The sequence below is a fragment of the Sceloporus occidentalis genome, unplaced genomic scaffold (genome assembly GCF_023333645.1).
Source record: "Sceloporus occidentalis isolate IW3139 unplaced genomic scaffold, rSceOcc1.0.p SCAF_3, whole genome shotgun sequence".
Classification (NCBI taxonomy): Eukaryota; Metazoa; Chordata; class Lepidosauria; order Squamata; family Phrynosomatidae; genus Sceloporus; species Sceloporus occidentalis.
The window spans coordinates 199,835,828-199,907,916 of NW_028316983.1; the positions used below are offsets into that span (position 1 = coordinate 199,835,828).

Below are 72,089 nucleotides of genomic sequence, written 5' to 3' on the forward strand. Positions count from 1 at the left end.
TGTCAAATGTGCATGTTCCCAATGTGAGATGGACAGCTGATTGATCTATTATTACTCTGTGAACACACCTGACATTAATAAGCAATCAACACTGATGCAATTCTAAGAAGATTCTGATATGCAGTCATCATTGCAACAGTTAGCTTCTAAAACCAGGGAGGTATAGTACATAAAGTGTCTTAATTCTTTTGTGAATATTAAGATAATTAGTTTTTTGTAAGTTTTTCAGGCTATGAGGCTGTGACTTAGAAGAGTTTATTCTTGATGTTTTGGCAGCACCTGTGGCTGGCATCTTCAGAGAATGCTGGCATGGAAGAGAGTGGGGTATCTATACTGTTGGTTGAGAGGAAGTGATTTACATGTAAATCTGTATTGTTCTTTTGTTAAATAGCAAGGCCTTAGGATGTCTATTTAATTAATGATCCATTAATGATCCTCACCTTGGGTGGTTTTCATTTGCATTTTCTGAGTCTTGATTTCACCAACTGTGATTTCACCAGCCATGAAATCCTTCAACTTCACATTAAGATCATTGTTTCCATGCTGAAGCCTATTCATTCCAGATCAATAATATAAAACAACAATATGAAAATATTTAGTATTTCTTATGCCTCATGTCATATGTTCTTATTGTTTAAGGGAAAAAAATTAAGGAAAATTTTAAGTTGTTTATCCGCATAATTAGTTCTTATTTTTGAATACCCTTTAAATATTAACGCTTAGCATTCAGGTACCTCAAGTCTTTCAAGCAATTATCTCTGAATAATATTTTTTAAAACACCTATAAGGAAGACAGGTTGGGATGTGGTAGAGCTCTGTGGATAAGATACCAATTTTGATGATTAGAAGATCAGAAGGTTGGCAGTTCAAGGCCCAAATGCTGCATGATGGGGTGAGCTCCTGTCATTAGTCTCAGCTTCTGCCAACTTAGGGGGGATACAGACATGTGGCTGCATCCTGCCCGTTTTTTGCCCTCGTCAGTGCCGCGTTAACTGCACAGCGCAGCACTGACACACTCCGTAAAAAGGAGCCACTCTAGGCAGCTTCTTTTTATGGACGTCATCATGGTGCCCTATGTAGATGGGGGCATGGCAAGATGGTGCACGGGTGCCGAAAGTAGGGCTGGGAGTGTATGGACACCCAGCCCTACGTATTTCTAAAATTGGCCCAAGGCCGGCCCAAAGCACCAGTCTGTACTAGGCCTTAGTTCAAAAGCATTTAAATGCAAGCAGATAAATAGGTACCACTTTGGTGGGAAAGTAACAGCGTTTGGTGCAGTCAGGCTGGCCACACTACCACCAGAGTAGTCCTTGGACAACACTGCCTCTTCAGCTTAGTAATGGAGATGAGCACCACATCCTACAGTTGGTTACAACTAGACATTCATGTTAAGAGACTACCTCTACCTTTATAAGGAAGACAGCCAGTGTTATTATTTGATGTTATAAGAGCCAACATGGTGTATTGGTTTGAGTGTTGGACTATGACTCTGGAGACCAAGTTTCAGTTCCCAGCTTGGGCATTGAAACCCACTGGATGACCTTGGGCAAGTCTCACTCTCTCAGATTCAGGGACATGGCAAACCCTCTCTGAACAAATCTTACCAAGAAAACCCCATGACAGGCTCATCTTTGGGTCACTATAAGGCAGAAATGAACTGAAGGTACAAACAACAACTGTAGTGGGAGAATAGTCTTGGAGAATAATTTCTTGGTTATACACCTGTTGCTTATTCAGTCTAGTCAGCTTGTGGTCCAGCTATGGGTATTAGGCATGTATGGATCAATACTGCATATATTAATTCAAAAGTCATTGGTACTGCACGTATAACAAACAGAAACTTTTCAGAGATAATTTTCAACCTAGGGAAACTGACTTGGTAAGCATGTATATTACATTCACAAATCAATACTAACTGACCATAGTGAAGATCTGAAAGACTTGCATCACCTCACGTAGCATTTGAAAATTTAGAGTAAGGAGCATAATTTGCATCTTTCTGGATCCTGTTCTATACTACTCCTACATTTGTATAAATATGCTTTATATCTGAGGCTTTCTGTGTAATGCATCTGAAGAAATGGGCTTATCCATGAAAGTTCATGCCAAAATATTTAGTCTTAAAATGTAGTTTTAAAGGTGCTGCCACATTCCATTTTTTACTTTCCCTCCCCTCCCTTCCTCCTTTTTACGTAACAGTCCAAGTTGTCAGTCTTCTGCAAAATATTTACTATTGTGTGATAATTCCTTCCATCTGTCTGGTGTGGTTGCCTCATTCTTTATGCTAGCAATGTCAATCCTGTCTCTCCATGTTGAAGATTTGTAACAACCCTCCACCCGTACTTCCATCTCCTGATGTATACAGGGAAAGACACAACCAAAGCAACTTCTCTATGCAAGTCAGAAAGATCATATAAAGACCAAGGGGACACATACTGTGCTGACAAACACAGTCACAGTATTTATCAAAGTACCTGGAGAAGGACCCTCTACGCAATTTAACATTATAAAACTTGAGAAGGGGGGGGGGGACTTCTTATTGCATCTAAAAAAATGGCTTTATATCCATAAAAATTCATGCTGAAATAAAAACTAGTTAGGGCTGAAACAGACGACCCTGGATTGGGGCCGTGGCAACCATGCGCTATGGCCCTGATCCAGCTTTTTGCTGGCCCAGAAAGAAGAAGCAGAAAGCTGCTCTTTTTGATCCAGCAAAAAGCTGGCTTTTCTGCTGCCACTGCAGCTTTGTGGTGCTCCTATGGCGTGCTGAATATAAACACCGCACTGCTGGAGTGCCGCAAAGCTGCCTACAATGTGGTCAAGTGGGTGGCTTTATGGCGGCTTCCTGCCAGCTTGGGGGCATGCGTCATCTAAACAACATGCCCCCAAGCTGCCAGGAAGATGCTGCAAAGGGGCTATCTGTTTCTCCCCTTAGTCCTCCCTTTTCCTCTTTCCTCCTTTTTCTGCTGCAAGAGACTAACGTGTCTATTCCTTTCAAAATTAGGAAAACGTTATCATTGTCTTTTAATCCATTTATCCCTCATTTCCTCTCCTCCTCTTTTGATTCTACACCACAAATTTATTCCTCCCCCCCTCGCAAGTTTCCATCAATACCAAGAGAATTGAATAGTGAACAATGAAGTTATGGGGAGTTAACAACGCCTATGCAACTCCTATGCACTGTGTGAGCTGTCTGAAAGAGATTTGGGAACTTGGACGACATAGGTCTAGTAGTAAGCCTTAACTGTTTCAGCCGAGAATGGTTTGCATTGTCTGCAAATCTGTGAAACCAGTTAGGTCACATGAAACTCCAACTTCATAGTTTTTTGTGGGTTTTTTGGGCTATGTGGCCATGTTCCAGAAAAGTTTCTTCCTGATGTTTCGCCAGCATCTGTGGCTGGCATCTTCAGAGAATGCTTGCCTGGAAAGGACTTGGGTATATATAATGTGTGACCTGGAAAGGCAGGAGTGATTTGCTTGTGTATTCTTTTTGTTGCTAATGTCTGCTTGATAGTGCTCATTGTCTGGAACATGGACACATAGCCCAAAAACCCACAAAAACCCACAAAAAACTATGGATGCTGGCCATGAAAGCCTTAGATTTTACAACTCCAACTTCATTCGAATTTTCAAATTCAACAACACAAGGAAAAATAAAAAGGAGAGTGCACTCTTAATATTGGCCTATACTCTTTAGGTAGCCATACCAGTATTATGTTACTGGTACAGAATTTTGGAGCACTAATCATCAGCATCTATTTTCTGTTGCAGTCATATCATATTTTGATGTATCCTTATTTCAAAGGCAAGATAAGAATGAGCTCTATGCAATTTCTGTTTATTCCTCTCCTCATTATATGAAATGCTAAAGTGGAAAAATTATAAAGAAAGAGAGAGATTTTTCAGGCATAATGCTAAATGGCTCTAGCTAGATTGATATTATGTTTATTTGAATAAAATGAACTATAGTGTGCAGAAGCTGAAAAGAGGGTTAAGACATAATAGATACTTGTGGGTCCGTGCTGATCTATGTAAAGTGCTTGTTGATGAACTAAGACAAAAATTAGGAATTCTGCATTTATACATGCTACTTTATTAATTATATAATCAGCAAACTATGAAGCTGTTATTACCAGCAACACATATATTTATATAATACTTTTTTAACCTGGCATTATTATTTTCCTGAATGCGAAAAGCTTTGTTTTCATAATGCTTTTAGCTAGCAAACTTCTTCCATACCAATCCACCTTCCCAAGATATCAGTTGTAGAAAACAGACCAGTATCAATATGTTAAAATAAAAATAAATTAAAATTCTATGAAAACAGCAAGATTATAAGAAAATACGGACAGAGGGGCATCTGGCTTATGGAGTCTGATAGCCACCAGTCAGAGTCAGGTGTAAAAGACATGTTTTGAATGAAAAAAAATGTGGGAGACCCCTTTACATGCAAAACCCTGTTTCTGCTTGCTTTTATTTTCAGCTTCTGACATTCTTTGTTTTACTGACATAATAGCTGGCAGCTGTGGGATTTTGTTGCTGGGATTATTAAACAACTGGGAGTTAGAAATCCTTGTTGATCAAATTCAGATCTCCCAGATTTACTAGTAGATTCTGATCTAGCTTCTTCCCACTCCTGATGTAAGGCAGCAGAAATCAAGTATAGCTATTAAAAATGCAGCAGACCATGCCATATAGAATATTCAAGGTGATCAGTCATTCTTTGCATAGCTATGATTATCAAATCTTTCCAACAGAGCTCTTCTTATGCTTCCTGGGCACCTTTGGTGTTTGTCTATTAAACTCTGCAGAGCAATCTTTGCCTGTTGAGAGAAGAAAAAGTATAATTCAAGTTTTATTTAAGTAGAAGGTCTCTTTCAACACAGCTGGAGTGCTATGATCCCATTTTAACTGACATCCTATTCTATGGAATCCTGAAATGTTTAGTTTAGAGAGGAGTATTTAGAATTCTGGAAGCAAGCATGGTGTAGTGGTTTGAGCTCTAAACTATGCCTCTGGAGACTAACCCCACTCAGCCATGGAGACCCACTAGATAAATGTGGGCAAGTCACATTCTGTCAGCCTCAAGAGGAAGGCAAGGAAGAGGAATCCATCTAGATAATCCTACCAAAATTACTAACCATAGCCACAGATTATTACATCACTAGATTTCATATTGCTTAAACAAAATCCATAAACAGTTCCCAGTCTTTCAAAATATCTTCAATTGGATTATCATTTATATCCCATGTTAATTTGGTCATTTGGGCTAACTCATCATTTTGTCCATCATTTTCATGTTAATGATTTTTTAAAAATTGACAAAAATGCTCTGAAATAATTGTTTAATTAATCTTTGTAATTGCATTTTAGAACATTTCATTATCATTTTAGTGGTAAAAATAATGTCTGAAAATTCTAATTTGCAAAGGGATGTGAAGAAGCAGTGGGATTTAAATTTTCAGGTATGAATTTGCTTACCTTTTTGGCCAGCTCTTCTACAGTTATATCTGGGTCATATGGAATAGGCTCTCCTAGGTATGTACGCCATTTGACTGGCCATCCACCATATATAAAAAGAACTGGCCATCGGATAGATTCATATAGCTTTTTCAGTATTCCTGTGTGAGATTAAAGTCAAGTGATATATCAACATGTACATGACAATTTTCAAGTTAATGTTTAAAGAAAGAAAATTATAAAGTGAAAGAATAGATCCTAAGTTTGTATATGTTATAAAACAGGGCTGGGAAACATTCACCACCAAATATTATTGGACTGCAGCTTCTGGCAGTCCTCACTATTGGGTACATTGGCTAGGTCTGCTGGGATGCATTGCCCATCAACCAACTGGATGTGTTAATGTTTTCCACTTCTGTGAGCACCCAGCTTTGTCGACAGTGGCTATCCAGCTGGTTACAACAATCCCAGAAATAAGTGTTATCATACCTTCTCTCCTACATTTTACAACAACTCATATACAGACACATACTCCCTCTTACGAACAGATAGAACCATCTGACTAGTAGCCATTGATGGTTCTAGCCTGCATGAAGCCATCTAAGAGGGGATACAGACGGGGAGAAAGGAGTGCAGAGATACCGCACCTTTCTGCTCCCAATAGAGGCCACAGCAACCAAATGGCGTGGCCTGTGGAAGCTCTAAAAAGAACCCACTCTCGGTGGATTCTTCTTAGGGTGCTGTGCATGTTGATGACGTCCGTGTGGCGCTGCACCATTTGGACATGTACCCCACATACATCATCATGGCGGGCTCTGTATGGATGGGGGCAAGCCATGATGGCACCCGTGGTATGTAATAGAGCTCAGGAGCGTGTGGATGTTCCACTCTCCTAAGCCCTAAAATTGGCCCCAGGCCAGCGCATAGCACCAGTCTGTACCAGGTCTATGTTTGCAGTCTTCACTGCACATCTTTACCATCTATGTTTTTATAATCTGAAGAGCCTCAGATGTTGGAATATTTCATTATAGGACCTTGCTGTAATGGTGCTGACTTTTCCACACCATTTCCAGTCCTACAATATTGTGAATAAAGTTAGAAAGCATTAGTCCCTGCTCCCAATACATATCCCAGAGAGACCCCACTGTTCATATCCCTCGATTGCAAATATTAATCATTTATTAATCATTCATTTCAAATATGTTTTCTTCTTTTTAAAAGCAAGTCCCATTGTCCCCCTGCCTCAGCCACTGTTCTTCCTCTTCACAGAACCTATTATTAGATTCTACAATAGCCTGCTGTGATGTGTTAAACAATCATTTTGCAGATAAAATCTCTCAAATAAGAGCCAACTTATTTGGATGCTGATATTATAGCAGAGGCGACAGGTGAGGTGTCCAGCAACTCTGTGAATAAGACTATACTGGATCAGTTTGAGTCTGTTAGTACCAAGGACATCGACAAGCTCCTTGGTAGTGTGGAAAAAAAAATAACTTGCCCTCTTGATCCTTGCCCTTCATGGCTGGTTGTCCAAGGTGGTGATGCTACAAGGATGCATTTGAGACACATTATTAACACATCTCTTAGGGAGGCCAGTTTCCATCTTGTGCTACTGCTACTGAAAAAGCCTTCTCTAGATCCCTTGGACATGAATCTTCCATTTTAAGTAAAGTGATTCAACTCCAAGTGGTCTTGGATGAAACAGATTATCTGGATCCATTTCAAACTGGCTTTAGGGCAGGATATGGAGTTGAGACTGCTATGGTCACCTTAGTGGATGATCTTCATCTGGGTATTGACAGGGGAAGTGTGACCCTGTTGGTACTTCTGGATCTCTCAGCAGCTTTCAATACCATCGACCATGGTACCTTCTGGAACACCTGGGAGAATTGGGAGTCACGGGCAGTGGTTCCAATCCTTTCACTTGGGCAGATTGCAGATGGTGATGCTTGGGGACAGTTGCTTCTCAAAAGGGGAGCCCAAATCCAGCATCCATCAAGGTGCCATTCTGTCCCCAATGCCACTGGGAGAGATCATCCGGAGACATGGGGCTAGGTGTTATCAGTATGCTGATAATACCCAGATATATCTCTCCATGCCTCTCTCCTCTAAGGATGACTAAGGATCACCTCTCTCCTCTGAATAAATGTCTTAATGTGGTAATGGACTGCATGAGGAAAAACAGACTGAAACTGAATCCAGACAAGATGGAGGTACTCATTGTTGGGGCCACTAATCTGGGTATGGAGATGTGTCTGCCCCCCCCCCCCCACATAAGAGAAATACCACGGGACCTCAAGTCCTATTGTATTCAATGGTGGCGCACTCCTGCACGCCATTGATAAAACCAGGGCTTGCTTTCCGCATGTGCGCTGTACATAACACATTCATTCTAAGATACAAATGTAAAAAAAATTATTTCTGAAGGAACATATGGACAAAACCTTTTTCCCCTTGATAAAATTACCTTGTTGAAAGTGAAAGTAAAGGCCACACACTCTTCCCTTTATCTAACAGAATACAGTGGATGTGTGATATCCACAAATTCTTTATTCACAAATTTAATCATCCACAGCTTGAAAATATTTTTAAGAGATATAAATTCCAGAAAGCAAACCTTGATGTTTCTATTTCATAGAAGGCATGCGATTTCACTATGCCATTTTATTTCATAGGACTTGAGCATCCACAAATTTTTATAGTCACAGAGGTCCTGGAACCAAATCCCAGTGGATATCAGGGGCTCACTGTGTCATAAAACCTTAGTGACAAAGACCAATTTCTCTTAAAATTAGATCAAAGGACTCTTAGACATTAGACAAAACATTTTACCTGTTTTTCCAGCAGTCCTGTACCCCTCACGAACATTCTGTGTAAACATGGGAATTATAGGCTGGGGTGAGGGAGAAAAAGGAAAGAAATCAAATCAAGGGGGAAATTGCAGCCTCATCTTTAATTTTTTTAAAAAATGATTGCAGCAGTTAAGGGACTGAAGAAAATTGTAAACTAGTTACAAATCTGTGGTCCAGTCTTAATTATCAGAGAAGCTTCTCTATTGCTCATCAGGTAGTTTGGTGAAATAATAAAACATGGTTTCCCCACATGCTCAGGATTAGGCAGTGATGGAATGAGGAATAAATACATCCTGTGTATAAGCAGAGCAGCACAGGATGAATCCATATGGACCTCTAAAATCTTCAAGGGAGGGTTTACTCTCAATCCTATTGCCTTTTCAGGCACATTTTGTAGGTTCAAGGGAGAAGGACTTCACAGTGGCTTATCCCAGAATTTGGAAGTCCTCACTAGGGAGGTTAGAATGGCGCCATTCTTGGTCTCCTTCTGCCAGTGAGTGAAAACTTTTCTAAGTTCTCAGGCTTTTAAGAATTGACTGCAATAGGTTTTTAATAGATTTCTGGTTTGTTAAAATTATAATATTTAAATTAATTTCAACAATCTAAAGATAGTTTATTTGTTTTTAAAATAACACACACACAAATACACACATACACTGATTAATGTTTCTGCGTGTTTTTAATCTGTACTGGTTTTAATAATTTGTAAACCACCTAGAGTCCCATTATTGGAAAAATATGGGATATAAATGAAAATAATGGCTGGCATTCTTTAGTGTAGTTATGAATTTGTAACTATTCTATATTCAACTAACCCTTGTTGATGTTGTATGCCTTCAACTTGTTTCTGACTTATGGTAAACCTAAGCAATCCTTTCAAAGGGTTTCATTGGCAAGATTTATTCAGAAGGAGTTTGGCATTACCTTCCTCTGAGGCTGAGTGAGAGTAACTTGCCCAAGATCACACAGTGGGTTTCCATGGCTGAGCAGGGATTCAAAACCTGGTCTCCAAAGTCACAGTCCAACAGTTAAACAACTACATCACTACTAATGTAGTATAGATGTGATAAATAACAACAACACACAGGGGCAAAGAGGAGAAAAATATTAGTGCATGAAGCTCAAGGGAAGAAAACCAACACAATGAGAGAAAAAGAAAGAAGTTGAAACTGATAAAAAGTGAATTAAAAAAGCAAAGGACCTGTATCACCCCTTTGATGACTTACTTGAAAGAATAAAAATCTTCCAAGGGAGAAGGCAGCTGAAATAATGCTATGATTTGGAAGGAAATGAATTTTCAGTGAGGAAAAAGAAGTGAAGAGATCTATAAGTAAGTCACAAAAAACAAGTTTTATGACCACTGGAACAACGGTTCCATATGGAACAGAGGAAAGGTCATGAGAGGGAAAACAGTGAATAGACATCAAATTAGGAGGAAGAAAATAAGAGAGAGCTACAGTGGTGTCATTAGGGGAGGTGCACTGGAGTGGCCCACATCTGGGTGACACCCCAGAAGAGGGGTGACAGCCAATTTAGCCCTCCTCTGACTACTGGGTGAGAAAAGGCAAGTAAGCCCAGTCTTAGTTTGCCACCACAGCAAAGGTCTCCTCACAAGGAGTCTACCACCACGGCAGAGGAGAAGGGATGAGCGTGCCCTTTTGACTGCCCCCCCCCCGGGTGACATTAGGGGTGGGGATCCATGGGGAGCTATAAGATGACAGTGGGATGTGACTGAGAAAAAATAAATAATCTAAAGAGAAATAACACAGCTAAAAAGAGCTACAGTAGTCCAGTGGTCTGAGTAATGGACTAAGGCCCGGTACAGACGGGCACAAAGTGCCAGCCTGTGGGTGGAGTCATGGCAGAGCAATTGCACACTATATGCCGTGACTCCGCTCCCTCGTGCCATGATGGCAAACTCCATTCTAGATGGCGCATGGCATCATGGCGTGATCCTGGTGCTGCATCTAGATGATGCGGCAGCAAAAGGGAGTCACAAAGCAGCACTGCCGTGGTTGTGATGCCCTTTAGAGGGCGCAAAAAGGAGCTGCATTTTGTGGCTCCTTTTTCCACCCTCTGGAGGCCGGATCAGGGCTGCAGTATGCAGTGGCCATGACCCCGATCCTGCCAGTAAAGGGGCGGCTGCATGCCGCTCCTAGGTACTGTTTGTACAGCCCCTATGACTCTGGAGACCAAGGTCTGAATCCCAACTGAGCCATTTAAATCCACTTGGTGACCCTGGGCAAGTCACATAGTTTCAGGCTCAGAAAACCCCGTATGGTAGCCTTAGGGTCACCATAAGTCAGAAATAAATTGCAGGTGCACAACAACAACAACAAAAACAAGAACAACAGCTATATTAGAAATCAACTAGAGGAGCCTGTCCCAGTCATCAATACTTACAAAGCCAGAACAATTGCACTTTGGAAAAAAAACAGGTCTAGTAAAAGGTTAGAATTACAAAGTCAATATTTTATCATCAATATGATTATAAAATTTTCAACTTTTGCCACATGGTTCATGATCCAGCAGCAAATTTTTATTTGTTTATATTTTATTTTATTTACTTATATCCATCTTTTCTCCCAATACAGGGACTGAAGGCAGCAGTCCAGAGCAATTTTTTAAAAATCATCCTTTTATGTTTCCCAGTACTAACCACTTTAGCATCTATGGCAATCCGAGCAAAACCTTTCCGTTTGCCCCACAGAATTTTATAAGTTTCATCACTAAATTGGGCTTCTCGTGTTCCTCCTGGTGAAATAGTCAGCAAATGACCTTCCTTCAGAATGCAAAGACATTCATCCTTTGTACCAGTCATCATTAACAATACCTCCAATAGAGTTGTAAGGCCTATAAGAAAGCAGTAGAAGAAAATAGTTAATAAGCAGTACATTACAATATTACATGCCAGAGGAATATTTTTCTATAAAATGCAATACAAATGCCTCATAAATTCCCTTAAGAAAATTCCTGGATGAAGTAATACAAAAACACATCCTCCTGAGTACACGATGAGAAGCAAAAATACTTGTAATACCAAAATAGAGAAAACATATCATAGAATCAAATAAACCTAGAACCATTTTAAAAGTTTTTGAGTTTGGGACTATTATCTTGACAAAAAAATTGAACAAAATAATACACAAGCATTTTGTTAAATGTTAAACAAGATTTGTTAAAGACTAGACATTGTTAATAGCTATTGCACTGATGTTGCAAAAAGAGTTACAGTACATGCTCAACTATAAGTCAACCTCATCTTTAAGTTAAAGTCAGGTTTTAGGGCCATAATTATGGATTTTGATATGACCTGTAGATAAGTTAATGGTAAAACTTAGGGGCATGTATCAAAGGATCTGAAAGATGAAGCAAAGGAAAACAATGCCAAAGAACTTCCAGCAGGCATAACTGTTTGTTCCCATACTAAAGGCTGGATGGATGAGGGAATAGAGGTGGGTCAGGCCAAATTACCCTCTTGCTTTTCACTAGAGGGTAATTCCTTTATTTATAAAAGTTACAGTACAGTACTTACATTGACCCATGGATAAGTCCACTCAGGGTGGGTTTTTTGTCAGTTGTTTTTATTAACATTTTTAGATTTATACATGAGTAAATACAGTATACTTCAGGGCTGGAAAGACCATTCAGCATCCATTGTTGAATGGCCAAAATGTATTACTGCTTCAGCTATGTAGGAATGTCTATTTTACAGACATCAACATCAAGAAAATGTACTTTGTGGAATCTAATCAGCATATATCAGTATATATGCCTAATCCTTCTATCATACATCCCTTTCCCTTTTGTCTTTTTCTTCTTTTTCCCCCTCTCCTCCCCCTGCCCCCCTCATATTTGTACTTTAAAAAACCAATAAAAATGTTTACTGGCTATGCTAGCTAGGGGATTTTGGGAACTGTGATGTGGAAAAGTCAGAGGGTGAGCATAGGCCCAAATTAAGGTAGAGCTATGCTCAAAGGAAACTACCATTGACCACAAAAATGTTTTAAACTTCAGTTATTTAGCTCTTATGAATCTCAAGGAAAAGCAAATTAAACAGTTATAGAGCATTTCAACCCTAGTATTGACTAACTGGCACTTTGTATTAATAACAGTACAAATCTGGAATATAAGGGAAAGGGGCAACATAAATAGTTTTTACTTGCTGTTTACTCGCTAATTTGTCATTATGGCTGAATAACTGCTGTTTCATAATTGGTTAAATATGTCCAATATACTTTTATGATATGCTATTATGTTGTAGTATACCTAGTAGATTTTCTAAACCTGCTGTCAATGGTCAGGTATGTTTCCTTTGGTGCAAGATTGTCAGTTTGAATAATAACATTTGCCTGGCATGTGGCTATCAATAAAATCCTACTTTCAATCTATTTTAGACTCTATACTGGAGCACACAAGGGGTAGATTTCTGTAACAGTTGTAGTTCAGAAAGGACCTTTTAGAAGCTCTGTTCTTGAGATATAATTCATTTAAGATGGGGAAATTCTTGTATGGCACCAAAAATTCCCTGGAGAAAAATAAGGAATACATAAATAAATAATTTATATCACCTGGCAACTTAAAGGCAAAGCGATCAACCACTGAATAACATTGTTTCCCCTTCAAAAGAAATAACCTTGATATAAAGAAGATATAGTCTAAAGGAATTGCAGCATGGTAATAAATAAGAAGTCCTGGTCCCTCTGGTATATTTTCTATGCCGTGCAATTCATAACCTGTTTCAAATGGAAAGCAAAATAATGTCACTGACAAAAATTAGGGCATCATAAGAACTTTTGCTATTACAAGGGATACTGGGGTGGGGGTGGAATCCACTAATTTTGACTAGGCCTGGCCCTTAAACATTCATAGGTATAAGTGAGCTATGAAATCTAGGCCCACCATGTCAGTACAATAATATTTACAGTACAGCCTCTATATCCGTAGGGGATACATTCCCAGACTCGCCATGGAAACTTGAACTTGTGGGCTTAATAGTAAACCCTATTGAAATGAATGATGTCTGGAGGATGTTGACCATAGAGTAGTGCTGGAGGTGCTAGATATTTCTAGAGAGAACACTTGTATGCATTTCTAGGTCCTCCAGCACTACTCATAGTGGGAGTGGACCCAAGGTCATAACAGAGGGAGGATGCTGCATCTAATATAATAGGTAGTTGGATGTGGGGTTTGGGGTGTGTCTGTCTTTAATTTTTATATTTATCCCATGCTACAGCACAAAATAATATTCTACTGACTCAAAGCTAATTAGCAGGAGAAAGATGCAAGGAACGAAGTGGCAATGAGCTACACTTCCTGAAAAATGCCTACAGTAAAGAGCTAAACCTTACTCAGATGTTCAGCCAAATGTGTGAATTTTCAAAGTCTTACACTATTTGTGTACACTGTATCTCTTCCATGTTCCTCTATAAGTCTGCAGTCTCTAACATGGCAAGGTCTGAAGGATACCATGATTACACAACTATAATCCAAATATAATAATCCAAATATTAGCTCTCCAAATATTTTGGACTTGACCACTGGTATTCCATTATTTTCCATGCTAGTTAGGGCTGCTGTAGGGGCCTGGCTATCCATTTCTCCACTTCTTTTCTAGATACATTCATTAGAATGGAAGCAGAACACCACATGTGATCAAGGACCTTGACAATGCTATTGTTTCCACACACATTCCCAGTAAATGGTCTGGTGTTAGTTATATAACCATGTATGGAAAAAAAATACCAATTTTGAGTAACAGCACAAATGCATTAATAACTGGTAATGGTTCATTGAAGCATACTCTTTCCACATGCCACAATATATAACTCTTCAGTGCACATCTTGAGAAGACTGCCGCTGGGCAGTGTGTGTTAAGCCTGTACCCAGAGGGCTAATGTGTCTATTAATATACAGCCCTATATATAAAATTTAATGTATCCTCAAATCAAACTAAAATATTTGATATACATACAGTCCGCCTGCCCCAACCATGGGCTTACCATTTGTGGGTTTGAGCATCCACAGGTGGCCTCAACCATTGTCCCTAATGACAGTGCATGCATGCAGCTACATACATGGTGTGCCACCATTAAAAACCATGGGATCCCCTGATTTTTGGCATCCGCAGGGAGGTCTGGAACAGACACATACACACCCCAAATATGAGGGGCAGACTGTATGTTACATAAGCAGAAGGGAAGTGATCACTAGAAAAGTCTAAAATATCTTAAACAATTCCAGAGTTTCCCATTTTTGTTGTTGGCCCAATTCATTTTATTGATCATTTCAGAAATCTGGAGATGACTAGCCAGGAGGTTCCAGAAAGACTAACCAAGAAATGGCTGGATAATAGAATCATAGATTTGGAAGCTTTCATAAGGGTCATCTTGTTCAACCTCCTCCCATGGATGAATACACATCTAAAGCAATCCTGAAAGATGTCTATCTTGCCTCTGTTTAAAGACATCAAAAGAAGGACAGTCTATCACCATAGGATAAAAGGACAGGCTCTATCTGCCATAAGAACTTTCAGAATAAGTGTTTGAGGTCAGAATTCAAAAGTGGAGCCCTAACCTGTGGCAAGACCCAGAGAACATTGTAAAATGTAGCAGTACCTGAATCATTTCGGGACAGAAAAAAGAATTCATTTTAACAACATTGAAAATTGTCACTGAAATTCAATGATAATAATTTCTGTGTAGATATCCACAGGATTGGACAATAACATCCTAGCTGACTTCAGGAAATAATGGTTGCTAGCTCAATGCCATAAAATACAAACACAACACAAAACAACCTTTAACAAATAAAGCCTTTCTTACCATGCCATACTCTTCCAAAGATGTCCCATATATATCCCAGAATTAAATATAATGTAACATCATATTTTCCCTTTAATTTGTGGATCTTCTCATAGATCAGGATGACAAAAGCAGAGAGGTAGACATAGAAAAAGAACCAGAGAGGACCTGCTATCGATGCCAGAAACAAACATATCACCCCCAAGAGAAAACATTCTGCCAAATAGGTTATTCCAATCCATTCTCCAAAAATGTATGATAGGTTTGTTGAGGCCATAGATACCTATCCTATGGTAGTGGATGCGTCTGTATTTTTTCCCTGCATGAAAGAACAAAGTAACATTAGCTACATTATTAAACTAGGAGATGGGGAGTGTTTTCACAGTATCTATATTTGCACAAATGCCAGTGGTGTGAAAGAGCCATTGTGGTACTACAGTCATATCCCAAAATGTCAAATTCATACCCTTTATCACTCTGCCTTTTTAAACCTTTCCTCATCATCTGAGCAAGTTGGTCCTGGGGAAAGTACCAGTCAAGTAGGAAGAATGAGGCATCTGGAATCTCAGGGTATGGGGAGGAGAGGTTTAAACCTTTCTATCCCCAAATATTCACATTGAGCTTGTTGTTGTTGTTGTTGTTGTTGTTGTTGTTTTCCTTCATTCTTGATTTATGCTGATAAGAGGCTTATCGCATGCATGTTAATCCAGTTTACCGCCATCCAGTTTAAAATTTAATTTGGGAGGCATCCTGATATTATCAGACACTTTTTACCATCAAATTTGCCACCTGAATACAGCCTGGGTCCATCCCTGCTTCCAGAGCTGCTCTGGCGACTATTTTCTTAACTCAGAAAACTGCTGGGTCCAAAAAGAGCTGGGAGGAGCAGCTCTGGAAGCAAGGAGGGACACGGGCTGTATTTGGGTGGCAAATTTGGTGGTGAGAACCATCTAATAACATCAGGATGCCACCCAGATTAAATTTTACACAGGATAGAGGTAAGCTGAATTAACATGCATATGATAAGCCTCTTAGGTGACCCTATTATGGAGTTTTCTTGGCAATTTTTTAAAAACAGTAATAGCCATATCAATGGCAACTATGTTTCTATATCACGTATCAATGCACTTAAGCACTCCCTAAGCTGTTTACAATGTGTAAGACAATTGCCCCAAACAAGCTGTGTACTCATTTTAGCGACCTCAGAAGGATGCAAGGCTGAGTTGACCTTGAGCCCCCAGCTGCTATTGAACTCACAACCTTGTGTTTGGTGAGTGAGTGGCTGCAGTACAGGCATTTAACCACTGTGCCACCAGGGCTCTTCTTCAAAGCAGATTTGCAGTAGCCTTCTTTTGAGGCTGAGAGAGTGACTTACCCAAGGTCACCCAATAGGTTTCCATGGCTAAGCAGGAATTTGAATCCTGGTCTCCCTGAGTCCTAGTCCAACACTCAAACCAGTACACCATGCTGGCTCTCGCCACTGAGGACAGGAAGAGATAATCTCATACATCTTGAGATATGGGAGGTGTGTGTGTTTGAGTGTTTGAGGTGAGGGGGTAGCTGTGAGAGGGAGAGGGGAACAGAGATCCATAGGAGTTGGCATCTCTGATCCTGGCTTTTACTTCCTTTGGCTTTGCCCACCAGTTGACTGTTCTTATCTGTGTGCAGAAGCAAAACTATTGCCCTCCTGTCCTGTGGGAGCAAAATTCATAATTTCCTTTCATGTTGAGACATCACATTCTTCTGTAACTTAAAATAAGTTTTCTATTCCACTGCAAGCAATGTTAATTTTTTACAAAATTTATGAAGCAGAGGTAGGCAACTGCCAGAGATTAATACAAATAAATAAATGCATTTGCCAGGGGTTGAGAGACTGCACTGACTCTCCATGGGGCCACTCATCTCAGTGCACCCATTAAAAAAAACCTAATGGGGGGAGAGAATGTCACTTTCCTCACCCTATTATAGATTAAATGCATATTCTTTTTCATTATCCTGGGAGGAGGGATAGGCTCAGTTCTCTCTTACTATGTTGTGTGGAACAAACATATATAATGCTACATTTTTAATTTGATTTGAAATCACATCCAATCAAACTGGATAAGATGGTGATGCCTAAATTTATAACACATCCCCATGTACACTGTGTGTTTTAATCAAATAAAATTAAGTTTATGTTCACTTGTATGCTTGTTACAATATCACCTGAAAATGGCTGGAGAGATTTTCACTGTATGTGGAGGGTATGTTTGGGATGATCTCACTCATGTGATGTATATAAAATTGACTTGGGCCCATTACAAACGGGCACCCTAGGACGGACTCAGTCCGTGCTAGGGTTAGAAAGGGGCGTCTCTTCCAGACGCCCCTAACCCTAGCACGGACTGAGTCCGTAACAAATGGCGGCGGCCGTTCCACACGGCCGCCACCATCTTGACGTAACGGACGCTCTGTGTCCACACGTCGCGCCCCGGAAGTGACGCCGCGAGTGCACGACTAGTGCCTTGCGGCGTCTTTTCCGGGGCCCAGGAAGGAGCATGATTTCCGCGCTCCTTCCTCGGAGCATCCAGGAGCCGCGCGGTTTAAAGGCTGCGGTTCCCGGACACTGCAAGCGGAGGCGGAGCCAGACCGCCCCTTCTCAGCAGTATGTAACCCGCCTTGGTGAGCAACCCTCGAACAGCAACCCCATCCACCCACCACCATTAATATAGAGTAGTGCGTTTGACAACTATTTCGGAGAGGTTTGCTCTCTGAAGGACAATGGAGACTTAGTATGCAAAGGGATCTTGTAGCACCTTTGAGACCAACTGAAAGAAAGAAGTTGGTAGCATGAACTTTTGTAGATTTGCACCTACTTTCTCTGCTTCTTAGGAAGTAGGCTGAAGTCTACAAAAGCTCATACTACCTACTTCTTTCAGTTAGTCTCAAAGGTACTACAAGATCCCTTAGCATACTGATTATCCAGACTAACATGGCTATAGGTCTTTGAATGAGGACTGTTGTGGAAAATGTGGAACATTTGAGCAGCAAATGAGGCTGTTATCTGCCAGAGCAATTGAATCTGAACAATTAGCAATGGCTACAGGTCATGGGAAATAAGGGGCTGATTTGAACAAATTGCAACCTTAACTTCTGACATTAAGTAAAAAGAGAATAACCTTTGGCAGTAATTAAATCAATATTTTTGAAAGTAATTTCAGAACAATTAACCTTAAAAATCATGTCCATTGGGCTACATTTGCATGTTGAATGGGCTGTTTGGCAAGTATGGAAGCAACCATGTGTTTCCTTCACATCTAGAAAACACCTTGTTTGCAAAATGTGGGGAAGTTGTAACCTTTACTGAAACAATAGAACAGTTTATTAAAATGACTGTTTCATAATGCACCTGGAATTTATTACTAAAATAATTAGAACAGCATGTTCTAAGTAATTAAGATGACATTCCTGTCCAATAACTGCGTGCAGTTTACAAACACTGAGTACTGTTCTTACCTAATTTATATCACTGCTATTAAGGGCAGTACCATTCATTGTACTTCCACTGTACAATCCAGAGTGATTGTTTTGTTCAAACTTAATCCAGTAGCAGTTTTGTGGGACCAAACTGAGATGAAATCATACAGGATTCCAAGTTTTTGGAGCAGTATCCATAGACTGTCCTAGAACCATTCAGGAAAATACTAATTTATTCCTGAGATTCCTACAACTGATACACAAGCAGGGAGACAAAAACACATGGAGTGAATTGTTCCTGAGATCTGTGAAGGCTATGCTTGAGGAGCACTGAAATGGAGAACATGCTACTTGTTCAATAAATTAAAAATAGGCCGAAATATTGTCCAGACATTAATAGGGATATTTCTGCAGCTATAGTGAACAAAACATTTTAGATATTAAAAACAGTTATTTTGAATTGATGGGTCCTAACCTGTGCCTTCCTAATAGCTGTTGTATGTTCATATGTGCAGCAGAATAGTATTAAGGAGAATTTGGCCTGGTGTTATACACAACAGGAAAAATAATTTCAGGATGCAAGTAGGTAAGTGGGTAAACATGTTAGACTAAATCCAATGATATTCTGAAACAGAATTAATTAGATGAAATACATAAGATTTCCATAAGTTTTGTGTAAGAAGTCTCATTCATTTAAAATGGACTGCTCTAGTTGAGGCAAACACTGGAGTTAGCCCATTAAGACATATTGTCTCAACATTTTAGATCTGTCTTCTATGCACAGCATTTCCAGAACTCCAGAAGCTATTAATATCAAGTTCCATAGGTCAGGTGCATATTTGACTATTTTGTAACTATAATTCTTTCAAGTGATTTTTCCACCATTTTAATTTTTTTTTAATTACAAGACTAGAAATGTATGTTCAGAATGGAAATTAGCATTTCATTCACATTAGTTGCTCAACATTGTTTCATATACTTTTGAAAGAAATAATGTTGGTAATTATTTTAGCAATTTTTCTGGATTAATGCATGTTGGGAAATGTCATCTACCTTTCATAATAGCTACATCTTAAAGGTAATCGGACTAGTTCATGCAAAGTGGCTTGTTTCTTGCACACACACAAAAGCCCTGTTCAAGCCTTTGTCTGGACCTGCAAGTGTGTGGGGGTGAATATGCAAGCCCTATCCCCTTCTTCCTACACAGAGACTCATTTTTAAAGGATTCCCAATTATGGGAAATCTTTGAAGTGCCATCCAAGAAATCTGTTTCAGACCATCTCACTTTTAAGACCACCTCACTAAATGTGCAGAAAAGGAGCCTACATGTGGTAGCAGGACTTGCATTGGTCCACGCCACTTCATCTTTACCCTAGACACATATGATTTTTGTTCAGGTATCTGCCTTGATTCATTTATGAACAAGAAGTAAGTAGAGCAGGGAGAGACTATACTTCTTATGATCCACACCATCACTCTGGTGTGATCGATTAAAAGTAATGTCACCTTCATTCCAGTTCTGTACTTCAGGTGACTAATGGTAAATTTTCATGACAAATCAACCCAAAATGGGAATAGGCAATGTGGAGTGTGTCAGATGGATTCAGGTGAAGAAAAAAGAGCTCAGCACACATTGGTCCAAGAGGCCACACTTTTTCCAAACCTGGCCCAACAGAAAAGGAGCAGCAAGCAGTCAGAAAGGAAGGGAAGGGAGAATATTAATATCTCCCAACCCACTGCTATTCAAACAGGTAGCCTAGGGACCAGTGTCAGCTCATGAGCCATCAGCTGCCTATCCACATCTAGAAAACGATGCAAGTATAGTAATAATTTTGTGCAGATATGGTACCAGGCCCTGGTACAATGGGGGGAAATTTGCTGGTCCATGAGATTACATAACTTCAGAAGTTCTTTCCTAAACCTTTTTTTAAACTGTTCAGTGCTATATTTGGTTCCTCATTTGTACAGTTGGAGATGGAGGTGGTGAGGAGAAAGATGAGGAGCCATGAATGCAGTATCTGTTTATGTGGGTGATTTCTCATTCATCTAGGAATATGCATACAGAAGCTTCTCTATGTATGACTCCTTCCTGAAACAGAATGACCAAGTATACTAGTGGTATAATTATTCAGTACATTACTATCCTTGGAATTACATTAGCTTAAAAGAATCTAGCATGCCCACATATACAGGTATGCATTTTAAAGTGGTTTGAGTTTCTTCATTAGAGTTCTTTTTGAAAGTTTTGCTTCTAACCCCCCACTTTTTTTCTTTCAAATTATTTCCAGTTATCCATCAGTCTTAGAAATCCAACACAGTAGGTTCACCTTAGGGTCAGAAGTAACTTGAAGGCACACAACAACAACAACAAAATAGTGGTTTGACTGTTCACCTATGACTCTGGAGACAGGCTTTCAATCCCCACTCAGTCATGGAAACCCACTAGGTGGCTTTGGGTAACTCAAACTGTCTCAGCCTCTGAGATGGGCAAGGTCAAACCTCCTTTGAACAAATCTTGCCAAGAAAGGTCTCTGATAGGTTTGCCTTAGGATCACCATAAATCAGAAATGACCTGAAGTCACACAACAACAACAACAACAACAACAACAACAGCAACAACAGTCTCAACAGTAGAGCCAGCAAGCATTCTGCTGCCTTTACTTTGGAGCTTTCCACCCAAATGATATGAAACATTCAGATATTCTCCCACCCTTCCAAAGGAGCAGCTTTGAAAAAGAACAAAAAAAAATCCATTCTATTTCTATACAGTTCATTGCTCTGTTTTTGCTTCATCCTTTAACCTTTGTGTAACCTGTAGACATTCTTCCCTAGTATTTAATTTCAGGTCTTTAGAAACTAATGAAAAATAAATTAAACAAAAAAATTTCCATCCAGACCTCATTGTGTTGGACTAGAATCATAGAGCCATAGAGCTGGAAGGAGTCCCATAGGCCATCAGGTTCAACCCCTCACTAAGTGCATGATCTCAAGCTACAGCATCTCTGGCAGGTTGCTGTCCAACCTCTTTTTCAAGTTCTCCAAAGGAAAAAATCCCACAACCACACTTACACTCAAGAAGTTCCTTCTAATGCTCATCAAAATCCACCCTCCTGTAACTTAAAATAAGGAGACCTCGTCCTACAAACCTGCCCCCTCCAGCACCCCATCTTCATGACAGCACTTTAGATAGTTAAAGAGTGCTATCATGTCGTGAACATGCTGAACACCTTCAACTTTTTCTCATATGTTTTGTTCTCCATACTTACAATCCTTGTTGCCCTTCTTTGAACCTGCTCCAATTTGTCTATACCCTAAAAATGAGACACCCAGAACTGAATGCAGTCCTCCAGATGAGGCCTGACTAGTGCCGAATTAAGAGACATAGCCGTGTTAGTCAAGACTATCAGTATATAAAGGGTCCTGCAGCACCTTTGAGACTGACTGTGGTCGCAAACAGACCAGCAGTAAGTGCCAGCTTGGAGGTAGCGTGAGGGTGTGGTGTTTATTTAGATAATGCAAAACCCAATGACACCCCCAAGCTGGCATCATACCACCCACCCAATCAGATGGCAGGCACTGTTGTGACACTCTGGCGGCATGGCATTTATACACTGCATGCTGCAGGAGTACTGCAAGGCTGCAGCAGTGGCTGAAAGAGCACCCTTTTGCCAGCTCAAAAAGGAGTGGCATTTGCCGTCTTCTTTTTAGCCAGCAAACAGCCAGATCGGGGCCACAGAGTGTGGTTGTCATGGCCCTGACCCAGCGCTCAAAGGGGCGGCATGATGCTGCCCCTTTAGAGCCGTCTGTTTTGGTCCTGTGTGAAAGAGGTTGTAGCATGGGCTTTCATAAATTTGGTCTACTTCTTCAGATACATGGAGTGAACTGATGCCCAGGAAAGATCTTTATAGACTGTATAAACTGTATACAGTCTATATCCACTCCATGGATATTCATACATTCATTCATAAAGGTCCTCTGGGGTCATCAGTTCATATCATGCATCTGAAGAAAAAGACAAAGTCTACGAAAGCTTCTTTCTACAACTTCTTTCACAGAGCTAATCTCAAAGGTACTGCAAGATACCTTTGCATAATGCAGAATTAATGAAGACTAAAATAGGATTTGCTTTCTTTTCTGGAGCATCACACTGCTGGATCATTTTCAACTTATAATTCAGTTTTTATAACTTAAACAAATGAGAATTGATAAATTTTTGCATGTTTTCTTTTAAAAAATGCATGTATTTCAAGAGCTGAACACACATAGGATATTTCTAAACATGACTCTTGACACTGAACACTGATTCTCAAAACAAATGAGTTCTTATTTGTGAAAGATGACAAGTCATTTCAGTACTTTCCAAACTCCATTACAAAATCGCCAATAAATACTGTTATAAATTTATTTTAATCCATATTAGCAGCATTCTGAATGTGTATTTAAATTGAATCTGTAATGTACCTAGTTTTCCATTAAGAAAAGAGGGGGGGGGGACCAGTTAAGTTCTGTTGAGGGCAATTCCCACTGAACAAATGATATGAAATTTCATTCATGATAATGGATAAGATTTGGTCCTAAGGATTTCAGTCATTTAAATTAAAACATTCTTCTGTTTTTCTCAAGACATCTAGTATGTTTATTGCTTATAGAAATATAAATTTGATATGTAATAGGATCCCAGTCTCTCAAAACAAGAGTTAAAAATATTTACCAGATATCCAGGCAGATGAGTATTATGTCTCTTCTTTCTCACTGCTGCTGAACTTGCATGAGTTTTCCCAAGTTGTAATTTTTCTTCTTAGGGTGTCAGAGATTTCTCTGCTTCTTTTGTTTTGTTCATGTAATGCTGTGATGCTACTATTAACCTGTTGGCTTGCAGTTGGATACTGAACTAGGAGGTGTCTTTTCTAATTACTTCTCCAGAGTTACATTGCCACATTTACATGATCATATATATTTGTATTTAATCCTGTGATTAGCAATCTGTCATTGTCTGCAGGCTTTGTGGAATGTGGTTCCATTCATTCCAATCATATACAGATTCACAACATTTAAGGAATTCTATTGGTGTTTTAAATCATGGGCAGTGATTTAAACAATTGGGAAATTGAAATCTGAAATACTAAAGCTTGTCAGTCCCAAAAGAAGATGATAAATCTTGTCTCTTTACCTTCATGGCAATTTAATTATGAAAAACGTTGGTTTTAAAGATGCATGGTGTGTGCATTACCAGTATCAAATACTGATTATTACCACATAATTCAGTTAATGCACAGTTGGGTTAGTTAATCAGCCTACAGTTTGAGGACCATTCATGGGGAAAGGTGGGATACAAATCAATCAATCAATCCGCATGCTGGCTGCTCCACATTGCTCATAATGGGAGTATTTAAACTTTCCTCTATATCAACTGTCCTTTGGACTTGCTCTCTGTTAAGACATGAATATTTGACCTTGGCTTGACTAGTGGCCTACCAGCTAATCTGAGCACCAATGGCCTGCCCGACTGAAAATGTTATTTTCCCTATGGTGGAGCCAAAGAAGTGTTTTCTGCTATGAACTTAAAACAAAGAGAGATCTGTAATGAAGAATAAGATATTAAAATTAGTCTGGTCCCAAATTAGACAGGGCCTTATTGATAATAACAAACACTTGGGCCTGTACATAGAAACAGACTGGTAGCCAATGGCATTGTTTTAATGAGGCAGTGAGCATTCCCTCTGTGATTCCAAAAACTTTTTAAAGCACCTTCATGCATATTGCAGTAATCTGATTGTTGTTTAATGAAGGTCTGCATCACCATGGCCAAATATGACACCTCCAGGAAAAAGTTCAGCACCCAAGCGTCAACTTTGCAAATGTACTGGTGGTCACTGGCCAGATGTAGGCATCCAGGTTTAAACCCAGAAATTCACTTGAACTGTAAATCTGAGTCTAAGAGAATATGCTTTTCCAGGAAAGAACAGCCTCAGATCAAGGAGATCTTATTCCATGAGGTATACCATAGACCATTGTTGCAAAGGACACTACCATCTGAACATATTCTTCCAGGGAAACCATAGACATCATAAAACCACATCTTCAAGATCTGTCCTGGGTAGGTGTCTTATAATGATATTATTAACATGGCCACCAAGACGTCCAGTAGAAACAATAGGGACACATTTTTCAGGCCATTTCCTAGCGTAAATCATCCATTAATGTGACCAAAATACATGGGGGTAGTTACACAAGTGTTTGTGCTATTTGAAAAGGTATCCAATACCTTCATGCAGGCAATTATTGGTATGCCCACAATATAATGATCAGTATATTAGCTAGTTGGCACCTGTGCACATGTATCCCCCACATGACTATCAGTACTCTGTTGGGTGCAATGTAAAACTATTAGCCAAACTGATATTTGCTTATGATGACGATGATGACAATATAATACAAGATGGTGCCAGACTGCCTGACTCTATCATCTGTGGACAGTTTATGCAAGTACAGTACACTGAATCAGTTTTACACTCTGCTAAATTGAAACACGATTGCAGACTATAAATTGATCTACTCCATAATATCCTACTTTCTAGAATCTCAGACAAACACTTTTCTCAACCCTTCTTGGAAAGGCCAGAAAAATCCTTACCCTTTCAGGTGAAAGGATACATACTACCATCACAGAACTATTGTCCTTACCCAAGTATTTTTTGCTGTCTTAAATGAATTTATTCAGCATTAGCTATATACAGAATTGCATCTACTAAAAGAATGTACATAGAGAAGGTATTTTCCTCTCCAGCATGACTGTGACTAATCATGATCAGGCATTTCCTGTTTAAATAATGATAGCATCTTATATACTTTCTCTCTTGTAGATTTCCTGTTATCAGTGCAGCCCCCTTTTGGTAGTCTCTAATTTCAAAAATGATTGGTCATGCAAGCAGTCCTATAACAACTGTTTGCAATTCTTTTGGCTTTTTTTTTTTTAACAGAGATGATGATGGTGATAATGATGATGATTTCTTACCCAGCTCTCCCTATGGATTGAGGCAGGGAACAATAGTTTTAAATGTAGCAACAAACAAGCACACAACACAGTTAAAAACCTGAATACCAATTAAAAATATACAGTCAGGTAAAAGACCATAGTATTAGTTTAAAAAACATTCATATTAAAAACAATCAATTCATATTTTAAAAATTCATAATTAAAAAAAAACATCTGGATAAACCTGCTTGAAGAAATTGGCCTTTAATGCTGTTTTAAACTCAGACAGCCCACCCAGAAGTTGAATCTCTTCCAGCAGGTCATTCCACAATTTGGGAGTGTTTGATGAAAAAGATCTCTGATTAACCGCTTGGCGAATTGAAGTAAATATCCCCCAGAAGAACTGAGTGTATGGGTTGGATTACATGGGAGAAGGAGATCTCATAGGTAACATGGATCCAAATCATATAGGGCTTAAAAGGTAACAACCAACACTTTGCACCTTGCCCAGAAACTAACTGGCAGCCAACTGAGTCATTTTAATATAGGTGTAATATGTTCATTCCTGGATGCACCAATAACAAATCTGGCTGCCCTGTTTTGCACTAACTGAAATCTCTCAACTTGATATAGAGGTAGCCCAATATACAGTGCATTGCAGAAGACCAGCCTTGAGGTTATAGATGCATGACCTACCACTTTTAGGTCTTCCAGTTCTAGGAATTTGCATATAAGCCAAAGATGCTAGCAAATACTCCAGGCCATTCTACCTATGTGAGCCCTCATTTGAAGCAACGGATCCAAAAGTACTCCCAAACTGCAAACACAGTCTTTCGGGGGGAGTGTAATCCTATGCAGGACTGGTTGGCACACTTCCAATCCCAAGTTAGGATCCTCAACAGTAAGTATCTCTGTCTTGTTTGGATTCAGTTTCAGTTTGTTTTTCCTCATCCAACCCATTACCTGCTCCAGGAATTCAGAGAAAGCACACTATCAGTATGCCAATGACACTGAAGAAGGCTCTATAACTGGATTCACAGAGAAAGGTGCCTGATTTAGACTCCTCACCACCTTGAATAGTTCAGCTAGATGTAAATTTGTACATGCAATGTATGCAGAGAAAACTTTCTTCACTCCACACATTATCAACTTTTAAGAACAAAGATGTTCTCTATATTATGTCTTGATGGATACAAGTTGAGTTTTCTCAGCTTGTGTATATGCTCCAGTTGTCAACATTCCTGTTTCAGCTCCCTGAGGCCTTCTGTATACCAAGAAGCCCAATTAGGAAAATTTAGATCACAGAGGACATTTGGGAGCAATTGTGTCAAGAGCCCTATTCAAATCTTGCTTCTATCTATTGACCAGGGCTTCACCAGCATGATCAGTGATACCAGCCACAAAACCCTCTAGGGCTTTCTGGAATCTGAGGGATCCATTAGCTTTTGAGGGCAGATCATCTTAATATATCCATCCATACAGGGACAGATAGTTGCTGTGATACTGGCTCTGACCAGAAAGTGATCTATCCATGACAACTCAGAAGTATTAATCACCTCTGCCCAAAATTTTGCATGCTCTGAGCTAAAAGCAGCATCATGGGTGTGACTTGCCAAATGTGTGGGTCCTTAAACTAGTTGGTCCTTGAACAACAAAAATTACAAAGAAAGATTGGAAAGATAAACAGCTGAATTAGAATACATCCACAAGTTCCAATCCATCAACAGTGAGGTAAGCAGAGACAGTGGCTTCCTAACACACTATGTGTATTATAGGACTAGTGAACACCTCAGTCTCTTGGGAATGGTATTAATCATTTTATCACATCCCCTCTCTGGTTCCCAGCTTGCACACACACATTCCAAAATGGCCTCCACAACTCATATGGTCATCCACCATACTGGCCTCAGGCAACAACTTCCCTCCTGTCTGTCCCTCAAAGACCATAGTTAAAACCAAATTTGTCACCTCGTCACTAGTTTGTAGCCAAGATGGTAGTTTAGAACACTCCATCATTAACATTGTTAAGTGGATGATGCATTTACCAAATTTAGATGGTAGAAGGCTGAAATTTTTGCTTATTAATTAGTTTTAAGTGCTGTCTATTAATGATTTTAACTGCTTCCTTCTGGTTTTTAAAACAAACTTGTTTTAAATCTTATTTATTTATTTATTTATTTATTTATTTATTTATTTATTTGCCATATTTATAACCCACTCTTTCGCCCTAAAGGCTCTCAGAGTGGCTTGCAGATAGTTATTCAGATGGTTTCCTGCCCTCAGGCTAAAAAGCATACACACACACTTAGTATATACATGTATATAATGAAAACAATTTGATATATTAACCACTTCAACAGTATACACATTTATTAAACATTAAGCCCACTGTGTGCAATGGAGTCTATGTCTCAGTAAATTTGTGCACAATAGCAGCCTTAATCGCATAATTGTCGTGAATTTGCACTACAGCAGAAGACTTAATGAAAAGAAATAGGGGGGGGGGGGCATAAAGGTTATCACCCAAGAGGAAGGAGACAGCAGTCTGAAAAAAGTTTGGGGACCACTACCTAAAGGTTCAGAATGCTAGAAGGACACAGAATGAAGTTGCTATTACCTGGAGCCACCATAAAATTCCATGAGGTAAGGTGATTGCATGATAAATGTTGTGTCTGGAAGCACCCTATCCCAGAGTTGCTCTCTTTATAAATGATAGTTCTTTGGTTGATAGCTCCCTTGTATCATGTACTGAATGAACAGCCTGAGTTGTGAAACTGCTTAGACTACTTCCTGTCAAGTCAGCTATCAAGATCAATATGAGATAGGAACATGAATGTAAACATCTTTTGGCTTTGATGGTTGAATCATACAATGGCAATTAAATCCACCCCAAAATTTTTTTCTCACATATGTGTATGTTTATTTACAGCCAGTGGGCTTCACCCTTAGGATACATTTGTTGTAATTTCTATGCAAATCATGTGTATCCTAGTTTTCAGAATAAAAAAATCCTGTGGCAAATGAAAACAAAATATAATTACAGAAACAATCTGTTATAAAGGAACATATATAAAACCATAAGAGAAACTACCATATGCACAGAGAAACAGTAAGACCAAGAAACATATATTAAAATCTCAAAGAAATAAGACTTTTTTGACCTGGTGTGTAGTCAACATAGGTAGAACCACAATAATGTCTTTGGGGAAGTTAGTTTTAAACTCAGATGCATAACAGAAAATGACATGTTACCCACCTTAGATGTGGCAAAATGCCCCTGGGATTTCAGAACCCCGTGTGGGGTATAGGCTGCCCAGCAGGAATCCTTGGTTTCCTGTGATAATTTTGCTAGGGTTATCATGAAGAAAGTTGCTTGTATTTACAGTCTAGGGAGTTATCCAGTGTTCTCTCCAGTTAGTTTTCCTGGGATCACTATCAATTGCTGTGAACTGATAGTGTGGACAAGATAGTAGTATCATTCTGTTCCCTCACATGTAAAGTTGACCTTTGGCCATCTTGGCTGATCTGGCAGGTTGAGGGGTGGTAGATCCCATACTATGTCAGGAAGAAGTAGCTGCTGCCTTGAAGAAATTTGTAGAATACCATTTTCTGAAGGGGACCTCCGCGGGCCCAGAGGTATGTGAGAAGTGCCACCATATTCCTACTATCCACTTTTGGACAAGATGTTTGAACATCTAGTAGCTGGGCAGCTTCTGATATTTTTGCAAGAAACAAATTGTCTGCACCCAAGTATGTATGTATGTATTTAATATCTCACCTTTATCCCAATATGGGGGAGAAATATTTCAGCTATTGTACAGCTAAAATAAACTATAAAGCAAAACAAAACAATGTGGTACAGCTAATCATATTAAAATATTAATTAATTTTACTTGATTAAAATATTTAAAAGAGTTTACAATGCTTATAAAATATAACCATTTCCCATTAAAAACCATTCTACAGCACCTAATTAGTAGTGATTTGAGAAACCTATTTTTTTCTTCTCGTTCATTGAAAACTTGAGGAGAATTTTTTTAAAAAAATATTCGTTCCACAAATCCCCTTTCAAAGGGTGATTTCTTCTCTCCCTTTCAGCATCTAGCGAAATATTTTTCACAGATTTCTCTGAATGACAATAAAACAAGTCGAATAATTACGCTAATTACTTTGCATTTCAAACTCAATTACCATGTCAAAAGGAAGTTTGGCAGAGGTTTAAAGAACATTCCTATGCTTTAAAAAAGCTGAAGGCACACACACAAAAGGGGGAAAAAAGCCCAGTCTCAACAAATAAACTGTGAAGCCCCAACAAGAAATGGTAGAGTTGAGGGGACCCTCAAGGACCATCCAGTCCAACCCCCTTCTGCTATGTAGGAATACATGGGATCCAACTCTGCACCTCTCCCATGGTGATGCCAAGGTCATGCAATAATAATAATAATAATAATAATAATAATAATAATAATAATAGGCAAGGAGAGTGCAGAATATCCATGAGTGAGAGAGTGTGACTTACCCAATGTCACCCTGTGGATTTACATGGCTGAGCTGGGATCAGGACTCTAGCCTCTCAGTTCACCATAGAAATTCACTGGCTAAACTTGGGCAAGTCACTTGCTCTCAGCTTCAACTCCAACTCTGCACCTCTCCCATGGTGATGCCAAGGTCATGCAATAATAATAATAATAATAATAATAATAATAATTGGCAAGGAAAGTGCAGAATATCCATGAGTGAGAGAGTGTGACTTACCCAATGTCACCCTATGGATTTACATGGCTGAGCAGGGATCCTCCCAGTTCACCCTAGAAATTCACTGGCTGACCTTGGGCAAGTCACATCCTCTCAGCTTCAACTCCAACTCCTAGGTATTCCTTCATAGTAGGTTTTATTCATGGCAGAATTCTTGCCATTGCACCCCACTCTGCTCCTTCTTGAGGATTCCTGCTTGGCAGAAGAGCATTACCACTTGTGACCCGACCCCTCCCCTTCTCATCTGTGAGGGTCACACTGTCTCAGCTTCAGGGGCATCCCATGGCAAAACTCCTCTTTATGCCAAGAAAACCCTCGGTTTGTCCCATCTTCCAGTGTCATCCTGATGAGACAGTGTGACCCACTTGGCTGTTGTTGTTTGTTGCCTTCTGGTGGGCACTCTCAGTCCTTTGGGAGGACCCTGGCAAAATGGGGCAGGAAGGGGGGTTGTGGGTTTTGTGTGTGTTTGGAGGGCTCTTGCAATGAGGACATGCCAGTGTCTTCCTCTGAGACCCAGAGAGTGTGACTTGCCCAAGGCCTCCCAGAGGGCTCCTATGGCCATCCAAGCCCTGAGCTCCCTTTCCCCATGACCTCTTGGAAACACGGCTGTTGTCGTGTGTTGTGACTTCCTGGCCTGCAAGGCTTGTTGGGGGGGCAGTGCCTCCCTTTGAGGCTGAGAGAGTGTGTCTTGGCCAAGGTGGGCATCCAAACCCTGGGATATAAGAAAATAAAAACAACAACAATAATATCTGGGTATTGTAGTTTTGTGAGACATTTAGCCTTCTTTGTCAGAGAGCTCTGGTGGCACAACATACTACAAATCCCAGGATTTTCCATAGCATTAAAGTGTTGTCGAACTGGATTATTTCTGCAGTGTGCAGCCTTATTAGACTGCATTTCCCAGCAGTCTGTGGTGCTATCAGAGCAGTTTACAAATTGTTAGACATTTCCCTGCCTTCTCTCTCTGCACCTTTCCCATGGTGATGCTAAGGTCATGCAATAATAATAATAATAATTGGCAAGAAGAGTGCACATTCTCTCAGCCTCAGAGGCAGGACATGACAAACCTCTCTCTCCAGCTCTCTCAAGGTGATGCTAAGGCAAACCTACGTTTATTTTGCAGTGTGTGTGTGTGTGTGTGTGTGTGTGTGTGTGTGTGTATAATTGGCAAGGAGAGTTCAAAATATCCATGAATAAGAGAATGTGATGTATCCAAAAATGGGGTTGGATGAGATGATCCAATGCTAAAATTTCACCCTTCTTCTCTTCTGTGAGAATTTGAATGTCAGAGCATGGCATAAAGGGCAGAAGTCCTCACCTTTTGTTCTCTTTTGTTTTTCAAAGCAAAGCTTTGAGTGAGCAAAGTTGGAGGGGGAATCACCCTAACAAAGGAAATAGCCTCTGATAAAACCCAGGATGAATGGTAGCTTTTCTTACGCAAAATACGCAAATCCTGGCCATCTGAGTCAGCTGAAAGTTTCGTCTCTTCCCTTCATTTCGAAATGATTAAAAATCAAAATTCTTACTCATGATCGAGAAATGCTCAGAATTTCTTCTCTCTAAAATATTATCGAAATTGTTGAATTAGGCATATTTCTACTACTTTTCGAATTTTGGAGAATATTCTTTACATCCCTACTAGTTAGAGCCCAAAGGAATAGTTACTGTTTGCAGTGGAAGTATAATTCTAGTCTGTTAATCTCAGTTGCATTTGATATCATTGCTCATAGTATCCAACTGCATCAGCTTTGTCAGGTAGGAGTAAGAAGTGCAGTGTTAGAGTGGTTCAGCAAGTTTCAGAGACAGGCACTGGGGCACTCCGGTTCAGCTCCATGGGTATTAAGCTGTAGAGTGCAATAGGGTTCCCATGCTGTACAATATCTCTATAAAGTTACAGGGTTAGTTGATAAGGCATTTTGGGTGAAGTATCATGAGTGTGCTTACACACAATTCTACTTATCCATATCAGAGTTGACTGAGACTGTGCAGGTGCTGGGTCAGTGCCTGGATACTGTAATAGGCCAATAAATTGATGCTGCATTACCACTTAATCTACCACTTTTACACTAGGTAAAAGGTTTTAGTCAACCTCGACTGTCACCAAATGTGAACAAGATCACAAATCTCACTGAGAGTGAGGGATTTCCCTTGTCACCACCTTTTCCACCAATGTAAGGACCTCCTCCTGTCCTACTGCTGTGGCCACCAACTGTATTGTAAATATTAATTTTGTGTAGGAAAAATCTTTGGCATTTGTACACACACATGTTCTTTTAAATTATATCCCTGCAACATGCAATTTAACTAATAATCAACATGATTAGCTCTTGGGATCTCATTCTATGGCTATAAAAATTATACTCCAAGGATAGAAAGATAAAAATGAACCATCTATTCTTAAATGGTCAAAAGAGCTTACTGGTTTTGCTACTCATAAACTGTTTTATAAATGTTAAGGTAAAAAATATGTATTTTTTGAAATATAGTCAGTTTGTATCAATATATATTCTCAGCCTATAGTGCTGTAGATTTGCACAGCACTGTACATACAAATAATAAAATCAATAAAAATGAACCCTGCCAATGACATACATTCTACAAAATACATATAAAAATAGGTAATAATACAGGATATAATTAGATAAAATAAGCAGGCAATAATTAAAAACATCAAATCAAATATCAGCTAAATAATCACACAATGCCTGGGAATGCTTCCCTGAACAGGATGGTCTTCAACTCAGTTTTAAAACTGGTTAAAGAAGTGAAGACCCATACTTGTGGGCGAAGAAGGTTCCAGGAGTGAAGGGCAGCAAGTGAGAAGGCACGAATCCGAAACGGGACAGTGGAGATCCTGGGCTGGGACAGAACGGAGGGTACGAATGAGAATGTAAGGAGAAAGAAGTTCAAATAAATAAGGAGGGGGCAGCCCACATAGGGCTTTAAAAGTCAACAAGAGAAACTTATACTGAATATGGAAGGGGAAGGGGAGCCAGTGAAGGAATGTCAAAGGCCTCTGACAAATCAAGAAGAATAAGAATAGAGTAAAGGTCATTCGCCTTGGACCGCAAAAGATTGTTTGAGATCTTAGTGAGAGTTGTCTCTGTAGAATGCCATCTCTGTAGAATGCCGTGCGTGGAAACCGGACTGAAAGGGATCTAGAATGGAGTTGGCTTCAAGAAACTCAGGACAGTGAGCATAAACGTCCTGTTCCAAAACCTTAGAAAGAAAAGGAAGAAGATAAATTGGACGATAGCTGGACAAAGATGAGGGGTCAAGAGAAGATTTTTTTTTTTTTCAGAATTGGGGAATCGAGAGCATGTTTAAAGTCCACAGGGAAGAAGCCTGTGGAGAGAAAAAGATTAAAGATATAGAGAAGCGAGGAAGGAAAGAAGGGGCTATAGAGATTAGAAGACGAGGAGGAATTGGATCAAGAGAACAGGTTGCAGGTTTGGAAGAGTTCAGCAGCTTAGAGAGTTCATCCAAAGAAACAGGAGGAAACACAGATAATTTATTAGTTGAAGGTTCCAGAAGATTAGTGGTATAGGACAAATCAGGAATAACTCTCTCAGATCGGATAGTAGTGATCTTAGTGATGAAGTAGTTGGCAAAGTCAGTAGGGGAAAATAATGAAGAGATAGGGGAGAGGAAGGTTTCAGCAAAGTATTGAAGCAGGAGAACAAATGCTGCGGGCGCCTCTTGTTGGCGCAGATGAATGATTTATAGTAATTCTGTTTTGTCATGGACAGGGTGCGTGAGAAGGATAAAAGGACAAATTCATAATGAATAAATTCAGCCCACTTCCTGGACTTTTTCCAGAAATGTTCAGCCACTCCAGAGCAGGACCAGAGGAACCTAACAATGGAAGTAAGCCAGGGCTGAGACCTATTCATAGACGAGGACACATGTACAGATACAGGGGCAAAGCTGTCAAGAGTTGAAGAAAGAGTGGAGTTAACCACAAAAACAAATAAATGGGTCCTTGAACAGGTCAAGCCTGAAATATCCCTGGAAGCCAAGATGATCAAATTGAGGCTGTCGTACTTTGGCCACATTACGAGTAGGCATGACTCATTAAAAAGATAATAATACTTGGAAAGGTGGAGGGAAGTAGAAAGAGAGGCCTGTTACAGACTGCCAAAATAAAGCTGCTTCGGGTCTCTTTGGAGGTATACTATTTAAATGATGCAGAGTCCAGAGGTCGCGCCAAAGCCACACACCATTCCTAAGCACTGGAGTGCAGCTTTGGTGCAGCTTCTGGATTCTTAGGACGCATGCATAATTTAAACAGCATACCTCCAAAGAGACCCGAAGCAGCTTTATTTTGGCAGTCTGTAACAGACCAGAGAAAGACAACACACCAGACAGCGAGACTCAATTAGAGAGGTCACAGGTCTAAATCTACAACACTTAAGCAGAGCAGTAATAATAATAAATAATAATAATAAATTTATTTATATTTTCCCTCCTCTCCCTACGGATTGAGGTGGGATTACATCCAGTATCAAGACAATGATACATCACAATTACAGTCATTTAAAATCAGCTCATAAAATAAGACATATCTTAAAAACATACAATTTGAAAAACGTCCTGAAGTAGATATATATTTGGGGTGATTTCCATTATAGAGGGTCAGGGGGGTATGCTTTCTGGAAGAGAAGGGTTTTCAGTGCCCTTTTTAAGGTGTCTAGAGTGGAAATAAGTCTAATCTCTTCCGGGAGATTATTCAAAAACGTTGGGGCCGCAGCTGTAAACGCTCTTTGGTGAGTGGTTATTAATCTCACTTTAGGATGTTCAAGTAGGAGCTTCCCAGTTGTTCTGAGAGTGTGGGGCGGATTGTGTAGGGAGAGGCGTTCCCTCAAGTAACTCGGGCCCAAGCCATGTAGGGCTTTAAAGGTAATAACCAACACTTTGTATTGGGCTCAGAAGCTAATTGGCAGCCAGTGTAAAGATTTTAATACCGGTGTAATATGGTCCAATCTAGGTGTCCCCGTGATCAATCTGGCTGCAGCGTTTTGAACTAACTGAAGCTTCTGAACTTGGTACAAAGGTAGCCCCATGTAGAGCACATTACAGAAATCTAAATGAGAGGTTACCAATGTGTGTACAACAGTTTCAAGGTCCTTTCGGTCCAGACAGGGGCGCAATTGGCGTATCAGCCAAAGCTGGTACCAAGGAGGATAGGGGGTCTTAAAGATGTCTTGTTCACAAAGTTGCCATGAATCAAGGTAGACTCAAGGACAGTTAACAACAACAAACAAATCTTTTAATAGATAAGTAAATATAAACTGTCTTTTTAGTGAGATACTAGAACTGAAAGCATTTTTATAGCTTGGTCATCCCTAACTCTAGCCCAAACCAAGCACAAGCTTTTAAACAAACAAATCTTCCCAAATTCTTTTTTCTTCCAAGAATCCTTCTTGCTTCTGAAGTGCAGCATCTGCCACCTTGTGGTGCAGTGACTTAAGTGAAGTTTGTAATTAGTTGAACTAAATCAACCCACATTTAAATCATTCTGCTTTCAAATAAAAACAATTATGAGATTCACACTCTTGAAGTCCCCTTAGTATGCATAGTATGGTTACAAAGATCCAGCTTTAATGTTCTTGGAGATATGATGACTTACCTCACCCATTGGTATTGTTATAGATTAAAATATTGTTATTTATGATTTTTTAAAAAATAATTTAGTGTGGGGAAAAGAATAATGGGCTTATCTTTTGTCTTTATTCCAGATACTGATGTTGCAACATCATCTGCTGTTTCAAACATCAAAAAGGAGGTGGAGGAGCAACCAGCATTCACCTGACTTGTGTAACAAAGTACAAAGTAGAGGGTTGAATCAGCTCTATCTCTTGCAGGGGGGAAAGCCTACATTTTTGCTCATTGCCAAGGCCAGAATTCTGTCCCAATCATGCAATAACCAAAATCGTCTCCAAAACTCACCTTGTACACAGCAGAACCTCTCCCCCCACCCATCCCACCTTAAGCATGGCCATTTTTGTGTTGATGGATAGTGGGGCATGAGCAGGGATGTCCTCTCTACAGACTTCACAATGGCTCCCCCACTTGCGAAATTTAGTGTCCTCTGCCTACAAAGTAGCACATCAGGAAGGATGGAGACATAGCGGATTCCAAAGGAAGCATCTTGTTTTGTGTGTTGCAAGTGGATGTTAAATTTTCTCAACTTTGAGAATCTCCCAGTAACCACATGCCCAAAAGGAAGAGGTCCTAGCCTGCAAGAAATACCCATCCATACCACCTGAGAACAATGACAGCAAAATGCAGGCCTATGACTAACATCTTAATTTTTTCCCCTCCTGTATGGTTTTTAACACCTTGCCTGATGAAGAAACCAGTGGAGCTTCGAAAGCATGCAACACGTATATTGTGCATTTTGGTTGTTCCAATAAAGGTATCATTGGATGTTATTGCATCCCACACCTCAGGTCACTGCAGATACCTGTTACAATGCATCCAGCTAGAGGGAAATAGCTGGATTAATTTCTATAGATTCCCTCTCTCTTGAACAACACAGAAATGGCTGTGTTTGGGGTTGGCGGGGCTAATTTACTTACAAGTTGGGTTATAAGGACATAGCACCAGCAGACATAACTATGAAGATGATAGATGTATGCATTGCAAAGCAGGCTCTTGACAAGCAGTTCTGATCAATGTTGGAAACATCACCATTCCTATCTCTAAGGTTTTTGTTGATCTCTGTTCATGAGCTCTGATTCACATTTAGGATACAGATTCTTTTATGACTGGACCCTTTGCCCTGGATACTGGAGCCCCTGGCCTGGTGGTACATTTATTTAAAGCCAGGTCAGTTCACAGTAAGATTAAATGTGAGTTTGACCACTGAAGAAACAAATCAGCCATACAGGCCACAGTGTCCCATAACCCACCCCCACTTTTACACATTTCACTGGTGGGTTGGGTGTTTTTAGTTCTGAAATTTGGTATTTTTTGTTGATTAATTTTTGTCGATTTCAAGGAGCTATGAGGGGGACATAGCTCTCCAGGGTCCTGCAGGATCAATGCAACTTTTGGGACTTTCTCTTCCCTGGTGTCTTGTGTGTTAATGTGGTGCTTAATTGCAGTATTACTAATATGCTAAAGGTGGAGCTGTCTTCCATCTGAATATATTATTTATACTCTTGTTCTAGATTCTTCCTTAACCAAATAAAGCTGTTCTCTAGCAGAAACTCACTGGCCTTGCTTGCTTCTGATTTTTTTTTTTTCATTTTCAAATGTGTGTGTGTGTTAGTTTTGATACAGACAGTATAATTCAACATAAAGAAGCATTCAGAATGAATGATAAAAGAAAAAGGAGAAGATAAAAGATAACCATACATACAAGTCTGTGTGTGAGTGCATATACATCTAAAAATAAACTGAAACTAAAACACCATACTCACATTATATACTAACATGCTATATTAAAGCAATAAATAAACAAAAAGAATAAACCAACTAATACATTAAATATAACTAACTAAAACATGATAGAATTCTGAGCCCTCCCCAAACCAAAATGTAATGAGAAAAAGACAAACCCAAAAGCAAAGAAGTATGTTATTCTACCTTGATAACTCCAACTAAATTAAATTACTGAGGTAATTAACAAATTATTTATCCAAAATCCATACATTGTTTTCAGTCTTTCACAAAATCCTTAACTGATTTATCCCTTAAAATCATGTTATTTTTGCAATTTTGGAAAATTTGGCTACCTGAACAATCCATCGATGGAGCTTGACTCTGTTTCCAAGCTTGAGTGAACAAAGTTCTTGCACCTATCATGTATCTGAAGAGTGGCCCATGTTTGCTATTCAATTCTCTATCCAAAATATCCAACAGAAACATTTCTAGTAACATTGCAAATTGTACCTTTAAGATGTTTTTGAATTAACATATAAATCTACTTAGAGCAATAGGTTTTTGCTTTCTTAAAACTTCACCAGATATGAAAAAGTACATTCCTTATCTTGCCAACCCCACATTGATTTGAAAATTCTTAGACATTTTGAACAACTTATTTGGAGTTAGGTACCATTGTACATCATTTTAAATGTATTTTCTTTGAAATTACTGCATAAAGTAAATTTTATATCTTTAGTCCACATTTTTCCAGACATAATGATATTCTGTTTTACTAACACTGATATAAATGACCAATTTATAATGGGGTAAATATTAGGACATTTTACTATTTGATATGGTTTCCATCTTTAAAAAATACAAAAAAAAAAAAAAAATCCAAGGGAAAACCTTCATTTTCATGAACAAAGATGACCACACAAAACTGTGCTGGAAAGTCATACTACTAGGTGACATTATTACTGCCTTCTGGGTTATTGCAAATAGCTTTTATTGGTGTATACAATATTGTTTTCTGATACAGTTTTTAAAAAATCATTATTATTACTGTTACTACTAAACACTAGGTCTATGTGTAGTAAGAAGAAGAAGAAGAAGAAGAAGAAGAAGAAGATTTATTTATATGCCGCCCAATCACTGGGAATCCGGGCAGCGTACAACAGAGGAATAATACAAAGTAAGCAATAACAATAAACATGAAATAAAAAGAGATATAACATAGCAGCATATTGAACAATAACAATAAATTAAGATACAATCAACAATAGCAGTAGATAAAAACAAAATATATAACAAATCAACAGCAGCAAATTACATAACAAAATACATAGCAGTTAATAAAGCAAAACAAGTGAAAGGAAAAAACTAACAATAAGCATTCCTTGCAATTAAATAATTAAAACAAACTCTAAGGGAGGGTGAGTTCCTTCAGCGTCCTCCAGCTGACCCTCGTTGGAAATTGGGCAGGAGATGGGAGGAGAGCGCTGGGTCCCCCTTCCCTCTCATGGCTGGAGGAGAGGTCTTCCTGAGGCAAGCCCTGAGACTTATAAGTGCTAGCCTCAGTTGCCATGGCATCCTCCAGCTGGCCCTCGTTGGAATTTGGGCAGGAGATGGGAGGAGAGCGCTGGGTCCCCCTTTCCTCTCATGTGTAGTTCCAACTCAAAGTGTATTAATGAATATGTGCCCCTTCCCTGTTATCTTTGTCAGGGATTTGAAGGGTTAAAACACAGCACACAGGGAAATGCTTGATGTGTGTGTGTTAGGCCATGAGCATTCAGCAGAGTGGCAAGGCTGATCAGCACAGCTGAAGCTCATTGTGTCAAGGACTCTTCAGTGTCCAAGTGCACGTAGCCATGGATGATGAAACCATGTGTCTGGATTGCACAGGAGACACATGACATGGTTACACACCTGAACTCACTGGGTTTAGGAGACTACATGGTCTGGAGACTATATAAACCCAGGGGTTGCCAGGGATAGCGTGTGGTTTTGAAGTAGGAGTTGGATTGGTATGGTTTGGAGTTTTAGAGGTCTGGTTTTGTATTATAGCACTGTGAATAAAGAGCACTTTGGGGACTTTGTTTCTCTGGTGGTTTATCAGAAAAAGCTACAGCATCAGTTTGCTGTGTGTCCCTGGAGGTTCCTGCGTTGCTGGACATCCAGTTGCTGTCATCCCAATTGGACTTTGGAGCCACGCTTCAGCTTCTGGAAATTGCCAGCTCTGCTTCAAGGGTCTGATTTAACCCCAGGACTTGTTTGAGTTGCTGACAGTGGTTGTTGGACCCCAGCAGTTGCACTGACAATCTTAACATTGGCCTTTCAGTAAATAAGAAAAGGGAATTATTGACAGATAGGAGAAACATCATAAATCTAAGTAACCATAACATCAGAGGCAGAAGGATGATAGTCCAGTTGAATTGCTACAGTTCACACATACAAAAGCAATTATATCAGAAGCAACCTTTCACCACCAGGTAAAAACATTTCTATGCAGGCAGGCCTTTCAAAATCAGGCAAGCTTGGTTTTATTTGGAGAGGAATGTTTTAGATTATGTTTTTTTTTTAATTTTTGGATGTTTAAATTTTAACTTTGTAGTGTTTTAATTAGTTGGTTTTAACTTTTTTTTTAATGTTTTTATATTGTGAGCCACATTGGGTCCCTTTTGGGAGAAAGGTCACATAGAAATAAAATAAAATAAATATAGTGTTAATTAAAATATCCCAACAAATATGGAGAACAAAACCCTGGCCAACAGTGTGAAAATGCTTGCCATACATCCTCATCTGCAGAAAAAGAGAAGACACAAAAGAGTGCAAGCAACTATAGGGCTGTAGCATTAATTTCACATGCAAGCAAAACTATGCTTTAAATTATGGAACACAGAATTGGTTTCCAATTGGCAAGAGGGTCAAGCAAGGCTGCATTTTATCGCTGTACTTGTTTAATTATACCTGTTACAGACTGCCAAAATAAAGCTGCTTTTGGTCTCTTTGGAGGTATGCTATTTAAATGATGCATGCATCCTAAGATGCATGCATCCTATTTAAATGACGCATGCATCCTAAGAATCTGGAAGCTGCACCAAAGCTGCACTCCAGTGTTTAGGAATGGAGTGTGGCTTTGGCGCGACTTCCGGACTCCTAGGACCCATGCATCATTTATATAGCATACCTCCAAAGAGACCCGGAGCAGCTTTATTTTGGCAGTCTATAACAGGCCATAGTTAAACTCTACACAGAAAACATCATACATAGAAAAAGGAGGAGTAAAGATAGGAGGAAGGAACATTAACACTCTTCTAAGATATGTGGACGACACCATATTACTGGTGGAAAATATCATGAATATTTATTGGGGAAGGTCAAGGAAGAAAATGCCAAGGCAGGCTTGATGCTGAACATAAAGAAAACAAAAATAATGTCCATGGAGGATCTACATAAATTCAATCTAGATAGTGAGCAAATCAAAACAAAGATTTCTTGTACCTTGGATCAAACATTGATAGAATGGCGACTATAGTCAAGAGATAAAAAGAAGACTACGAATGGGAAAGGCAGCATTGAAAGAATTAGACAAGATCTTAAAGAGCAAAGATATATAACTTAGCACAAAAATTAAAATCATCCAAGCCATGGTATTCCTCATCACTATGTATGGATGTGAGAGCTGGACAGTGAAAAAGTGGATAAAAAGAAAACCCATTTGAGATGTAGTGCTGGAGAAGAGTGCTGATGATAGTCAAAAAGGCAAACAAATCCTTGAACAGGCCAAGCCTGAAATCTCCCTGGAAGTCAAGATGATCAAACTGAGGCTGTCATACTTTGGTCACATCATGAGAAGGTATGACTCATTAGAAAAGACAATAATATTAGGCAAGGCTGAGGGTAGCAGAAAGAGAGGAAGACCACATGCCAGATTGCTAGACTGAATTAAGGAGGTCATGAGCATGAATCTAGAAGACTTAAGCAGAGCAGTAAAGGATAGGGTATTGGAGGTGTTTTATCCACAGTGTCGCCATGAGTCAAGAAGGCAATTAACAACAACTGCAATAAGAACAACAACAATAATGCAATCAAGAGAACATCTTGATATTTCTTAATAGAGACACTGAGTTCTTGTGTAGCCTTATACCTATCACTATAAGACATCAATGTAGAAGTAGAAACAGGGATGCTGAAACACAGAAAGGTATTCTTCCCTTTTTCTCATTTCGAAATCCATCTTTCAATTGGTCTAAAGCTATCACTCTTCTCAGACTCCTTAAGCCAGTTTTTTTTTAATCAGGATATTTACTGGTAAAACTCTGGTGTAGTTTGAGAATACTTCCATCACTTGGATTCATCTTTCCATTAAGGATCCTTCTTCCTGTCAGCCTTTGATAAGCGTCCAGAAAATTTCTAATTCCTAATCCTCCCCTCCCCTCCCTTCCCTACCCTATCACTCTAGTACAGGGGTAGGCAACCTTTTTGAGCTGGGGGCCGGGTTGCTGTCCCTCAGACAACTGGGGGGCCGAAGCCAAAATAATATAGGACATTTTCAAATGGAGGACACATTTTTAAAAAATGGAGGACATGCGAAACAATTTGATGATTTTTTTTAAAAAAGTTAATATAAATGCATGTTTGTTAGGCATGATCAAAATGGAGGACATTTGGGCCTCAGAAGCTGGCTGATATCAATATCACCATCATCATCATCATCATCATCATCATCATCATCATCACTATCATTGTTACAGCAGACCTTTTAGCATTAAATGCACCGAAAATACAAAGAAATGCACTTTGGAAAGTCACACTCACCAAATGGAACAGAAATCCTCCTCCTCCTCTTCTGCTTCCTCCTCCTCCGGCTCCTTCCTTCCTCCCCCCTCCTCCTTTTCCTTCCTTCCTCCTTCCTTCCTCCCTTCTTCTCCTCCTCCTTCTCTTCCTCCCTCCTCCTCCTGCTCCTTCCTTCCTCCCTCTCCGCCTCCTCTTCCTCCTCTTTCCCTGGCCCCTTCCTTTCCTGCCTGCGGCTGTCTGGCAGCCACGGGAAGGGAGGGAAGGAGGAGGAGGACCCCCGCGCCCTTCCCGCTCCGCCGGCGGAGGGAGCCAGGCAGGGCCAAAGAGCGGGGCTCTTTGGCCCTGCCCGCCCACTCCTCCGGCGGACAGAACCAGGCAGGGCCAAGGAGCCTCGCTCGAGCGGGGCTCTTTGGCCCTTCCTGTCGCCGGCTGAGGGCCGCTCATGCGAGAGGCCAAAAGCCACACACCCTCGCACGAGAGGCAGGGCCTTTGGCTCTTGTGGGAGGGGAGGGGCCTTTGACCTCTCACGCGAGAGGCCAAAGGCCCCACGCGAGAGGCCCAGTCCTGCCGCCGATTGCCGCCGGTGTGGGGCCTTTGGCAATCAGTGGCAGGACCGGGCTCGGGCCGGTCTCCCGGCCTTGGCGGGCCTCATGTGGCCCACAGGCCGGGGGTTGCCGACCCCTGCTCTAGTACAACGGTTTTTAGTAATTTGACTTAGTTTTCATTTTATTTTATTACAACGCATCTCCAGAGGACGGTGATCAAAATGGTGAAACAACTGGAAACTAGTGTTGTAAAGAATTCTCATCAAAATTTGATAAACATATGAAATATATGTTATTCAAAGATTTCATAAGCTTTTTAAAGAGAAGAAATTATTAGCAGTTCACGAACAATGAATAAGAATTTTGGTTTTTAATCATCTCCAAATGAAGTGAAGGGATGGGACCTTTCAGCTGACAATTTGATGGCCAGGTTTTGTGTATTTTGCATAAGCAAAACTACCATTCATATTGGGGTTTACCAGAGACTATTTCTTTTGTTAGGGTGATGTCCGTCCCCATATTTGCCCGCAGCTTTGCTTTGAAAAACAAATGAGAACAAAAGGAGAGAGCATTTTGTGTGTAGATGGTGGTGGATACTTTCTCATCATGCTCCCCTTTCTCATCATGCTCTCCTATGCAAATTCTCACAGAAGAGAAGAAGGGGCAGGGGTGAAATCCTAGCATTGGAAGAGATTCCCAAGGGTCATCTCGTCCAACCCCTCTTCTAAAAGAGAGCTGACATCTGGCATCCCTCAGGATGCCATTCTGTCCTCCATGATGCTCAACATTTACATGACGCCACTGGGAGAGATCATCTGGAGACATGGGGCGTGGTGTTATCAGTACGCTGATGTCACCCAGATCTATTTTCTATGTCTCCGACTGTTACAGTGACTAACAGTAGCTGTAACAGCTGTGGAGCTGTAAGGAAGACAACTTGCCCTCTTGACCCTTGCCCTTCTTGGTTGACCATCCAGGAGGAGATGCAATAAAGACATCATTACATCTTATAATTAATGCATCTCTACAGGAGGGTTCATTTCCATCTACCTTAAAACAGGCAATTGTGAAACCAATTCTAAAGAAACCCTTCCTAGATCCCCTGTTGAGAAATAACTATAGACCGGTCTCCTTATCACCATTCTTGGGCAAGGTGATCGAGAGGATGGTTGCTTTCCAACTCCAAGCTGTCTTGGATGAAACCGATTATCTGGACTCATTTCAAACTGGCTTCAGCAGGATATGGAGTTGAGACTGCCATGGTCGCCTTAGTCGATGATCTCCGTCTGGGCATCGACAGGGGAAGTGTGACCCTGTTGGTGCTCTTGGACATTTCAGCGGCCTTCGATACCATCGACCATGGTATCCTTCTGGAACACCTAAGAGAATTAGATATTGGGGGCACTGTGCTCCAGTGGTTCCGATCCAATCTCTTGGGAAGATTCCAGATGGTGAGACTAGGGGACTGTTGCTCTAGGAAAACCTCCTAGGTATTGGAAAATACTGATATACAAGGAAATTTGTGAGAGAATAAGAATTAGATTAGACCAGCTTGAGGAAGTTCCAAATGGTATTATTGTACGTGTATTCTCTCTCTCTCTCTCTCTTTCTTCTTCTTCTTCTTTTCTTTTTCTTTCTGCTCTTTTTTGTTTTATCTTTCTCTTTACCTTCCTACTCTTTTCGTTCTTTACTTATGGCCCGGTTGAGAACATCAGGACGTGACATCCTGGCGGTGACAGTAGGGCTCGGGACCACACACCAACCACATGGTCCCGAGCTCTCCTACGTGTGGGTGGTGCCATTGCAGTGCCACCCTGCCCACATGGGGTGTGTGTGCATGACATGTGGGTGTTGCAGGGCCCACGTGTCATGCAAAGGACAAGACGTTGTAAGGCTTGTGATGCAGCCCTTATGACATCCCAAAAAGGAGCTGCTCTAGGTGGCTCCTTTTTTGGTCTGCAGTGTTGCCGAACAGTTTGGTTGCTACAGCAATGCTACGGACCAAAAACAGGTTCTTACAGACTGCCCTAAAAGGGGTGGTCTGTACTGGCCCTATCTTTACTTTTTTATCCTCTTTTTTCTCTTTCCCTCCTTTCCTATGTAATTCTATTGTTTCACTGTTATCATGTTTATAGATTGTATATTTGATTATATGTAAATGTTTTTAATGTAAATTTAATGCAAAAAAATTGGGAGGGGGGAAGCACTCCCAACAGATGGTCATTCAACCTCTGTTTACACACCCCCAAAGAAAGAGACTTCACTACTCTCTGAGGCAGCTCTTCCTGCCATAAAGTTCCTCCTAATGTTGAGGTGGAATCTCTTTTCTTGAAGGTTGAATCCATTACTCCATGTCCTAGGTCTTTTTCACATACGGACCTATGTGCGTGCATCCCAAAAATGGTCAAAGTGGTGCCATCTCAGAAAAGCAAGCCCATTTACTAATTGTTATCACACACAAGAGCCCAACAAGGGATTAAAGGCACATTAATTAGGATCAGTTACGAATTTGGGTATCAAACGGAGACAAATGCCCATTGCCAGCATAGAAATACCTTTTCTGAGCATGCTCCATACTGCCATTTCCCCAAGTGCCCCCCCCCCCCACATACCCAAGAGAGTGAGGGGAAACCGAGGGGGGTATCCTCTTTGCCTCCAAAGACCCAGAAACCATGTGAGAGGGAGGCAGAATGATGCTCCCCTTTGCAAACTCCGTAGAACCAGAGAGACACACACACACGAGAGAGAGAGAGAGAGAGAAGAGGGGGCTAGGTCCATAAGTCTGCCTCATTCCACTGACACTCCCAGATGCCCTCCTTTTCCAGGGCATGTCCTCCACTTCTCCCTCCTGTCCAGTAGGACTTACAAAATGTCCTCTCTCTGCTTTCTCCCATCAGCTTTGCCCTTAATGAGAGGAGGAAAGCAGCGGGTGACCCTAAAGAGACAAGTGTGTGTGTGTGTGTGTGTGTGTGTGTGTGTGTGTATCCCTTTAAGGGAGGAGACCATTCTCCCTCTTTGACATAGCAAGGCACCCTGGGAAATGACATCATCTGAGGCTTGCTTTCCACATGACTGTCATGACATGAAGGGAGTGAATTCACAAGCAAAATGGATACGTAAATCCGGTAATTTTGTGAATTTGCTCATTTCTTGATTCACCTACCATTCTCCCTAAATTCTCTCCGGATTGGGTGAAGCATCATATGATAAGCAACTGTAAAGTTATCTCTAAAACCCTGAATGACCCTGCATTGCCCCCACTTTAACCCTCCAATTTTCTTCATGTGATGAAGTTCCTAGTCTCTGCAGCAGCAGCAAACAAGCTTGCTTCATCCTCAATATGACAGCCATTCAAATATTTAAACATGACTATTATGTCACCCCTTAACCTTCTATTCTGCAGGCTAAACATACTCAGCTGCCTAAGCCAATCCTCAAAGAGCATAGTTTCACTGAAATGAAAGTATGTAATAAATTTCAGGATTCTGGTTTGATCATTTGTTGTTGATCAGAACAATCTGAACATCTCTGGCGAGATGAATACAAGCTAGTTGTTATCATGTGCTTCAAACATACTCAGGAATTGCAAGATAGGAGTACTCCTAAACAGATTGCCAAAGTCTTATTCTGTGCTATCATTAGGTTTCCACCCAGATGATGGAGAGTTTATGTGTATATGTGCATGCTGCTAGGAATTCTGATTAACGAGTAAAGGCAGTAGTGGCTAAAGACACAAACTTTTGTAAGAACTCTAAGACATATGCTCAAAAACTGAAGATTAAAGTAAAAGAGTTAGATTCCTTTGTAAATGTCATAGATTACAATTAAGTATCTTAGGCCCAGGACAGATGGGCAGGAAGCGCCATCCTTGGGCCAAAATTAGGGTTCGGGAGCGTGCAGCTTTGTTCTTCCATTAATTTAGTTATATTTTGTTTATCTAAATATTTCACTATCTTTTCCTCTTTAATTTTATGTTCTTTAAATAAATTTCTGTAATATTTTAGAAAGGTTTGCCTTCCTGCTTGCCAGTGTAAGGATGCTGGTATCTCACAGCAAGCACCTCTGGCTACAGGAAGGTTATTCCTGTGTTTTACATGGGAGAGGAGACAAATACCCTCCAGGCAGAATTCATGCCAAAGCTTATGTCTGAAAGACTGTTTGTTGCAAGCCCTGAGGTAATCAGTCTAGCAAACTAATTAATATTAGGCGAGGCACAAGGCTGTGCTTACTTTCCCCCAGAGGTAATAAAGAAAAATACTGACAGCTAGACATCAATGCTGGCAAACTTTTCATTACATACACATTTTTTTCTGCCTTCTGATGGGAATGGCTGTAATTGTTTCCCCTTTTGACAATGAATTACTACCCAGTCAGTCTACTAATTAGAATGAACAAACTTTATGCAAGACATCTCTACTGGACACTTCTGACATGGATAGAAGATGAAAATATCTTGATGGATGAGCAGTCAGATTTAAGGGCTGAAATGGAGAAATATGCCAATAGGCCTGTTCACAGCCTAAATCTGCTATTGATTCCATCTCAAAAGATAAATTATGGCTTAAATTTAAGACCTCTAGAGTGGAACACTGGTTACCTCTGTTTATGTGCAAGCTATGTAAAAGCACAAACCCAAATATCAGATGCAACCCAGAGGGTTCTCTCTGTATTATTGTTCCTGTGTCCAGGTGTGTAAAGCAAGGGTGTATACTTTGATATAAAATCACTAGTTTCTGCCAGTGACAACCCTAACTTTCATTTGATCAGTGTTATTACATACTAATAATATGGTACTTCTGTCTTAGCTCTGTCTGTCTCATAAACGTAAAGAGAGCATATGATCAGTTTCACAATATTGTCATGCTTAAAAGTGGCAAATAAGTTGCTAGAAAGCAAACATTATATTTTTTTATCAGAATGCACTGAGGCTATGGAAGGTCTATGAATGATTATGGTACTCAAAAGATATCTTATAATTGCCTTTCAAGCAAATAGCAGTGATGTGATACATTTGCTGCTCAAGATTCTTGAGAGCTATCTTCTATGTACATCATTAGATCCTGAATGTTGACTTTGAGTAGATGTTGGACTATATAAAGTTAAACCCAGAATTTGGTTTGGCATTTTTAATCTTTGGTTACCTTTTTTCCTTACATGATTTTGGCCCTACATTTTTACAGGTTTTCATTCAGATTAGAAACAAACCATCTTCTGAAATTGCAACTATATGGATACACTAGGTCTGCTTTAGGTTGTTTCATCCAGAAAACATCATTTTCTATGCAGGAAACAGTATTTTATGCATGGATCATGATAATATAATCCAGACATATTGATTCCTGAACAGAAAATGCTGTTTTCTGTGAAGAAAAAAAGTTGTAGCTGGCAATTTGTTCTAAGAAAGATTCACACATGGTTGATTTGGATAGAAAACAGCATTTTCTGCATAGAAAAGAGTGTTTCAATGCAGCAATTAATATTTCTGTATATTATTATTCTGTTTCCCATTATAAAATATTGTTTTCTGTGCAAAATAATGATGTGTGAACTTTACTCAGAACAAATTCCCAATTACAGTTTCTTATTTTGAAGAAAACAGTATTTTCTGCATAGAAATTAGTATATATATGTAGGAATATTATTTTTCATGCAGAAAAGGTTTCCTGTGCAGAAAATGCTGTTTTCTGTTCACCACATGCAAATTTTGCACGTAATGTCCTGAATTGCAAACAGTCTTTAAAACTGTGTAGTTTTCAAATACTTTCTTGCAGCAGGAAGAAAAAGATTAAATTATTAGTTGTAACTTTCAAGAAGAAACTTAATGAAGATCTACATCTCTAGGAGATGCCATAAAATTCCTATATGTGTTTTAAACTCAAAATTTAATTTAAAAGACATACAAAGGATGAAAGGAACTTAAATAACAAAGAAATAAGGTCAAAGAAAATAATGTACCAAACAAAAATAGAGAGGAATTAAGCAAGGAAGGACTGGAGGAAAAAATTATTGATAGATTTAATAATAGGAATAGAGGAAAAGACAAAAAGAAGAAAATTATAAATTTAACTGAAATAGAGACTAGAGGAGAAATTTAGAAAGAACAAGTACAGACTGAGGAAGAAGAAGAGTGTACTAACACTGAAGAAAATGTAAGAGGAGATTCCAAGGAACAGAGTATAGGCTCAGATAATAATGAGCAGACATTTTAAAGCTCTATCCTGGAATGTAAAAGGATTAAACAATGTAATTAAAAGAAAGAAAATATTTCATTATTTGTCAAAACTGAATAATGATTTTGACTCGTTTACAAGAAATTAAGATCAAAAGAGAGAATAGTAACTATCTTAAAAACATCAAATTAGGCTTTGAGTATGTATTGACACCTTTCGATATAAGAAAAAAGGGGGGTGGTACTGTATATCAAAGCTAAATATGAGACTAAAGAAATACTTAAGGATTCCGAAAGTCACTATGTTGGGGTACAAATGGACATAATGGGTGAAAAAAAACTTTAGTTTTGGGAATATATGTGTGGTGCATAGAACACCCGGCTGACCAATCAGAAGGCAGCTGAAGACCAGCCAAAAGAATGTGGGCTGGGACTTTTGAAAATTCTGAGCTATTAGAAAAGAGAGACAGTTGGGATTTGACAGTTGAGAGAACAGTTGAGTCCAAGAGAGGACTGCGTTCCAGAAGTTCCTGAGGGAATGGTGGGATAGGGTTCTGTTGAGTCCAGAGAGTGGACATAGTTTTATGAGTTCCAGAGGGGAACTGAGGTTTAAGTCCCGTGTGAGGGGCTTATAACCTGATAGATCTTGTTATGTCCAGAGAGGGACTATCTTTGGGAAGAGTCTGAAACTGAAGGACTCGGAGATAACCCAACTCTAGGAAGGGAGTTTTGGCGTTATTAGGATCCTGAGGGATTTCATAGCCTGCGTGGCTGACTTTGGTTTACTACTGAGAGAGAGAGTAGTGAGATATCGGTAACTAATTTTCTAAATAAAGATACAATAACAACTGTACATTAAAGATACTCAATATACTTCTGTTATTCAAATAAACTTTTATTATTGTTTTAAAAAACTGCTTGGCCTGAGTTTCAAAACACAAGCACACGCTACTATATGTTAAAGACAGGAATAGGAATAGACTGTGGTGTGGAGTGCATCACATAATTTGGTGGCAGCAGTGGGATAACAAAAGTCCCAAGCACCTGCCACAATAGAAAGGTTGTTCGTTATATGCCCCAACAGAAAATAAAGGAATTTTTTATAGAGAATTGATTAATCAAATACAATGTTTAAGTTATGACTCATTGATTCGAATGGGTTATTTCAGAGGGGTTATAGAACCACAGCTAGATAGATTTCAGAAAAATGAATAAGGCATAGCCAAGGGAAATTATCCAAAGGCTTTTTTCGATATGAACAATTTTTTTTTCTTAGCTGATGCATGGAGAGTGAAATATGACCAAGCAAGAGAATATATTTTCTTTTTGGAGCTATGCAAATCATCAGCAAGATAGGACATTATTTTTCCTCTTGGTTAATTTTACTATGAAAGTGAATTTTGTTGGAGTGAAGCCTAATTTGATGTGAGATCATAACCCCATATGGATGGAAATGTGCTATAAGATACAAAATTTCAAATGGAGACTGAATGAGTTACTATGGAAGGATGCTAAAGCGGTAAGAGAGGGAGAAGAATACTTAAACATTTTTTTATAGAAAAATAAAAGCAAGACACTAGTATGGAGGTTATTTGGTAAGCCTCCAAGGCAGTGATGATGGTTTTTTATTATTATTATTTTAAAAGAGAGTGAATGGAGGAAAAAGAAGAATGCAGTAATGGATGAACTACAAAAGGACCTAAATGATAAAAGGTCTCAATTAAAGGGAAACCCCTCAAATAAAACTATGCTTGAGGAAATTAAGAACATTCAAAAACAAAAATGGTTAACAATGACAGATGAAATCAGTACAAAAATGAAATATAGTCAGCAAAAATATTTTCAGTTTGGCAATAAACCAGGTAAATTTTAGGCATATAAATTAAGGAAACAGAAAGAAAATAAAGCAATTATGCAATTGAGAAGAAATGAAAACATTTGTGCAGATCAGGATGACTCGAAGCAGATTATGTCAGAATTCTATAGGAAATTATATAAGAGCAATAATATCAAGACAGACGAAATAAATTATTTAAATCCTTTAATAATCCAGCCATACAGGAAGTCCAAGAGGGGATACAGAAAGCCCAAAGGGGATAGCTCAGAGCCACCTGTTTTAAGCTGGACTGGGGCAAGGCATCTGTTTGCCAAAAAATATTTAAATCACAACAAGAACTGGAAGAATCTTCTATTTTTTTATTTTCGGCGACTACAACTGTACCATTTGAAAGTTTTAATCAATAATTTTTAAAAAAAAATTAAAAAAAATTAAAAAAGGAAGAAGAGTGCTATTATGGTGGTTGGTTTATTTATATACAACTCAGGGAAAGATTAATTTATGATAATGCAACCTTTGGCATTGCCAATGTTGAACAGGAGTTTGAAAATATAATGAAATCAAAAGACACTAGTAAAATATCAAAATACTATAAGCTTCTGTTGAAATGTGATCAGGAACAGGACATCATCAAGGAAAGCATGATTAAATGGTCCCAAGATTTGAAGCAAAATACACCTCTGGCACAGTGGGAGAAAACTTGGGGTAAAAGGTTAAAATATACTGTAAGCTACAGTCTTAGAGATAATTTTTATAAGGTGCAGCATAGGTGATAAATGCTGGAAATGTGCAAAAGCTGCTGTTCAGTTATACATCTTTGGTGGGAATGTAAAGAGACAATGAAATATTGGATGACAATACATGGATTAGTTATAGAGATCATGAGTTGCAAACTGAACTTTGACCCCAAACTATATTTACTAAGCATGGCTACTAATGATTCAGTGAAAAATAAATCAAATTTTTGTTCTAAATGTCTATGGCAGACCGCATACTATTTGCAAAATGGGGAAAAAAGGGAATGTCCTGATAGTAAGGAATGGCTCAATAAATTAATAGATTACATTGATATAGACAAATTTACCTGTTTGTTCAGATGAGACTCTTGGGAAAAAGGCAGGAGGGACTGGGATCTGCTGATAAATTATCTATAAAAGTAAGGGGGAGAATTAGGATATATGAAAATATAATGATTTTCATTGATGTGTAAGTTAAAGCTAGTGATATGTAAGAGACAATAAAAATGGAATTACATAATCTAATTTATAAAGAATGTATGAAATAATCCACTCTAACATTATTAGTGGTTGGGATAGTAAGATGATAGGATAAGGGTCACTTGGGTCAATTAATTAAGATGAAATAGAAGATCAGGACAAAGTTCAAGAAGTTATGTTATGTTAATTACTGTTTTGGTTTGGTTGTAGATGCTTGGGTTAGTAGGATTGTTGTTTTTGTCTCATTGTAATATGTTGCTTGTGCTTTTATATCACTAATAAAACTTATAAAAATCCTTTATGTTAATATCAATTTTCCTGTGATCTTGTATAGATTCAATCAGCAATTCATGGTCTTATGCTAACTACTTTTTGTTTGGTTTTTTGTTTGTTTTATTAATATTTTTGAGATTTTACAAAACAAATTTTAATATTCTTTCCATACATACATGTACTTTTGCATCTTATTCATTTTAAAAACAACAACACTAAATATCACCTCAGTGCACCCCACCCCCAGAGCCATTCCCTTCTTTATAATCCATCCAAAATTTTAACTCCTCCTGTGGAGGTGTTTTCCCATCTTCTTTTCTTAGTACATTTTCAATATTTTTTCCATATATTATTATTATTATTATTATTATTATTATTATTATTATTCTGTTCAATCACTTGGTATCCAAGCGGATTACAACAATAAAACAGGATACAGTTAAAATTCTAAAAACCCCTCTCCCTCTCCCTCTCCCCCAGTATAAAAACATAGTAATACTAAAAAGAAATTAAACCAGAAAGATATTAAAACAATAGTATAAAATCACAGTTAAAATCAATAGAAGATTTATATAAAAAAAGAACTGTATAGCAGGGGTACAGATAGGATGGAAAAGGGGATGGAGAAAAAAGGAGAGAAGTGAAGGGGGGGGAGGCAGGAAAATAAAGGTGGACCTAGTCTGGAAAGGCCTGCCAGAAGAGTTCCGTCTTAATAGCCTTCTTAAAGATTTCCAAGGTAGTAATCTGATGGGTCTCATCCGGCAGGTCATTCTAGAGTCTAGGAGCAACTGCTGAAAAGGAACGCTGGGTCACTGCCGAAAGTCTAATCCTCTTTGGTTGAAGCAGATTCTTCCCAGCAGGGGAAGGATGATATGGGAGAAGGCGTTCCCACAAGAAATCAGGACCCAAACCATGAGAGGGAGTTCACCAGGCAGGTCCAGCTCCATCAGGGCAAGCCTGGAAAAAGAGACTCCACCCTCCATGACTGCCATCCGCCGGCCTGAGAGGGAGTTCACCAGGCAGGTCCAGCTTCATCAGGACTAACCTGAAGGAAGGAGACTCCGCCCTCCATAACTGCCACCCACCGGCCTGAGAGGGAGTTCACCAGGCAGGTCCAGCTTAATCAGGGCCAGCCTGAAGGAAGGAGACTCCGCCCTCCATAACTGCCATCCACCGGCCTGAGAGGGAGTTCACCAGACAGGTCCAGCTCCATCAGGACAAGCCTGGAAGAAGAGACTCCGCCCTCCATAACTGCCACCCACTGGCCTGAGAGGGAGTTCACCAGGCAGGTCCAGCTCCATCAGGACTAGCCTGAGAGGAAGGAGACTCTGCCCTCCATAACTGCCATCCACCAGCCTGAGAGGGAGTTCACCAGGCAGGTCCAGCTCCATCAGGACTAGCCTGAGAGGAAGGAGACTCCGCCCTCCATAACTGCCATCCGCCAGCCTGAGAGGGAGTTCACCAGGCAGGTCCAGCTCCATCAGGACTAGCCTGAGAAGAAGGAGACTCCGCCCTCCATAACTGCCATCCGCCAGCCTGAGAGGGAGTTCACCAGACAGGTCCAGCTCCATCAGGACAAGCCTGGAAGAAGAGACTCCGCCCTCCATAACTGCCACCCGCTGGCCTGAGAGGGAGTTCACCAGGCAGGTCCAGCTCCATCAGGACTAGCCTGAGAGGAAGGAGACTCCGCCCTCCATAACTGCCATCCGCCAGCCTGAGAGGGAGTTCACCAGACAGGTCCAGCTCCATCAGGACAAGCCTGGAAGAAGAGACTCCGCCCTCCATAACTGCCACCCACTGGCCTGAGAGGGAGTTCACCAGGCAGGTTCAGCTTCATCAGGGCTAGCCTGAAAGAAGGAAGAGCCCTCCCTCCAATCCATCTGCCTTGGTCCAGGCCTCAGAGGGAGAGAAGAACCACTGGACCTCATCCCCTTTTCCTCCACCATCCCCTTCTCCTTTTGTTTCATGTCTTTTAGATTGTAAGCCTGAAGGCAGGGAACTGTCTGATTAAAAATAATAATTGTAAGCCGCTCTGAGAGCCATTAGGGCTAGCCAAATAAATAAATAAATAAATGTAGGACTTTGATTTCATCAAAATCATTTCTTTTCCATAATCCTTTTTTTACTTTCAATTTACATGTTAATGTGTCTTTAATTGCTAACTTCCAAACTTCTTTATACCAATTTATACCAATTTCAGTCCTCCAATTTCACATTTATTTTTGTTTTCAAATGTCTTGCTGTGATTAATCTCACAGCAGTAAACAAATTTGTTACAAGTTTTTTTTTCTTCTTTTTTCCATTCTACTTCATTGTATATTGATAATAATACTATATTTGGTTTTCTATCTATCTTTACATTCATAATATTTTCTGTCTCTAATATTACTATTTCCCAAAACTTTTGTACAGTGGTACCCCGGGATACGAATGCGCCGCCTTACGAAATTCCCGGGTTACGAAAAAAAATTATTTAAAAAAACTGTTCCGCGTTACGAAAGTTTTTTCGGGTTACGAAAAAACTTTTGGTGCTTTTCGGCGCTATTTCGCACCAAATCGCAGCTTTTCCCCATTAGCGCCTATGGCAATTCGGCTTGCGAAAGCCTTCCGGGTTACGAAAAGGGCAGCGGAACGAATTAATTTCGTAACCCGGGGGACCACTGTACTTATTTACATTGCCACCATATATGATCCTACTTCCTGACAGCCTCTCCAACAATATTTTGAATTATCTTTGTTTATATTATGTAGTCTCACTGGTGTCAAATACCATTTCCAGATCAATTTATAAAAATTTTCCTTGATTCACACCGATAAATTTTTCAAATGTCTTTGTTCCCAAATTTTATTCCATTCGTTATCATAAATTTTACATCCTAATTCATCTTCACATATTTCTTTTTAAATAATTTGGTTTAATTTTTTCCTCTTATTCTCCATTTATATTTTATAAATTTTATTAGTTATAACTTTCAAATTTTCATTTTCCTCAATTTATTTTCCTTTCTGGATTATTTGTTCAAATTGTGTATATTTTCCCCTTTCTATATTTTTTTCTTCCAATTTTTAAACAATTGTTCTATTTGCATAAAATGTAACCAGGACATATTTATTCCCCTAAATTTTTCTTTTATGTTTTCTTTTCCTATTTTTAACTCTATCCAATTTAACTCCTTTTTGTTGTGACATATAAAAGTTTTCAATTTCTTTTATTGAAGCTGCTTGGATGTCTGGATGCATTTTTACTTTTTTCAGATTAGAATGCAATGACTGCTTTTAAACTTGATGAGATTTTTGCTTGAAATGATCTTAGTATTATAATTTATTTTATTACATTTTATTAGATCACTTCATATAATATAATCCAAGTCAGTCAGTCACTCAATGATTTAACAGGACAGGGGACCATGAAGGACCTTACTTTCATTGGTAGACCTGGCTGTTCATCTCAGGTCTGACAACATCACAGTAATACATGTTATCAATTTCCTTACATCTACTCCTCCTTGGATTACAGGTTTGGTGGGGCCCTTCACATGCCAGTGTCTTCAGCAGAACACATTCTTCCTTGCTTAAGACATTTAAGGATGGAGCAACAGGATTTCTGATACCCTGTTCTGTAAACTGAAGAATCATTTCATCAACTAGCACTAGCACACACAAACCAGAACAAATGCCATCAGGGCTGTGGGTACTTACCAGGGTGAGGCTCAGAGTGCTAAGCTTGTCCTTGGCTTCCAACACTAACCAGAACTATAACAGAGCATGTAAAGAATGTGAATAGTTTAGATAATGGCAGGAGATGGGAGGAGATATACGTGATACTGTTGTTCATTCTATTGTGTTGCCCTGAAAAAAAGAAAATTGCTTCCTTGATCCACTGAGGGAAAATTGGGGGTGTTGAATGGATTGGAATAGCCACTAATTTCCATGGAACAGGATTTGTGCAAGGCAATACCACCCACAATATTGCAGGCACTGAAAAGGAGAAGGAAACAGAGGTGAGAATTACATTTCATAATAAGAAGTTTTGCCACTCCATACTGCATCAATATTAGTTTTTTTTCCCTGGGTTCTTGTATAAAGAAGCTGGTAGTCACAATAGGGCAGGTCCTTCACTTATCCAGGGGCACTTATTCAGGAAAGCCATATCCTGAAGACAGAGACACTAACACCAGAAGAGGGCTGAGAACAACTTGGGATTGTGTAAGGATGATAAACTATATCCAGTAATGGCACTGCATATCTATCTCAAGGTCCAGACAGCTGAGTAGGAGTTCTGTTTGCCCATCAGAATAGCAGCCCATTAAACATGTAACAGTTCTCACTGTGGCCAACCAAGCTTTGATATACAGTCGGCCCACCCCACACGCAGGCTTCTCTTAGGCGGACTTGAGGTCACGCAGATGGGAGGCTCTATTTAGATGAATGCTGTATGAGCTGGTGGCACATGCACCACACTGCACATGGGAGCGCACTGCATTCATCTTAGTGGGGCTTGAGCATGCACAGAATTTGCTTTATGTGGGGAATCCGGAACAGATCCCCCGCGTAAAGCAAGGGTCCACTGTAATTGAAGGCAAACTGTTTCTCTATGGGTTTTGAGCCTCCAGTGATTCAATATGAGAAAAAAAATCATGAACCAAGTATTACCTGGAATATGTATGTTGATTGACTATGCAAAAGCTGGTCTTGTTTTGCATAGTGAGGGATTCACTGTGAATTTGGTTATTGTTTCTAACTAGAAGGAATCCTAAACAAAGAGTTACGAAGTTTGAATTTTCTAGCCTACAAAAAAAGAAGAGGCAAAGCAGGTGGCCACTGGATTACAACTGAAACTCAGTAGGTGAACAGAGTGGTATGGCCAGCATGAGATTGAAAGGCTGTTCACACAACCCCAAAGGTGCAGCCTCCAGCCTCCAGAAAAAGGATTCAGCCAGATCAGGGCTGCAGCAACCACGGGCCATGGCCCTGATCTGGCCTTTCCAAGGTGCGAAAAGGAGCTGCAAAATGTGGAAAGAGTATGATAGCCATGACACCACAGCTTTATGGTGCTCCTTTTGGTGTTGCATCATGTGGACACAGCACCATGAAGCCATGTGCCGTGTGGTGCATCACAGCACCCTTGTTTTATGCTTCTCCTTCTCACTGATTTGGGATGGAAATAATTTTTTTAAAAATTGGGAAATGGTTTTAAAACACTGATGCTTTTCAGGAGTCAGCAGATATGTGAGAAACACAGTTTTGTTTTGCTTTTACCATTTTTTTCAACAAGAAGCATCCTAAACAGACAAGACACTTATTCTGCATGAAATTTCACATGGCTTTTTTTTCCAGAGAAAAAAATATGCTTTCTATACAGAAAATGAATTTGTTGCATACAAAATAGCATTTTCAAGTTTTCTGCACACACAGCTTGGATGGCTGGCATTACAATATCATAAGCCATATATTTGATGTCATGAATATTGCAATCCACATTTCCAGTCATGGCACCATTGCCACAATGACACATCTAGTTCCCACTCGATAAGTGTGGTGCAGTGCAAAAATCTGTTGTGATAGGAAACCTTATAGCACTTTCCAATTAATTTTCCCACTGTACCTTCCTGGCAGGAGAGGGTTGGATCCATCATAGTTCAATGCCCTACTCTCTCAGCTTAATAGCTTCTAAGTTAGGTTTTGGGTGGCTGATTTGGGATATAATAATAATAATAATAATAATAATTAATGAAATATTTATTTATATCCCGCCTTTCCCTTTCAAGGATCTAGGCAGGTAAGAACAGTCCAATATAACATTTAAAATCAATAGTAACATGAACCCAATCCCCTAGCCCTCCCTCCTTCTGCTAAAATACAAATAAAACATCATACTATATAATAACAGTAGCAGTATCACACATTACACCCAGTTGCATAGAGAATGCAGCTAAAATTAGGAGCACGGAAAAATATTTACAGGAGTGGTCACAGGAAGAGAAAGTGGGTAGGTGAGCAGATCAGGTTCTCATTTTGGAGGTTAGTCTGGGAAGACTCGCCGGAAGAGATCAGTCTTTATTGCCTTTTTAAGGGCCTCTAAAGATGTATTTGACAGATTGCCTCCAGCAGGTCATTCCACATTTTCAGAGTGGCAGCTGAAAAGGTCCTCCAGGAAGTTGCCACCAGCCTGGTTTTCTTCAGCTGTAGTAGGTTCCTCCCAGAGGACCTGAGTGTGAGGGAAGGATTTTATGGGGGGAGGCATTCCCTCAAGTAGTCTGGGCCCAGACCATGTAGGGCTTTATAGGTAATAACCAATATGGTGCTACAATGGCAAACTTCTGTCATTGTAGCTAAATCTGATGATACAAGCTCTTAGCCAATATTTCTGGACATCCAGGAATGAAATTTATGAAGATTTACATCCTACCACCAAAAAATATATAGAAAGAACACAGCAAAATAAATTCATGGGAAGACAAACCAGCACTGATATTCAGGCCTCCCCCCAACAAGTAAGAAGGCAAAAAACATTATTACATAATATACTGAAGAACTAATAAGCACTGTTCAGTATTAAACAATAGCATTTAAACCTCACTGAGTATACATAGTAATGTACCAGACAATAGATCAAAATTAATATATTATTTCCATACTCTGCACATTCACTTCGGAGTGTGGGAAATATGCTGGCTTTGTCTGATTTATCACAGTACAGTGTAATGCCACTGGGTGTGATTTCTTTGCAATGATTATTTATTTGTTTATCTATTTATTTATTGAGTTTCTAATTGACTTGCAACATCTAAACTGATATATTGTATTTCGTTGTCATGATTTAGACATAGTGATTGTATGTCCACTGGCATGGTATGCTCCACCCTTCTATGAGAAAACTACACTAGGGAGTGGCAGATATAAAAATTCTCGCTCAATAAAACAAAGAACCTCAGACAAAAGAGTTGGTCCTCTCATAGCAAGATAACAGGGTGCAAGAGAAGCTTGGGTTGTCCTGAAACAGTAAGTGTAAATGTGTTTGATTTGTCTGTACTGGATATAGATTATTTCCACTTTCATGAAGCAATAACTGTTGGCAGATAGAGAACAATTTTGCAATTCTGGACTTCCTTTTTCAAGTGAAATAGAGATGTAAGAATGGTAGATATCACAAAACAATTCTTCCAAGTAAATTTCTGTTTTTTGGAATCAAAAGAAAGAAAATGTTTTGTCAGATAAATATCCCCAGAAAAATTGTGGTTCAGCTCTAGTAAAGAGTAAAAATTCTTCCTTCTTTGTTGTCATCATAAACAGCTATAGTCAGTTCATTCAGTTACCTACACAGTATATAATTACTGAACTACATCTTCACTCTGTCCACTTTCTTTATTGATTAATTTTCTAATGGGCCTTCATATCTTGTCAAGTGTTTAAGGGTCTGGTTATGACATGTAAAGCCTTGTAAGGCTCAGGTTCAAGTTATTTGAAAGATTGTATTTTCCCATATGAACTCAGTGGCTGCTCCCAAACTTTGGAAATCACACCCTAGGATGGTTCTCTCCATGTTCTTCTTTTTCAAGGAAACAAAGTCTTTCTTATTTCATCAGGATTTTAGATATTGGTGGTGATGGCCTTTTAATGATGTGCTATTTTGTTGATTTTTAAAAATGTCCTGTCTCCTAAAGAAATTTAATTAATTTTTTTGTGAAGAAGAAATGCTTTTGAGCAACACCCCCTCCCCTGCATTTTCAGTTATTTTTTGTTATTGTTGTGTGCCAACAGGTAGTTTCTGACTTACAGCAGTCCTAAAGTGGGGTTTTCTGGAGTTCCGACTTACAGCAGTCCTATCATGGGGTTTTCTGGAACTCAGAGAGTGACTCACTTAAGTTTACCCAGTGAGTTTCCATGGCTGAGGAGAGAATGAAGCATGATCTCCAGAGTTGTAGTTCAATTGCTACACTCTGTTGGCTTTTCATTTGTATATTTTGTGTGTGTGTGTGCAAAATTGCTACCCCCCCAACATACAAACAGACCGAGCAATTTTATACACAAAATTCCACAGAAAGGCATCTGGGCATAGTGATATTTTGCATGAAAAATGTGTGTTTTTAGAGAGAAAAACAAAATTTACATTAAAAAAACCCGGACAATTTCCAGGAAAAATAGTTTTGTGCAAAAAATTAAAAACATTTTTACACAAAAACCCCACATTTTTGAAAACAGAATTTTCACACTCAAAATGTATTTCTCCACAAAAACAATAACTGTCCTGGAAAAAAAAACTCTAGTCTTTCTAGAACTTGTCATATAGTTATTTTATATGTGTGCTAAATTTCTTATTTTTGTGCAAAACCCAGCATTATTGCACACACCTACCCAAACTTTGAGTATCTGGGAACAGTGATTTTCTGTGCCCCCCACCAAAATATATTTTTCCAGTAACTCTCATGGGTTTCCATCCCAAAACTGCATGTGTATTTCTGTGTAGAATAGTTTGTGTGTGTGAATTCTGGGTAAGAACTGTGTTAAAATGTCAGTCATCTCTCATAGCCATGAGAAAACCGCTAAGTCATTGAAGTAGTATGAAATTCCAAACTAGTTTAATATGCACTGGTACAAGTACATTTTTAAAAAGAGTTTTATCCTTTTTTTCGTCATTTTTTAAAAGCATGATTCTTAAAATTTTCAGTGACATCTGCAGTGATATTTTTTTATTCTGGTATGATGCAAATTGAAACCTTTCCTACAAAGAGCCATGGCATTCTCCCTTCCTTGGAGTGTCTCCAGGATCAGGGTTCTTTGCCCATAAGGAAACAATCTGGAGGAAAGGGCAACAGAGGTTGTGTATGTCCATTAGATAGACTCCTACTTGATCAATTAACATATCAGAGATTAAGATGGCACTCTGTCTGAAAACTAGCCCAGTAGGCTAGTTTATGCATGAACTGAGGGAATCACTAAGGGCCTGAGCGAATGGGCCAGGATAGCATGGGCTAAGTCCATGCTATTTGGCCCTGGTGCTCACCTGGGTTGGTTCCTGAGTTGGCACAGGGACAGTTCACACACCCATCCCAGCGCCAACTGGGGACCCATGGCCAGTGGGTGCTTCTCACTTTGCTGCACCATCACTATCACTCAGGAGTTCCCCATTCCTGTGTCTCTCATGGAGACAGGGTGCCTGAATAAAAGCAATGGTGAAGCAAGGTAAGGAGCATGAAGTTTTGTAAACTGCCCAATTCTGCCATGGAGTTTCGTAGAAACTTCATGGAAAACCAGGATAAATTATGCCAGGGTAAAGGCTATTTACCCCAGGATCAGGCCAGATCCTCTGAATAATAATAATAATAATAATAATAATAATAATAATAATAATAATAATAAATGTATTTATAGCCCATCTCTCACAGAGGATCAAGGCTGGTTACTATCACAAAATACATTAATAACAATAACAATATAAAATGTACATGAGATAAAACAACACAGTCCCCTTAGTCTCCCATTCTGACTAGACAACAATGATGAAATACAAATTTAATTAATAAATTATAAAAACCACAATTTAAAAACAAGGCATCGTGAGACAGGGATTTTGGCCTGAATAATGTAATCTAGACACAAAGCCAGGGGGAACCTTTTGGCCCATGCAGATGATCCCTAAGCTGCTGATATTTTATTATCAGTTTAGTATTGATGCTTATTTATTTATCCATGCTTATTTACTTATATATTAATTTATTTCAAGGATTTATATCCTTCCTTTCTCCCACAATGGGATGCTTGAAGGAGTTGTTCTGCTTCACCTCTGCTCTGATAAAGCAGAGGAAAGAGGAAAAGGTTATGTTGCTTTTTTTTTTTTTTTTTTACTGTGGAGTTCTTTGGCATGGACAGAAGTAGAGTTGCCTTGAAGAGCAACTCCTTGTTTTATTTGAGTTGGTGTCTGTAGAGGAAAATAAGCTTGAGGGAGATTGTTTTGCTTTCTGGTGAGATTAATGCTTTCATTTTAGTACAATAAACTTGAAATGAATTTGAAAGAGTTTAATTTGTAAAGAGAGATGTTTAGGGTTTGTAAAACCTTGCCTTTTAATTCTGGTGTGTACATGGCAGTTAGAATACTTTTGCTCTATAGGCAGGTAGTCACTATGACATCCAAAGATATCTAAGATCTAGACCAGAACTCCAGCTCACATGTCTGTTCTGAAGCAGAGACAACAGCAGCTGTTTAATAAATTTTTTGTGTTTGTTTATTTGAATTCATGAGATCTGGGCAGCCTGCAACATAGGCAAATGTGTCTGCATAAAAGTGATTGCTTAGGCACCATTTTCTAAATCAGGAGCCCAGCTTAGTTTATTTTTTTCCAGGTAATTCGCATAAAATGGGTAAAAACACCAACTAGAGTGGCATCACTTTTTAAACAGGTTAGGGACCAGGGCTCTGTCAAAAAGCAGAAAGTGTTGAAAAACAAAAACTGTATGGAGCTCTGGTCCCTAACCTGTGGAATATATTCAGGGGAATGCTTAAGCACAAATCTAAGTTTGAATACAGTAAAGACAGGAAGGACAGTCACCAGCTCAGCCTGGGCTCCTTTGCAGGCTTCCCCAACCAAGGACTCCCACCAACACCACCCCTCTTATTGCCACAAGCAAGCCTCCTTTATCAGGAAGAACTGACGAAAGGACAAACTTTAGTTTGGGCCTTTGTCCTTCTTCCAGCAGAGCTGAAAGGAAGGGTAGCACTGTAGCTTTCCACTACTAGACATTTTATCACCATTTTAGAGACTGGTATGGGAAAAGTTTTCATCCTAAACCCAAAATGACTGAGAACACGGAACACCAGAGGTGGGGGCACTGACCCACATGTGGACTCTGGCACACTTGGTGACACCCTTCAGTGTTCAAATAATTTCTTTTCAATTTTTTACCCCAGAAATGCTCCCAAATGGTGTGGGGAGGGGACTGTTTTTCCATATTAGGGGCCTGTTTTAGGCTCAGAAGAGTGCCCCTCAGTCCTGGAACCTTCTTCCCCCGCAGGCAAGAGCCATCACTTCTTTAACCAGCTTCAAAATGGAGTTGAAGACCGTCCTGTTCAGAGAAGCATTCCCAGGCATTGCATAATTGTCACTTGCTATTTGATGTTCTTTTGTTGCCTGTTTTATTGAATCATTTCCTGTATTGCTATGTATTTTATATATATTATCCTACTAGAGAGGCAGGCTAACTCCATCAGGCCTCCCTGGTAGAAGATTAACCATCCATTAAGAAGCCAAGCCCTCCCTCCAGTCCATCTCCCTTGGTCCAGACCTCGGAGGTAGAGAAGAACTGCTGGCCCTCATCCCCTTCCCCGCCACCACTCCCTTCTCCTTTTGTATCATGTCTTTTTAGATTGTAAGCCTGAGGGCAGGGAACTGTCTAATTATAAAGATTGTATGTACAGCGCTGTGTAAATTTACAGCACTTTATAAATAAAGGTTAATAATAATAATAATAATAATAATAATAATAATAATAATAATAATTTCATATACAAAGTGAAATCTATGCAGCATAAATTGTAATCAAGCACAATTGGTGATCCTCCACACAGTGTTGTTCCACACTAGAGTGTCACCTGGTGCATACAGTGGGGTGTTGGGGGCGGGGCTTTGGATGGGGCCAAAAGAAGCCCCTCCCCCTGCCATCCACCTGCTCCATGTGGCTTTACTCTAAAGCAGTGTGTGGCACGGAGGGAGAGGGCCCAGCGCCTCCCCATCCCTGCTGCATATAGCTTTACTCGGCACGACACGGAGCAAAGACAGGGGGATCCAGGCCCTCTCCCTCCCTGTCATGTGCCATGGTGCACATCAGGAATGTGGGGGCACTCACCAGGTGTCACCCCTCTTTGGTGGTGTCATGCAGTGTGGTCCACACCCCCCACATCTCCTTAGTGATGCTACTGCCCCTACAACATCTTTTCTATCACACAAGATGTCAACATTCTTTTCCAATTTACTTGCTTTGTGAAACTGGAACAAGTGGCTCTTAAACTAGGAGAAAGCTTTTTTTTAAAAAAAAATCATTGAATATAAAATAAATAAGAATGTGAGTGGTAAGATCACAAATCACAGTGATGAACTGTGCATGCTTTGTTTTTCCAGAGGTAAAGTGAATAGGAAAATTTCACTTTGTTTGTTTTATTATTTTCCAGAAAATTCAGTCTTCAACCACTCCTGATGCTTCATGACAGAAAACCATGATTTGGTTTATTGAAACTATGAAAAACTGGAATGGCTGCACTTACTTGCATGAATATCTCAGTTCTGTGGTTTGCTTATGTTTTGTGCTTCTCTTTGGGTTGCTGTTTTTTGCTTTAATGTTCTACTTTGTATATTGTTTTATGTCATTTTACCTCTACTTATACAAGAAAATATATAACATGCCAGAGGACATGCAGAACAATTTATGGGATAATCCAAGGCATGCAGTTTCTCATATACTGTGTCAAATTGGAAGGATATTTCATGGTAAGCAACTGTTTTTTTGTTTTTTTAATATTAAACTGGAAAGACTCTATAGTTTTAGGAGTGGGACTCCAGAATTCAAATGCTGATTTAGGCTGTTGCCACACGGCAGAATTAATGCAGTTTGAAACTGATTTAGCCATCATGGCTCTATCTTATGGAATCTTGGGATTTGAAGTTTGTTATGGTACCAGAGGTCTCTGACAGAGAAGTCTAAATATCTCATGTAATGACTGAGCCCACCTCTCCCTCCCTGCTGTGTGCCATGGTTGCTGTGCCTGTTCCAAGAGGGCAAGATTAAGGGATGCAGGTCGAGCTAGGCAATGAGGTCCAGCTTCTTGCATCCAAAACCCATCAAAGACTGCAGATCCCATCTCAGTGTGGATACCAACTTCAGAAAATCAGGCTTCAGTAGTTAAAACTCAAGAAACCTTTATTTAAGAAACAATAGATTCAGTTGAGTGACAGTCATTGTCAGAAATAACAAGAAATATTAAAATCGCCTAATTTCTAAGAACTGGTATTTTTTAACATCTTTCCTTATGACGCAGGTGATTATGACATTGCTTTTAAAGTGCCTTATCCCCGACGGGATAAAGGCACATTTAATTTTAAAACTGGATGTTATCACACTTGCCAGTGGCCAGGCAAATGCAACCAATATCGGGGGCACTGCGCTCCAGTGGTTCCATTCCTACCTCTCGGGAAGATTCCAGATGGTGCAGTTGGGGGACACTTGCTCCTCTAAGAGGGACCTAACATCTGGGGTCCCTCAGGGAGCTATTTTGTCCCCCACTTTGTTTAACATTTACATGAAACCGCTGGGAGAGATCATCCAGAGGCATGGGGCGCGGTGTTATCAGTACGCTGATGACACCAAAATATGCTTCTCTGTGTCTCTGACTGTTGCAGTGTCTAAGGATGGCGTCTCTCCTCTGACTGCCTGCCTGAAGTCGGTAATGGACTGGATGAGGGAAAACAAACTCAGTCTGAATCCAGAGAAAACAGAAGTACTTGTGATAGGTTCCCCAGGCCTGGGGAAGGAAATGTATCCACCTGTCCTGAATGGGGTCACACTTCCCCTGAAGGAAAAAGTTCGCAGCTTAGGAGTACTTCTGGACTCGTCCCTGCAGTTGACATCTCAAGTAGATGCGATGGTCAGAAGTGCTTGCTATCAGCTTCGGTTGATACGTCAGCTGCGACCCTACCTGGGCCAAAGGGACCTTGAAACTGTGGTACATGCTCTGGTAACCTCTCGGTTAGATTTCTGTAATGCGCTCTACATGGGGCTACCCTTGTACCAAGCCCGGAAGCTTCAGTTAGTACAAAACATGGCAGCCAGATTGGTCACCGTTGCATCCAGGTTTGACCATATAACACCTATTTTGAAAGATCTCCACTAGCTGCCCATTCGCTTCCGAGAGCAATACAAGGTGTTGGTTATTACCTATAAAGCCCTACATGGCTTGGGCCCGAGTTACTTGAGGGACCACATCTCCCCATATAATCCGCCCCACACACTCAGAACATCTGGGAAGAATCTGTTGGAAATTCCTTCGTCTAAATATGTTTCCACTTCCCAGATGGTCTTTTCAGTGGTGGCCCCACAAATTTGGAACAGTCTTCCCGAGGAGCTCTGTCTGATGACCCCCCCTAGAAACATTTAAAAAGAGGCTTAAAACTTTTCTCTTTTGTCAAGCCTTCCCCTCTGAAGAATGAAGTTGCATTTCTTCATTCCCATCGACTCTCTGCCTTACCCTCTTGAAGGATTGTGTTTGGAATTTATTTATTTGTATGCTTGTATTATTGGATTTTATCTATTTTTATGAGATGGTTTGTAATGGTTTTAATAGTCTGTAAACCGCTTTGATCTATGGAAAAGCGGTATACAAATAAAATTTATTATTGTTATTATTATTACTATGCAGCTCAGATCCCAGCCGCACTTATCCAGCCACTTTTCAAAAATGGCAAAATCTCGTTTTTTAAAAGCCGTTGGATGAGCGCAGCTGGGATCTGGGTTGCATATGGGTTGCATTTGTCCAGCCACCAGTGAATGCTATAAAACCCCTTTTAAAAATTAAATATGCCTTTATCCTGTTGGGAATAAGGAGCTTTAAAGGCAATGCAATAATCTCCTTACTCATTGCCTCTCACTGATGTTGTTGTTGTGTGCCTTCAAGTCGTTTCTGACATATGGCAACCCTAAGGTGAACCTATTGTGGGGTTTCTTGGCAAAATGTGTTCAGAGAAAGTTTGCCATTGCCTTCTCTGTGGCTCAGAAAGTGTGACTTCCCCAATGTCACCAGGTAGGTTTCATGACTGAGCCCATTCAAACCCTGTTCTTCAGAGCCATAGTCCAATGCTCAAACCATTACATCACACTGGCAACAACAAGAACTGATGGAAATTCTTATTCCTACTACTTTTGGCCATATGTTGTTGTTTTTTCCTGCAGCCTAAAGGTTTTAAGGAATTTCAGTTCTGTCCTCCTCTTGCTGCTGCCCTTTTAAATTGCTTTCTTTTGAAAAAGCATCAGTACATGTTTGAATTGGTTTCCCCTTTTAATTACAGTCAGCAGTTAAAGATATAAGCAAAATAAATAAAATGTTTATTTTTAAAGTTGCTTAATTAAACTAAACACAATTTCAAAGTTCAAGTGGGCTCAATTCTTGTTCATTATCATTCACAAATACATGTCTCCTCCCTTTCCCATATTGCCCCCTTCTTTGTTGTTATCACCATATTCTATCTCAGCATTTGTGTCTGAAATCGCAATGACTTAACAATACCTGATTCTCTGAGGATACCAGCCGCAGATGCCGGCAAAACGTCAGGAATAAACTCTTCTAGAACATGGCCACATAGCCCAAAAAATCCACAAAAAACTATAATACCTCTTTTGCTGTATAATGCATAATCCCCAACATTTTATGGCAGGCAAACTGCCTATGCAACTCCTGACACTCTTGTGTCAGTGTCAGGTTACAATAAATAACTTGAATACAAAGCATTCAGTTAGTTGCCCAACATTTCAGTAATTTAATTAATATACATAAGCCCAAGGATCTTATCTATAATTGTGAACAAGTAATGGCTGCACATCCATAGCAGTCATGCCTCATCAGGGCATTGTGCTAAATACCACAAAGTTTGACAAGCTGTTTTTGATTGTCACCTAAATTACAGTGCTTCAAATTTATAGTGTTTCATTGCTGGCCATCCAGGATGGAGATTCCTTGATGACATTTCTGGGATGTGTCATCAATGCATCACTTAGGGAAGGTATTGTTCTAGCTAGTTTAAAGAAAGCGGTTGCTGGGTCGCTTCTGAAAAAACCTTCCCTGGACCCCCTGGATATGAACAACTATAGGTCAGTGTCCTATCTGCCATTTTTAAGCAAAGTGGTGGAGAGGTCTATTGTCCTTCAACTCCAAGTGGTCTTGGATGAAACTGATTATCTAGATCCATTTCAAACCAGCTTTAGGACAGGATATGGCGTTGCAACTGCCATGGTAGCCTTAGCTGATGACCTTTGTTTAGGTATCAGTAGGGGAAGTGTGATCCTGTTGGTGCTTTTAGACCTCTCAGTGGCCTTTGATACGGTCAATCATAACATCCTGTTGGAATGCTTGAGAGAGTTAGGAATTGAGGGCATCGCACTGCAATGGTTCTGTTCCTTCTTCTTGGGCAGATTCCAGAGAGCGATGCTTGGAGAAAGCCACTCTTCAAAAAAGGAGCTTAATTATGGCATCCTTCAAGGCGCCATCCTGTCCCTGATGATATATATATATATATATATATATATATATATATATGTGAAGCCGCTGGGAGAGGTTTACGCAGTTTACGCAGAGACCTGGGGCGGGGTGTTATCAGTATGCTGATCACACCCAGATATATATCTCCATGTCTTGTTATACAGCACTCACAGGAGGGGCCCCAACTCCACATATTGGGATACATCAACCAGTTCTAGATGGTGTCACACTCCCCTCAAAGAACTGTGTTTGCAGTCTGGGGGTGCTCCTGGACTCATTGCTCCATGAAACTGCTGGGAGAGGCCATCTTGAGCTTTGAGGTGTGGTGTCATCAGTATGCGGATGACACCCAACTCTATCACTCCATTCCATCTTACTCCAAGGAAGCTGTCTCTGTGCTGAACCAGTGTCTGCTGCCAGTGATTAACTGGATGAGGGCAAAGAAACCAAAGCTTAATCCAGACAAGACAGAGGCTGTTATACCATGCCTACTGCACCCTAACAGGATGCAGCTGGTAACATTTGGACTTGGAAAAATCACAGCTGAAGCACGTCTGGGAGCTGGGCTGCAGCTGGGCTGTACTCAACCAGCAGAATTAGTGGCAAATTACATGCAATAATTCCCACTTGCATCCCATGTCTCTGATGCATCCCGTTAGGGTTCAGTTGGGTTAAATGTGTGTGCGATAAACTGCACAGGTGCTCCTGGTCAGTAGCAAGGCAGATCAGGGAACTGAGGCTTTGCCTGTTCTGGCTGGGATTACATTCCCCCTGAAATCTCAGGCTTGCAACTTGGATGTCCCTCCTGAAGTCCAATCTGAACCTGGATGACCAGCAGTGGACCAGCTATGGTGACACCTGCCTTGATTACCTCCTGTTTGGACTACTGTAACACATTCTATGTGGGCCTGCCTTTGGAAACTGTTCAGAAACTTCAGTGGGTTCAAAAACATCCTTCTGGCAGGGCTTCCTGTTTCTCACCTCCGTCCTTTAATTTCTGTCCAGCATTCAGCTGCATGCATTATCACATCTGCCCACCTCTCTGACCATATCTCTCCTGTGTTGGCATCCCTTCACTGGCTCCCTCTCCCTTTCTGCATTCAGTATAAGCTCCTGCTGTCCACGTTTAAAGCCCTCCATGGGCTGACCCCTCCTTACTTATCAGACCTTCTTTCTCCTCACCTTCCCACTTGGGCCCTCCGTTCTAGTAGTCAAGGTCTGCTGTCCCAGCACAGGATTTCCTCTGCCCCATCTCGGATTTGCCCCTTTTCACTCCCTGCTCCTCACTCCTGGAACCTTCTTCCCCCGCGAACAAGAGCTATCACTTCTTTAACCAGCTTCAAAATGGAGTTGAAGACCATCCTGTTCAGAGAAGCGTTTCCAGGCCTTTCTTAATTGTCGCTTGCCCCCTGGATGAAGATTAACCATCCATTATGAACCCAAGCCCTTCCTCCAGTCCACCTGCCTTGGTCCAGGCCTTGGAGGTAGAGAGGAACTGCTGGACCTCATCCCCTTCCCCACCACTACTCCCTTCTCCTTTTGTGTGGTGTCTTTTTAAATTTTAAGCCTGAGGGCAGGGAACCATCTAATTAAAAAGACTGTATGTACAGCGCTGTATAAATTTACAGTGCTTTATGAATAAAGGTTAATAATAATAATAATAATAATAATAATAATAATAATAATTGCTGCAGCCAGAATGCTGACCAGCGGCAGTTTTAGGGAATATATAACTTCCATATTGAAACAGCTTCACTGGCAGTAGCCAGTGGTTCATTTCCGGGCACAGTTAAAAGTGCCGCTCATGACTATAAAGCCCTACACATTTTAGGTCCAGACTATTTGAGAGACCGTATCTCCCCATATGAACCAGCTAGAGCTCTAATAGCCTCAGGAGAACTGTCAAATTAAAAATAATAATTGTAAGCCGCTCTGATAGCCTTTAGGGTTGAAGGGCGGGGTATAAGTACTCTAATAACATAATAATAATAGAAGAAGGCTTTCTCTCAGTCCTGCCACCAGGCTCGCATGGTGAGGATACAAGAGAGAGACTTCTCAGTGGCTGCTCCCACCCTGTGGAACTCTCTTCTGCGGGAGACTAGATTGGCCCCTTCCCTGCTGGCCTTTCACCGGCAGGTAAAAACGTTGCTATGAAAGCAGGCTTTTTAAAATGATGGAAGTCTGGTTTTATTTATTTTTTTGGGGGGAGTAATTTTAGATTATGTTTTTTTAACTTTTGTTTGTTTCAATTTTAACTTCCATAGAATCATAGAATAATAGAGTTGGAAGAGACCACAAGGGCCATCCAGTCCAACCCCCTACCCATGCAGGGAATCTAAATCAAAGCATCCCCGACAGATGGCCATCCAGCCTCCGTTTGAAGACCTCCAAGGAGGCAGACTCCACTACACTCTGACGGAGTTTGTCCCACTGTCGAACAGCCCTTACTGTCAGGAAGTTCCTCCTAATGTTGAGGTGGAATCTCTTTTCCTGGAGCTTGCATCCATTGCTCCAGGTCCTAGTCTGTGGAGCAGCAGAAAACAAGCTGCCTCCCTCCTCAATATGACATCCCTTCAAATGTTTAAACAGGGCTATCATATCACCTCTTAACTTTCATTTCTCCAAGCTAAACATCCCCAGCTCCCTCAGTGGTTCCTCATAGGGCATGGTTTCCAGACCCTTCACCATTTTAGTCGCCCTCCTTTGGACATGCTTCAGTTTCTCAATGTCCTTTTTGAATTGGGGTGCCCAGAACTGGACACAATATTCCAGGTGGGGCCTGACTAAAGAATAAAGTGGCACTATTACTTCCCTTGATCTAGACACTATACGTCTATCGATGCAGCCTAGAATCGCATTGGCCTTGTTAGCTGCCGCATCACACTGTTCACTCATGTTCAATTTGTGATCTACTTGGACTCCTAGATCCCTTTCACATGTAGTTTCATTCAGCCAGGTGTCTCCCATCCTATATCTGTGCATTTCATTTTTCTGCCCTAAGTGCAGTACCTTACATTTCTCTCTGTTGAAGTTCATTTTGTTAGATGTGGCCCAGCTTTCTAGTCTATTCAGGTCATTTTGAATTTTGATCCTGTCCTCTACAGTATTAGCTATTCCTCCTAATTTGGTGTCATCTGCAAATTTGATAAGTATGCTCCCAATTCTGTTATTCAAGTCACTGATAAAGATGTTGAACAGTACTAATAATAATAATAATAATAATAATAATAATAATAATAATACTGGTCCCAGGACAGAGCCCTGTGGGACCCCACTGGTCACTTCTCTCCAGGATGAAAAGGAGCCATTGTTGAGCACCCTTTGGGCTCATCCAG

General features: G+C 39.9%; 1 protein-coding gene and 1 long non-coding RNA gene across 2 annotated transcripts; both read right to left on the minus strand.

Annotated features, from left to right (window-relative positions):
* Positions 1-4,715: 4,715 nt before the first annotated feature.
* On the minus strand, positions 4,716-15,395 carry LOC149317325 (DGAT1/2-independent enzyme synthesizing storage lipids-like). The gene is made up of 6 exons (XM_089518868.1): positions 15,140-15,395; positions 12,887-13,051; positions 10,975-11,168; positions 8,296-8,356; positions 5,485-5,624; positions 4,716-4,826 (listed from the first exon to the last, which is right to left on the minus strand). The coding sequence occupies exons 1-6, from the start codon at positions 15,393-15,395 to the stop codon at positions 4,716-4,718; spliced, it is 927 nt and encodes a 308-aa protein (XP_089374994.1).
* Positions 15,396-38,974: 23,579 nt separating this feature from the next.
* LOC149317326 (uncharacterized) lies at positions 38,975-56,837 on the minus strand. The gene is made up of 3 exons (XR_016280740.1): positions 56,217-56,837; positions 52,112-52,175; positions 38,975-40,010 (listed from the first exon to the last, which is right to left on the minus strand). It is a non-coding gene; the product is annotated as an uncharacterized LOC149317326 (long non-coding RNA).
* Positions 56,838-72,089: the final 15,252 nt, after the last annotated feature.

Bases quoted from the DNA above. Each gene is read 5' to 3' on its own strand.
- LOC149317325 (XM_089518868.1), bottom strand. From the start codon at position 15,395: ATGGCCTCAACAAACCTATCATACATTTTTGGAGAATGGATTGGAATA. The intron at 11,169-12,886 runs GTGATATAAATT...GCTTTCTTATAG, and splicing joins CTTTGCCTTTAAGTTGCCAG to GCCTTACAACTCTATTGGAG. The intron at 4,827-5,484 runs GTAAGCAAATTC...TTCTCTCAACAG, and splicing joins TAGAAGAGCTGGCCAAAAAG to GCAAAGATTGCTCTGCAGAG.